At 42.9% G+C, this 72089-nt stretch overlaps 1 protein-coding gene across 1 annotated transcript; it reads left to right on the top strand.

Annotated features, from left to right (window-relative positions):
- The first annotated feature begins 24551 nt into the window (after positions 1–24551).
- On the top strand, positions 24552–59072 carry ptchd4 (patched domain containing 4). Its single transcript, XM_035618262.2, has 3 exons — positions 24552–25586; positions 33732–34227; positions 52287–59072. The coding sequence occupies exons 1-3, from the start codon at positions 24987–24989 to the stop codon at positions 53960–53962; spliced, it is 2772 nt and encodes a 923-aa protein (XP_035474155.2). The 5' UTR covers positions 24552–24986; the 3' UTR covers positions 53963–59072.
- Positions 59073–72089: the final 13017 nt, after the last annotated feature.

Below are 72089 nucleotides of genomic sequence, written 5' to 3' on the forward strand. Positions count from 1 at the left end.
GGTCTCCCTAAACACACACACACAGACTCTCAGTCACGCTATCCTCCCTTGTTATTGCCACCGTCATTGGCGTGTGTCAGATATCTGAGCTTATTGACTTCCCCAGGGTTCCCCACCGCCGTCTGGCCCCGGAGCCCTGCGAGAGAAAGCAGAGAGGACAGGGTAATCGATAAGTTTGCGACTCAGAGGGACTGCAATCCTTAGTGTGAGTGTGTGTGTGTGTGTGTGTGAGAGAGAGAGAAAGAGAGAGAGAGAGAGAGACTGTCTGAGAGGTTGTCTGAGATATTTCCCAAATGTCCCAGCCAGAAGAGAGGCTGATAGCATCCCATCTGCAAATGTCCAAAATATCTCAAGTGCCGAGTTTTCGAGTGTTTCTTATTATGACAGTTGAATTTGAAATTGCATCCTTTGTTGATGGTATGGGTGGGCATGATTGGAATTTGGAAGTGGATACACTTGAAAAGGCTTTCAATAACATGTCTGCAAATCACGTGGCAGACACAGCTTCAAAGCGAACACACAATTGAACGTGAATATCAACAGGGAAGAGTATTCATTTCACACTGCACAGCCACTACAAAGCCATGTTAGCTCTGAGTGGATACAACTATTATCCTATCAAAGGGTATCAACTCTAATAATAATAACTAACAATGGAACTGCTCTGATTATGTAATGGAACATTTTCTGGGCATGAAAAGTGGTAATCATTGTTGCTTTCTATCGTCGTAAAGTAATTAAAGCTAATGAATTTTGTTATGGCCAACAGTTGGTACAGTGTATTAGTAGATGAAATTCCTTCATCTATGGATAAAAGTTTATCTCCATCCTTGACAGTTCCTGTGTGCATTTCTCCACAAACTGGTCCAGGGACATTGCAGTTAATAACATCGTGAAATTAGTTGCAAGATTCAAAGTTTCAAAGTCTGTTGAAAATATTAAAGGAGACATATCAAGCTTTTCTGTGTATGGTAAGGTTTGCAAAGTTTAAAAAGGCCAAAGTTCGTCGTAAAGGAGTCATTGAGATTGTGGGTTGTTTGATCCATGACTCCTCCCGTCTGTTCGTCAAAGTGTCCTTGGGTAAGATTGGGCAGTCGCCCCTGAAGCTGGTCTGTGAATGGATGACTGATATAGAAGTGCTATATATAGAGGCGCAGTATGGATGTGTGTGTGAATGGGGGGCTGTGACCTGTGGACAAGAGGTTTGAGTGGTCGTTACGATTGGAAAAGCGCTATATAAATGCAGTCCATGTACCATTTACCATGTCCTAGAAGAGAAAGTCTTTGAATAGTTTGGAATGAAGGTTACCTTCATTGGCTCTCTGTCCATGTCAGATCAGACTTTAAGGTGCCTGTAATGACAAACAAAATGTTAAATGGGTTTGCCCCTTCATTACTGTCCCATCTGCTCAAACCGTATGTTCAACCTTGTGCTCTTCACTCTCAGAATACTCATGTCTGAGGGCAGAGGGCTCCTGTCATATCATGCCTCTTACCTCTGGAATCTACCCACTGACATCAGATTCTGTCTGATTCTGTAGAGGCATCCAAACTGTTGAGTCTCAGTCTCAATGAATCCATTAAACCTAGTACCTCCAGTACAGTTCATGTTGTCTTCCCAACAAGATTTCTGTAAACTCTCTGAGAATCCCTTCAGCTCGCTAATCCTTGGTTTGTTTGTTCTCTCAAGCACCATAATTAAGTCTTCCTCTCTCTCTCTCTCATTTTCTCTAATCTTAAATTTTTTCCATCCCTTTCTTTTCTGTCAACCTGTCTGTGCTGGACCATTGACCTCCCTAGGACCCTTCCAACTCTCCTGGCTTTCTGTGCCTCATTCCAGATGTCGTGGATCTGACTGTCGTGGTGAAACTACAAAAAAAACGCAGCTGCTCCATCCAGCAGTGTGTTTTACCACCAGTGTGTTTTACCGCCGTGTGACATCAGATGTAAAACGCTGCATAGGCAACGGTAACTTACATGATGACGTGCGTCTCTTCTGGGTCGTATTCATACTCTTCTACTCCTTCTACTTCTATTTTGGATTGAATCGTTTATGTTCGTGCATGGCGCGTCACGTTAAATATCGAAAGCATGAAAGCAGCCATTTTTGGATATTCCCCAGATACGCTGTCATAATCAATTACCAGAGATGTGAATGCTCGTCATGCACAGTCAAACAGCTGCTGACACATTGGCAGCCTTGATTACCAGCAGCACCAAGAATAATTTGCCCCCACCCGATGACTCCCTATTTTGGAACAGCTCCGTCCTAAGAATGTATAGACACTATCATTTAACCGCAGTGTAATCACACTGGCCACTACATGTCTGTATTCGACATCCTCAATTCTCCTAAATCCAGCAGAATTGGCCCTATATTTTCACTTCAGGTCAAGTGAATCTTATGCTTAAATGACAGCAATGGATCTAAATCCTTTTTTTATACCTAAAGATTTCTACAGTCAGACGAGTTTCATACACCAAAGTGATGTTATTTTAGTAACTTTTGCCATCCGTTAATGAAGTAATACGTCTTTGTTTCTGTCAAGGCAGTGCAACTGACAGTGCCATCTATCAATGCAAATAGTTCAGCCATGAGAGAAGGTGTGTGTGTGTGTGTGTGTGTTAGAGAGACAGTCATCTCTCACATCTTAAGATCCCTCTTCACTATTTGTTGTGAACAGCTGAACAACATTGATAGATGAGTGTTCATTTGGTTGCCACAGCTGTCCAAAAAAATCAGGTTATGATCATATGCAGCATATCAGGGAAAGACCGTCACAGGATACTAAGGTATGTGTTCTTCTGCTGCAGTTTCAGATCTCTGTTTGATGTCAACACTGTCCTATCATGTCGGGGATTACACCAAGAGTTCTCCAATATGCTGGGGACAACGTATATGTGCACAGGTGTACCTAGGAGAGCTGGTTGTGTTTATGAAGCCGAAGAGTGGTCGCTAGAGATGTTCCGTTTGGGATACCAGTATCAGAAATGCCTCATACCGGATGAAAATGCTGTACTGCGCATCAGCAAGAACACATCTCTCATACCTCTTTACCGATCCAATTACACATCTCTAAGAAGTTTCATCCAGATAAATGTAAAATGTTCTTTTCACGTAAATCACTTCTACTTTGACACTACTTTGTATTGGTGTGTGTGTGTGTGTGTGTGTATACAGATGTACACGTGCATGATGTTATGTTCTGTCCTCTGCAGAACAGACCGCTGTTTATTTCAGGTTGTGATCACCAAGAGTGCCTCTGTAATATTCCTCCTGGTTATTACAGTCTCTCCTCTGCTGCAGATCTTTATTCATGCTCCTGTTGTATCTCTCTGTCTTTTATTTCATTTTTTCTCCCTCTGTCCTCACTCTTCTTTGCCAGTTATAATAATGTGAACCAATTGCCCCCACTGGCTCCCCTCCTACTCGCTGTTTTCCTCTCTAGGTGGGTGGAAAGCCCGTGTCACTGGTGCTCGATGATAACCTTGTATCTTTCCTTGTGTTTTCCGAATGAAGGCCAGGGGTTGGTGTTAAACAATGACACTCAGGACTGCGAGACCTGTTGATTCACCACTCGTGTACGGACTATTAATATACGAAATATAGACATACTGACATAGTGAACACAGATACAGGTAGAAAGGCAAGGCAAGTTTATTTGTATGGCACATTTCAACACTAAGGCAATTCAAAGTGCTAGAAAGAGTCAATGGAGTGTGTCAGTGATCTGTGAGTCTTTGCATGAAAGAGCAATACGTTTGCGGTGCATTTTTTTGATACATGATACTAATGAAACGAGTAGCTTTATTTGTACGGCACAGATTTGTATGGCCATGTTGATCGAATGGATACAAATGCAGTGCTCAACATAGATGATGAGGATTTTTCCGGCCTGACAGAGTCCCTTCAGCCAGTTCAATTCTGCTTGACCGTGTACCAAATTTGGCGTTGATACTGTCATAATCCGGAAAAAATCATGTTGCTATTTTTTGCATCATGCAAATCAATCATAGTGGAGTTTATTGTCCATTGTTTTTTGGTGCTTTACTGCTCTTTGGATAATCTACTGTATATGCAGACGGAGAAATTGGAGAAATCTGCTTCATCCTCACAGCAACAACACGCAGCAGTGGGAAATAAAAGGCCCGGGTGTCGGTATTATTGTGCATAATTATAAAGATATATTTTTTTTATCATCGCTCAACTTGCCTTTATTTCACCTTTCTCCCTGTACAGGTCTCTCTCTAATATCACACAAAGAATTATACACACTGACCCTTCGAGCGTGGCCCTGCCGAGGCTGCTTCTTGTCCACACAGATAGTCCCACGTCTGATCAGCGCCATATTGATTCTCATCAAGTTTCCGTCTGTGCAGAGAGCTCCCGACTCCCTCTCAGACACGGAGGAAACGGGACGAGATTTAATGGAAAACTTGCCTGACTTTGGCCGGAGTTATCAGCCACAGAGCTGACAGTATGGGTCACTATTACACTATACATCAAAGGCACTATCTGTTTCTTATTGCTGTTTTTTCCTTTTTCTTGTACGACATAGGTAAAAAGATGTGAACGAAAATAAATTTAAACAAGCTCAAAATGAAATGAAAGATTCAGAAGCCTCATATCCGATAGTCATTTTTGCTCTACCAAGGATTTCCATTTCCCCTTCATATTCATGCATTCGTAGGTGCTATATGGCCTACTTAGCATGGCTGGTGAAGAGCCTCATTAGTGGAATTAGACATGATTAGTTCCCCATCCAGTTCTTTCATCAAAGCCGCCGCCCCTCAATTTTGGTCAAATTTCAACTTCCCCCTGACAGCTGTGCCGACAGTGTATGAATAATGACGCGCTGCGTATAAAAGTGCTGTATGAATGTGGGTGTGAATGGGTGAACACGGCTTGCACTGTAAAGTGCTTTGGGTGGTTGATTAGACTAGAAAAGTGCTGTATAAATACATTCACATAATTTTGGTTTGTTTGGATGAAGCAGTAATGTGAAAAATCAGTCACACAGATGACGACGGTCAAGTTTCTATCCAAAAGTAAATTTGAATCAGATGTGCAAAGAATCTGTAAAAACAAATGCTAATCAATTGTGTTTTTCCACCCGCTGCTGTTGTGTGAAGGTTTTGTACAAGATCAAAATAGACAGTTTGTATAGTTTGGAAGAATACATAGCAATGTGATGATATAACTAAAAGAGCATGAATTCAATCTCACTCCAAAAAAATCATGTGGGGAAAAACATGCTGGAAATATGTGCATTTATTTATGTGTGATTGATGGATTCATTTGAGCAACATCAGTCTCCTTATTGCTGAACCTGATGTTTTGTCTGCTCAAATCTTCTCTCCGCTTCAGTGCACTGATGATTTAGTCTCTCTGAGGACACTTTTCTTGCACTTTACTTGCATTGATAAACCAAATTTTAGCTTAAAATAGATAGAAAAACAAACCTCAGCTCTCTGGCTAATGACTTCTTCCCGTCCTCAAAGACACCCATTGCACGTTGACTTATTTAACATCTACAAACATTCGAGGATATGTATGCACCAGTGTGGTAGAGAACACATTTCCAAAATATTACATTAGCTTATGGACCTTTTCAGTGATTTTTAAAAAAAATAAAGCAGATAATTGAAAAGCTGTAAAATTACAGGTTCTCCTTGCATCACTTACCCCCAACCTCACACATTCCTGGAAAGACATTGAGAACCAGTGAGAAATGGCAGCCTGTTAGAAAAAAACATTTATAAAAATCATCTTACAAGGGGCCGTACAGTAATTTGGTTTTGGTATTTGTATTAAAAATTTGTTTCAAATTATTTCTTTCAATAGGGTAGTGGTTAACAATGTCGCCCCATGGCAAGAAGGTTCTGGGTTCGAACCAACCAGGGCTTTTCTGTGTGGAGTTTGCACGTTCTCCCCTTGGGCGTGTGGGTTCTCATCGGGTTCTCCGGCTTCCTCCCACGGTCCAAAGACATGCAGATTTGGGTTGAGTTTAATTGGAGTCTCTAATTGACCGTTAATGTGAGAGTGAATGGTTGTTCGTCTCTGTTTGTGGACCTGCGATAGGCTGGCGACCTGTCCAGGGTGTACCCCGCCTCTCGCCCAATGTCAGCTGGGATTGGCTCTGGCCCCAGCCCGCGACCCTTAAACGGATAAAGCGGTAGAAGCTGGATGGATGAGTTTCAATAGGTGGATATTTATTCAACCTAGTCCAACGCCAGCACAATGTCGTGTACATGCCTGAGGCAAAAGTTGGCCAGGCTGTCCATCTTTCCCCTGATACTGAGGGCAAAATGACTGTCCTCCCAAGTTCACACCCACCTGGTGAAAACGTGGTGAGTAGAAGACATGAGTCTCCCAGCTGCATAAAAGTTATTGTCGATGATGGAGATGTGATGTGGAGAGAGACTGACCTAAGTGCATCAAAATGACTACGTTAATCTGACTGTGGCAAACCTGGGCCACCTCCAGCCTCACACTGACATCAATGCACAGACCATTCGTTCTGCTCAACCTGTCTCCTACAAAAGTCATTGATGATTTATTTCTAACCATGAATCATGACCTAACCCCAGCGCTTTCCTCAACCAGTATATTTTCAGCCCAAAAGCAACTAAACCCAAGCTCAAGGGAATGCTCTTGTGATCTGTTTTTGTTGCGACATACAATATTGTTCTGCAAGCGGGAAACAGGGAATCCTGATTGGTCAACCAGTCATTTTCAATTGGATTGAGTCGGAGCCGTCTAATGAGAGTCGCGACAACTCCGTTCACTCCAAGGACCATCTTTTTTTTCAGCAATGGCGGATCATGGAGCCTCTCAATAGTTCCCGGAAGTGAGCAGCAGCACATTACAGATAAACAGCAAAATGTATCAATGGACCATCTGTGTTGCACTTATGAAGGGTAAGACGTTTAAATAATCAGATTGTATATTATCAGCACTTCTGAATCAAATCATCATGCGCATTAAAGCCTTTAAGTTGATTATGATTTATGATTATTTATGATTTATTTGTGATTTAAAAAAACGTATTGACTACCTACATAGAATAACTACATAGCCATATCGGTCTGCTATATTGTAAATCGATACATTTATTGACTAATAATTGCCAAAAAACGCAGTTCTGTCGCTCTGAATAATGGATTCTAATTGCCCGGTACTATCTGAAGTCCACATGAGTCACGTGACGTGCAAACACTTTGAACTTCCGTTGTCGTGACTCGCCTCAGACGGCACTGGTTTGAGTGAAAGGTGCGAGTGCCCTCAGTCAGCTTTCAGAGTTGACAAAATTCCCAAGAGAGTAAACATTAACATCCCGATTGAACTACAAGCCAAGCATAAATCATTCAAAGTAAATCCAGTCCTTATGGACAAGTCTTGTCACTCAGCATTCATTTCAGCAAAACCCATGGGCAGTTACTTAGGGCCACCAGGACGATGCTATAAGAATGAATGGGTAGTGAGCCATAACTGCACTTTGAATGGTCGCATATACTTAAAACTAAATTATTGGAATCATCAGTCGAATCTGAAATGGCTTTCAAGTGGTTTCATTTCTACTGCGCATGGCGCAAAGGTTTATTTTCATGTTACTGTTAATATTGATTAGTACTGAAGTCCATCTACAACTGCAAACTTGGCTCGATATGTGTGATATCTGTGGTTTGGTCTTTGTAAAGCAGACGATTGGCTTTCTGGGTGGAGGAGCTTGTTGAGATGTTTTCATTCATCCGTTTCTTTTCCCCAAGGTCCCGTTAAAGATTTTACATTTGTTCCTTCCTCGCAGCCCCACCCGACCCTGACACCCAATGCAGCGCGACCGCGTAATTGTGGCTTTAGTCCGACCCCTTGATAATATCTATACGTGGATTTGACCATGGGCTGATTGAAGCAGCTGTTTTAATTTGTCAGGCGTTTTTTTCTGTGCAGGTTGGAGACACGACTCTTTTACAATTTAATAGTTAATAAAATCAAGCAGGAGCGGTTTCATACTGTTGTTTTAATTGTTTGCCGCTTTAAGCCTCCCTTTAACCCAATGAATTTATGATTCTGCACAAGTCAACTAAAACAGCAAGTACATTTTGTAGGAAATGTAATCGCTGGCTGGGTTATTTTCAGAGGCAACGAATATATTTTGAATGAATGTTGCACTACATATATTAATGGCAGCTGAGTCACTCGCTTTTTTTTTACATTTGTTTTTTCTTGTTTTTGTGTTAAGTATGAATAAAAGTCACAGTGAACTTTTTCTGTATCATGCCACACTATGATATTTCTTAAACCTCAACCAAGCGAGTGCCTCAACATAATCAAAATCATAAAGCTTTAGTAACAGTGAAAATCAAACTGCAAGATTGGAGAATTTGGTTGTCTGTGATTATTTTACTAATATATTCAACGAAAAGGTTTTCTACAAAACATACTGGCAGTTGCAGTCTTTTTTTGTATCAACGGGGTTATTTATGAAACCCTTACTCCAGTTGTATTGTTTTCTTTGTAATTATATGACTAGTTTGCATGGGGTTTTTTTCAAACTTTTTTTCCCCCAAGTGTTGCCTGCGTCTTTATACTGTATATTTTGCGGTCTTCTTTTCACAGTGTACTGATGGAAGAATTCACTCCCTCGCTCTGGCAGGCACAGGAGAGACACCGAGTGAAACCAAGTGTGTGGCAAACAATTTCCATTTATGAATGCAAATCACACCCCAACTCCTCTCTGTGCTCTCTTATCTCTGCATTTTCTTCCCCCTCGTGTGTGTGTGTGTGTGTGTGTGTGTGTGTGTGTGTGTGTGTGCATACAGTCTGTAGCAGTGTGTATTCTTTTATTCATCAAGTTTGTGTCTGTCATGCTTTTGCACACACACACCCACACACACACACTCGAACAAGCCTCTGCACACCAGCCTGCATTCAATGTGTGTGTGTGTGTGTGTGTGTGTGTGTGTGTGTGTAAGCTGTTTGTCATTTCTCCATCTGGGGATGGAATCTGCACTGTTGATGAGTTTAATGATTTCGTCCAGAGAAGCCACCAGGTAAGCCCTCCAGCACACATGCACGCACACACACACACACACACACACACACACACACACACACGCACACGCACACACGCACGCATGCACGCAAGCACGCACGCACGCACGCACGCACACACACACTTTGGCTTTGACTATATGATGAATTGGAGCAATGTGGAAACACAAACAGGTGCAGTTGCAAATGAATACCCACACATATTCTCAGTCACCACACTCGGTCACCTACTGTACGCACGTTCATACAAACACCACTTGTCTGGACCCGCGCTCTCGAACACATTTACATACAACCATGGGCAGTGACAAGAGCAGAACAGACAAATGTGTTCAAACAACCACATATTGCTATGATTGCATTCCTAACTAGGACAACGTGGGACTCTGTATGGACCCAAACAGAGCGCAATATAACAGAGTAAAAAAAAAAAAAATCCATCAGAAAAATAATTAGTTTAAAAAAAGATCCATAATCTAAATGTCACAAAGCCTCACAATGTCTCGCTCATCCTCAAATGCGTGGCGTCCGGCCAAGCAGTCACACGCAATCATGTCCACGCGGGTGCAACGTATGATAGGCACCGACGCTTCAACATAAATGACGTTCCTAATGGATATATAAGCGCAGTTGGGTTCATCACTTTTTTTGTGTCCCTTGCAAACACTTCCATTGTCGTCTGTGTTTCTTGCATATTAGTTTCTGCATTTGGGTTGTGAGTGTAACTGATTTTGTCAGCTTCCATACACCACTCTCATCATGTTACGGGACCTGGGTTTCAAATGTCTGGGGAAGTATGTCCTGGTTTTATTTAGTTTGCGTCAATAATCCATCCTTATTTGGACCTACAGTATATAGAAGTTGTTGAATATAGGGAAGTTGACATTGCAGAAGGTAAGCCCAGTGGACAGAATATGACTTTTGCAGATATGCAAAGCTCTTGCAAAGCTTTTTTTTTTCAAATACATCTTTCCAGTATGTACTTTCTTTGTGCGTGTTTTCCAATTATCTCTTTCTCAGGAAGCACCTCCATCTGAGAGACAATCTATTCTTTATTAAGTGTCTTGCTCCTGACTTAGCCGTGGATTTATGATGCTGTGAGCCCAGCAAAGGTTATCCACTCTACGATCGCTCAGTCCTCCTCCTCCTCCTCCTCCTCTTCCTCCCTGCCTGGGCATCCCCCCCTGAGACGATCAAATGACCTTCACCCTGACAGATTGTTCCAGCTCCATGATCAACACCGGCCACAATGACTCACCTCCACCGGAGTGACGGACGAGGGGAAGGGGCGGAGGGTTGTTAAATGAGAGGGGAAGGGCAAGTGTGAGCGATAAAATGATAGGAAGACAGGAAGGAAGGAAGGAAGGAAGGAATAGGAAAGAGAGAAAAACATCCCCCATAGACAATTAATTAGTAACTTCCTGTGGAGGGGTTGGAGAGGCCTCTGGGACCATGAAGCAAATGGAAAAAAACAGAATGGAAATGAGAAAAAAGAAATATAAAAACAATGTTTGTGGTGCTAGCTGAAGTCATCTGTCCTAATTTTAGTTCTCGCTGAACAAGGTCAAGATGTAGTGATTTCCAAGAGAGAAGTTGCCAGATTTGGTACCAACATGTAAAGGCCTATAATTTATAGGCTTCCAAAAAACCTGTGCTTTGACCATATCTCCACGGAAATTGTGAACAAATGTGTTGATTCGTGATCTTTAAGGCTTTTTGACTAAATATGTGCTAATGTTAGCTAATCACCTACCAGGTCTGTCCAGAAAAGACTTTAAGATAGATCTTAGACGATCAGTGTATTATCCAATGCTCTGAACAATTCTTTAAAACCTTTTATTTATGTCTAGATATATTTAGCCAATATAATATAGCGCTTAAGTCAGCATAACTAAAATAGTGTTGTGGTAACACATCTTTACTATCTGAATATGATAGCTATTTAGCCTAGCTATCGTCTTTGTACAGTTTAAGTTCACAATCTATAGGGTGAGCTATATGAGCTGACCTTGCCATGTGTTTTTTTTTCCTTCAGTGCTACTACCGACTCTTGTCTTCTCAAATGTCTTTTACCATGCCAAAATAAAGGTCTTTCTATGACATGATGCTGGTTAATTGTTCTCTTTTTTAATGCAGAACATGAGAGATATAAGATATCCCCAAAGTTACCCCAAAAACAAATAATGAACAATGTTGAATGTTGAATAAAAAAAACTAACAAAGAGAAACTCTGCTGCATGCCCTACCAGTGAACTTTTGATATGTCTGAACAGACTGTGCAACAACACTAACACAGTGCACAAGTGGAGGAGCTCTCATACATTTTAAAGGAGGTATTCCCCACTTGGCTTGTGCAATGGCTGATGGCTCCATCTCAGCTTAGGGGTAAACAGACGTTATGTTTCAGGTGATTTAAGCTTTCGGAGGGGGAAGAAAGGCAGTTAAAAGTGGAGCTAAGGGAAAGTAGCAAGGATTGGAAGAACAGGTGTGGAATCGGTGAGAGCCTAGAGCAGGTGATGGTGGAGAAAACCTGTAGGAGGCCGACGGAAGGCACGGGCGGAAGATTGAGGGTGGTTGCGCAAAGAATTCCCCAACAGGGTGGAGGGGCTGTATATTTCCAGAAATGCTATGTCAGCGTGATGGCAGATCGCTGGTGACAAGTGCTAATGATTGATGAGGTTAGGAATGGCTGCTCCAACATCATTTAATGTGGCTATATTTTTTGACGAAGACTGCTTTACAGTGCATTTTAGAGGCAATCAGAATCCCCATGTGCGGACACGGGCCCCTTGTGTGTCCCGCTTGCACAGTCAACCATACCACATGTGTTATTTATGTACTTCTTCATGATCTATGTTGTAGATCAAAGGTGGTGGATACAGGCATGCGGTGGCAGAGTCAAGACTCAAATCGTTCCAGGTGTTCCTTCTTCACATATAAAAACAAACAAAAAAAAAGAATTTTAAAAATCTTCACATTCAGCAAATGGGTTCTTGGCTGGGTTGTCCCTCTCCACTTTAAAGTAGCCGCTCAGTATGAAATTTATTGTAAGGTTGTGTTTACGGGTTCTTAGGTTTTATAGGTCCTCTTTTTACATAATAGACATTTATGGGAGCCGTTTCAAATGTTTGTTCTATTTTGGTTTTGTTATTATTATTCTAATCTATGGTATCCCTCTAAAACCAATATCGTCACCAACACTTTCCATGTATGAAAATTCCTTTGTTTGAGACAGTGGTAGATAATTCATTTGGCCATCTCTCTAATATTCCTTTGCATATATTTCCACGATGTTCATTCCGTCTTTGGTGGATGTTAGAAGAGAAAACCTTATAGATCCATTATAATTGAATATTCAAATAGCAACATGTGCCACTAAAATGGTTTTGGGGGATGAAGGCACAACAGGATTAGGTCCAAACCTATTATGTGACTAAACTGTGTATGGCCAATGTGTGAAATGCAGGACGTAGTAGAAAACTGCTGCAGAACCACTGTAAACAACTACTGTAAATAGACAATAGCTAAATGTTGCATGAAAAGTCACTACATATTGTGATATACTACTTAGCATATACATGACATCAAATAGGCTTGTATTTGTATTATGCGTAGTTTCAGCTGCATGGTCTCAGCACTTCATCTGTTGTACAATTTTCTTTTTCTGTATTGTCAGATAATGGAACAGACAAATATATTACTTTGACTGAGATGCAGCTGAATAAGACTGAATGTTGACCAGCACTGATTTCCAAGCTGCTGCTCTATACTGCAAAAATCCATATTTCGGAACGACGCCATCTAACAAAATCCCCAGACACTGTGCTGTGTTTGTTGTGTCAGTTGTATTTACATTACAATTGTTCACTCGCAGAGAAAGTTATAAGTTATATAATATTTACGCGTAGCTGCTGTGCACTCAATTGAAAGCTCAACCTTGCGCTTGCGTGGCAGAGCTGGAGAGAAAGTGGCTAAATAGTTCATTTGGTGCTTTGAAGCTACAAGTGTGTAATATTTAGAAGAACTCATCCACAGAAATTGAATATATTGTAAATAACTATGTGTTCATATGTGTATAATCACCTTCAACAAAAAAGCAATTTTGACTGAGTTAAATATAGTAACACGAGGTGGACCCGACCTCCTTGTAAGGCGCAATGTCTGCTAAGTAGTGTTGAACATACGGTTGTTGCACAAAACGGTGAAGAATACGTCGCATTCGCATTGAATTTTGAGTGCTGCCGAAACCCGAAATGGAATTAGCACTGCGCCAGTATAAAGTGTCCCCTGTCGGGTGCTCAGTTGGTTTGCAACTCTACCACCGGATGCCACTAGGAAAGTACAAAAATTACACACTGGGGCTTTAAAAAAGGCATAGGCTGTACAAAAAAATGGATGTAGTGACCGGGTCCTGAAAATGAAGCCAATGCAGAAGTGCCTGAAGCCTAAAAACTCTGAAATCACCAGCAGAGGGCGACTCAACTGGTTGCAGAAAGAAGTCAGTTTCTATAGAAGTCTATGAGAAATACTTCTCTTCTTCTCTTTTTCTGAGGAGTTTACGGTTCAAAACTTTAGTTTTCATGTCTTCTCCGGTGCAACATGATGTTCGTTTTGTAAATGATGGTCCTGTAGACAACAGAGCATGGTTTGCATTGAAGCGTGGATACAGCATGACCATTTGGTGCATAGTTACGGGTGTAGGTGGGCGTGGCTAATGAGCTTGTACATGCAAGGGTGACGTTTAGGGTTAGCGCGACATGACAGGGGAAGCAGCATTACATAACAGAATATAAAGAAATCCATTCACATCGCTGATGTCCGCATCCCTTTGAAAACGACCACATACGTCGCAACGCGCTGTTTCAAAAATGACATTGTCGTATGAGTTGGAGGAACAGTCGCTAAGATGAGAAGCTAAGATCAAGCCCCACATAAAACCTGCAGCTGTCGTAGCTAACTATTTCATACAGGGCGTGTACATAATATCACATTGATGGGACAGTCAGCAGCCCTGCAACCATTGCTCAAGTAACAATGTGTGCACGTGATGCAGGCTTCTAGCTTAATCACAAATGCGGTGACTCTTTCTGAGCCAGTTCCTCATCCTGATTCTGGCAAGTTCACAGTCCAGCGAAAAAGAAAAAAAGTAGAAGAAAGTGAAGGGATGATTGGGACTGAGCCATCCAGCCTCTTAGGTTTTTTCACTCTGCGCCTAAGGAGCTTAGGGCAGCAAAATCAGGCTGATCGCTGACATCCCTTCACAATAAACATCTCTGCAGACAAGCTTTTACTTAATTAATTTGTATTTTATTTTGATTGGATTTGCCTGTTTTATATGACCATTATCATCATAATTACTGGTACAGCGGACGGCACTGTGTTTCCCTTCACAAATGAAAACTGCTCTACAATGCCTACTGTAGCAGAGGGGGAAAAAAAATTAATTTCCAAAGCCCCATTGTTTTACAGAAAGCAGGCAGAATGTGACACCACCGCGGCTTATATGCTACGTGTCAGCTCAGCCTGTCAATTGGCATTTGACAAGTGGTTGCATGTGAACGTATGAATGAAATAATGTTGAATTTAAATGTAGATGGTGTATAAAAAAAAAGAGCCGAACATGTCAAATGTCTCATTTGTTCGACATGTACTCGGGTAATCTACATTTATCGGTCATACCACACACAGTGGGCTGTCCAGCAGACGTCTACTGGAAAAGTTTACCTCCAACCTCATGATAAAATAGACTGGATGTGAAATATTGGATGGTAAATAACCGTCTTCTCTTAAATGACAGCAGTGTTATTGTTTGGTCCCTGTGTCTCCATCTGGAATATAGCAAATATACAGTGTACCAATATTACAAGCTCGATCTACGGATTGTATTTTGTTCAACTGCGAAGTGACAAGATGATTACAAATGGTATCTTGGGCCTCTCATCGAGGATAGAGTCATGTTGATAAGCACAACTGAGACGCATCCTCATATAATTTAATGAAAATCCTTTTTGGAGATGTTTCTTTCTTCACTTCCTGTCATGTGTCCGTATTTGTGTCCGGTAGACCATATGTTTGAGAATGTCTGTATCTTACTATGTGTGTGTGAGTGTGTGTGTGAGTGTGTGTGTGTGTGTGGGCGCGCAATATGACTATCAACCTGAAGGGCACAATTCTCAAACATCAACTAAAAAACACATAATTCATCAATCTCATGCAAAACAACTCGTGCGTCTTCTCTTGAGTCCTCCGTCACATCACAGGTGGAGCTGCCCACCTGAAATGTCGACGTCCATATTTCCATTTTGCCTGAGTAAAGATTCAAAGTTCATCTTTGATCTTTGAGATTCAAACACACTCCCTCCTAGAAACTGAGGTTGTAAACTAGTACAGTCTATCGCCTATATAGTACAATCGGTTTATCTTAATTTTGAAGGAAATGTTGCCGCTCTGATTGTACAGGAAAAATTGCATTTTGTATCAATTGGCACTCGTGTCGCAATAGACTTCCTTTAAAATACTATACTTTCAAGATTTCAACAAGAGGTAAAGATTCTCAGATTGGCACGTGTCCAGTGCAGTATGAAATGCATTTTAACTCTGACATTTAAAATGTAGTTTTCCATCAACTGTAAATTCCCTTTCTCAGAAATATAAGGGAAAAAAAATGTGCATCTCTAATAATCGTTGCTAATGATTTAACAGCAGCCGAGCTAAACGTGTCGTCCGGTCGCCCGGAGGCAGTGAATTACTGCTGTAGCTGAACTCCCTTCACTGACTGGCGAACCGTGGGTCAGTGGTGTGTGTGTGAGTGTGACTCCCTCCAGGCCACTTGCGAGGCTTTTGGCAAAGCCCTGGACCTGCAAAAAACCAAGTCTGAATTCTTTTGCGTTATTATCAACTGGGATCGCAACTTCCAGCTGCCACGTCAAGTCGCGCCTGTTCATCACCGTGAAAACAGGGCGAGAGTCGGAGGAAGAAGACGATAAACGCTGCGGAGAATATATCATTTTGTAATATTACATTTTACGCCATAAAAATGTATGTTTATTTTATTCATCCAAGTCCTATACTATTTGGTATTTGGTCTGTACGGCTCAGACGTTAACAAGTCAACACGTTTGCACCAGACTCACTGATGCATCGTCCGTCTCCAGAAAAGACTTCCATTCATCCACCCAAGGACTCCTTAGTCTTCCGGGGGGAATGCGCCCCCACCCGTCGTCACTCCTCTAAATGGAAACCGCCATCGAGGCAGGCCCACCGCCAATTAAACGGGACGGACTGACGGATTGGAGTGTGCCATAAAACGGCGCCGACGTGCCGACAGACGGAGGTGATTCACGACGCTGAGTGCCACCGCCCCTAGCCTCCAAAGAAACGGATGGAGAGGACAACCGGCACCTGGGGAGGCGTGAGGTGTGTTCTCATCACGTTTGAGAAATCCTCCCCCCGTGTGTGTGCCGCGTCCACCTGCCCTTTTTCGTACTCGTGACGCGAGTGCGTCGGTGAAGCTCGGAGGCCACAAAGATGCTCACTCTGCACAGGGTCCTCTCCATCCCCCACAACGGAACGCTCGACTTCTATCATCTACGTCCTAGCCTGGTTTGTTTTTTTTACCCACTCCCTTACTCCACTGCTCCGTCTCAGTGGAATAAAAGCCCTTTTCATGTGAGTGGGGCAATCTGTAGCTCTTAGTCTCTCTCTCTCCCACGCAACTTTAAATCCAGTGCTGCGGGGGGGGGGGTGTTAGATTCATAAAGCATGCCTCCTCAGGTGCGAGCGCTGCTGCACGTCCACACGCCTCCTTCATTCATTATTAACAGCGTCCATTTGTGCGCGGCGGGCGTTATTTCAAAGTGACATGTCAAGCGGGGGAAAAGGACATTGCGGAAAAAGGACAATGACGACAATAGACCAAAATCTGTGCACGTGCGCACTTGACTGAGGATTGTTTTTCATCCTCTGGCCACCAAGACTGGAGAGTGAATGTACGCACTGAAATCGGTTACATCATTTTAAGCAGCTTAAGCTTTTCTTTCATTGGAAAAGATTGGAGAACAAATTATTAGCCAACTCTATGGGGTAAGGCACTCACAAAAGGGAAAGATGAGAGGCAGCTCGAAAAAAAAATTGGAATGTAAGGACGCACACACCTCCCATTACATATTAGTGGTTACAGCACCCAAACTGAGCATAGCATTGCCTTAGTGGGCTTCTGTTATATTTTTTTTTTTTTAACTTACCTGCACAGAGCCAAATGCACCCCCCCCCCTCCCCCCTTTAATCTGTCATATATAATTTTCTATCTCAGAGTCTTAGTAATTAGGTAAAACAAGTCAAAAATGAGTCAGAAAGAGGATTATTGGTATTATATGGGGGGGGGGGGGGGGGGGGGTTGTAGACAGGAGACTAAGGTAAGACTAATAGGGAATCGGTGTGGACTGTGGGATCACAGTGTGATGGGCAGTTAATGACAGCCAATCTGGGTTAAGTGGACCTACTATGAACAATAAGGACTCATTAGGGTCTAGTCCGTGGGGAACAGTGGAGTACAAGCCAAATCAATCAGTGACATCCGCTACCCAACCCTCATTTAGCAAACCCAGTGGATTTTTATTTTTTTTTGTCGTCAAACTAATAAGCAGATCAACAAAAAAATCCTCTTAATAAGATTTCTGGAGTGGATACCCCCGAGAGGCGGCTGTATTCAGCTAAAGGATGGGGAAAGAAGCCTTTCACCAAAGATTAATGGTCATTAGAGGAGAGAGCCGAAGTGGAGAGGAGCATGGATCTAGTGGCGGAGGCCCGTGCTTCCGATCTTGGCATAATTAAGTTGAGTGCGTGTGTGTTTGTGTGCATTTTAGGAGCTATTTGCTGTATCAATCGCTCCCGCTGGATGAATTCAGCAGGTGTGCACGCGCCGTCACGCAGGAGAAACATCGCCTGTCACTGTTCCCAAAATGTTATTGATGGGGCCGAAGTAGGAACAGAAATAGAAACACAAGGCCTCAGCGTGTGCAGGTATTTTTGGGACACGGGTGACACTCCGCCGACGGGCCTCGTGCCGACTGTGAGCTATTTCCAGGGAGCGAGGCGCGGTTTTTCTTCTCATCTCCGTATCGGGCTCGGAGTTTGATGTCTCGTTTGTTGAATGTGACGATTTAGAATATCCTCAATGTGAGCTTGCTTTGAACATTCAACGAGAAACGTGCGATTGGAGTACAATGTCGGGGTTGTTAGAAATAAAAATTGTGTATTCATGAGGTACATAGGAAATGTCCTGGTTTGTAAAACCTAGTGGACAATAAGGCAGAACGGAAAAAACCTCGACCTGGAGTTACAGTAAAAGTTCAAAATAACGGGAAAGCTCCAGGTTACAGGCTGATAAGTTTGAGTTGCAGGCTTTTTTTTTTATTTGTAGCATAACCTGAAGCAAACAATGAAATTTGACTCTCCTTTGTCTCGGAATAAAGTTTGTACAGTATGGTTTTAGCCCGCACATAACCTGTCTATTTCAGTCCTCGGAGTATAGACGCCATCATTTGTTTACTCCTACAGCGCAGCCCGAGGCCAATTCTCCCCTCTTCACTGTCTGTTATTGCAGCAGCTCTACAGTGGCCTGTTACCGAGAGTCAGACTATAGGGAAAAACTCAGGGCGATGGCGCACGTTTGAACCATCCCGTCCATACCATCTAATGGGAACAGTGACACACTTAGCTCTAGATTGTTGCATTTGCCTTGGCCCGCCCAAGTGAAAAATAAGTATATTGTTTTATACTTTAATTATACTTTTAACACAAACACAAAGTTTAAACAAGTACATTTCTACTTGTGTTGAAGTATAGTTATGGTGCATTTTTTAGTGTGCAACTCCCAGTATATTAAAAACAACTTAAGTTGTTTCATTTTAACACAACTTCAAGTATAGTAATTTTAAACATAAAAAAAAGTACAGCTCTTTGTGCAGCATTTTAGGAATGGATGGATATTAGTGATCCGGTGTGGGACCAGCAACAATTCGAAAGGGGGGGAAAAAAATACAGCATGTGTGCCTATTTTTTGGGAATATTCAGGTGGGATTCCCAACATGGGTTCACCCCCAATCTTCATAACGTCTTTCATTTTGAACCAGGGGTTAAACGAGATAGAGGTTGTCGTCCACTAACCAGAAGGTATGCGATTCGAATAGGAATAGTGTAGAAGTGTGGCAGAAAAGAGCGATAAACGGCAGCGACGTATGAATGTGTGTGCATGGCTAAATGTAAATGTGTTGTTGGACGACAGTCTCCATTAAAGTTAAAGTGTTTATATAGCACACTTTAACTTTAATGGAGACTGTCCTCCAACAAGAAATTACCAGATAGGTTGTTTTTGGAGCTAGAGGCCGCCGACCTCTAAGCAGCCGCTGACCTGTAGCGGTAGTTATGTACACGGCCGCTAGAGGTCAGCGGTGGACCTGGTAAAGTAGGTCAAGTTTGTGCGCGTAACTTCCTATTGTTCAGTTAAGTAATCGTGCTGATTATCTGCCACGTCAGCCTAACCCTAATCATAAACCCTTACCTTTAGAAGCTCCTTAACCAGGAGTTGCTAAAGCAAATAAAGGCCCACGGTGTCCGCTGGTGATAAAAAAATATGTGTGTCGTACCTCCTGTAACCCATAGAGGAGCTATTTTAGGAAACAGTCGGCATGGTCGTTTTGACCACATGCGACCCAGTTTGTCGCGTGAGTTGGAGGACTTGTTGCTCTAATCAGTCGGAGATATACATGAAATACAATTTTTAAAAAGTCGAATGTACTTTTTCCACTTCACTGATCGCTTTAGTATTGAGCTTTAGTTTCTTAATTATGAACAAAGGCCACGATCTCCGGTCATGGGGTCTTTCTTCAAGGACCTCCCTGCGTTTGGATGCATCCATGCATATACTTTTGTATTTTAATGTACTTTTTTATGTATTTCAAACACAAAGTCAGACAAATATCCCCTTCACAGTAAATCAAGAATTACACATACACAGGGGAAGCAGCATTCACTTTTTATGTCCCACAGATCTGGAACAATGTCTCAGACAACCCCAACTCTCAGTTCTTTTAAATTAGGACTTGAGACCATTGAGTGAATCGCATCATGTCATGCGTCTGTGAAATGTCCTTTTCAGCCTCGAGTAGTGTCCGCAAGAAGGACTTTTGAAGTGTATTTAACCGGTAATACGTCTGACTGGTCTGTATGTAGCCTGAGAGGGCACAGCGATCCATTCAAGATGGGTGCATCGACCACTCCCATGTTGGCTTTTGTGGATTTTTAGCGGCTGCACAATAAGAGAAGAGCGTTCAAAGACACCGTGGTAAGAAAAATCTATGCGAAATTACAACATTTGGATTTTGGAACGTGATAGGGACCCCCCCCCCCAACACATCCCACATGGACACACCATGTCCTGTGCGTAATGCAATTCCCAGCATTGATGGTACGTTTAATAACTTACACCATATGTTTCTCACCGATTGCCCAGACTGAAGAACGAGCAGGAGAGTGACGCACATCCCTGTCTATGTTTGACTTTTCTTTTAACTGCCATTTCAGCATTAGTTGTGCTTTCACCTAATGTGTGGACAGCATAGGTTATTATATTTTGATAATTTTGCATTCCTGACAGTCAAGGTCTGTATTTAGAACAGATAAACTCATTCTTCCTTGGTTTGGCATGAAACCAAACCCATGAAAAAAATCTGTTTACATTAACTCGTTGACGACATTCAGCAATTATTTACGCAATGGTTTAACCACCGGCGACCTTCTCCTCGCCGACCACAGGTTCCGGTGTCTGAAAGGGAAGCACTTGGCATCCTCTCAGAGGCCAAATGGGCTGTGGTCATCGTGTGGCCTTTAATGAAGTCCTTCCAGAGAGAGGACGATGTGCCGTTCTGCAAAGAGAAAATAACGACCGCAGGCGATTTTTCTCGCCCAGCTAGGCCGGTCAAAGCGCAACACAACGGCTCCGTGCTGAATGACTGCATTTGAAGTGATCTCCACTCAGAGGCTGAAGCATTGAATAGAAATACCAGCCTTGAAACACCCCGTGCCCCTTCCTGCCTCTCCATGGCACCGAATGGACTGCGCCGACCGTGAGCCCCTTTGATAGTGATGTGTATATGAAGGCCTTTTGTACAGGGCTGCTCCGACCCAGCTGATGTGCCCACAGCAGAGGGGTTGTTTATCCAAAGTCCTCGACCACGGAGGCCGCCGCGCAAGCTGAAGGGCGAGGTTTTAAGAAAGCCGAGATGCTTGGAATTGTAAAAAACGGCCATCGCTCAAGATTCAACTAAAGTTCGAAGCCGTCAATGCAGCAGTTGTCTAATAAGCAGGGGTCAGAGCCTTTTGGGGTTTAAATCAGCAGGCACATGCTCCCGACAGTCGCAGGGAACACGTGGGAACAAATAATGTTGCTGCATAACGCTTTGCTCGCGGGTGAACGGGGACGAACTCGTGCCAAGACGTGATCCAGGTGCAGAGGTCACGACTGTGCACTGCTCTACTCTTTATGCCACTTCACTGACGCCACTGGGGCAACATTCGCTTCTTCCAGCGACAACACTTTGCGCAGTGAGATGCGCAGTTCAGGGGATTCTACAACGGCTTCCTTTGAATGCAGATTGGTAAGGGGCTTCACTGACGATTACCACTGTAAACCCGAGGGTATACAAATGGTGTTTACCGTGTAACGAGCATGAGATAATCCTAATCCTGGGCTGAAAATGGATTTCTTTCAGTGATGAGACGCTCACTAAAAGATTTAAGACCAGGACAAGACTGCGACTAGTCAAGAAGTGGCAAGCAGCTAACATGAGTGGAGTGAGGTTGGCTGTAGCAAAATTATTAAAAAGGATTTCCATTCATTGAGTCATTTAAAGGAGAGAAATGAAAAACATATATTATATGGAATTGTCAAAAAGTAAATAAATCGAAATTGTGCATGTGTTGTGTTTTGGGTGTTTACTAAGGTGTATATAGATGCTATGGAGTTATGTTACAATCATATCTTTATGTATATGATCGATTCTTTTTGGAGCTGGTTCCTGTACTAGGAACTGAAACTCAGGATATCTCGGCATTTGCTTAATTCATTCTTTGAAGGATCTATCTCTCACGAGTCGACGCCAGTGCATGACTACACCTCTGCCTTTTCCAGAACTTTCAAGTTTGCCGTCATATTATATTTACATGTTGGATATCCACTAATACATATTTTTGGTCAAATATCCTTCAGGGGTTAGGGATAGTATGTAGGAGATCCCTCCCATAGGGAATCCACAGCTCGTTTTTGCCCCAGTCCCCCCCGAGCAGACTCATTCAGCCCTGTTTAGAATCATAGAAACCAACAAGTAAAAAAAAAAAAAAGCGTATTTATTATCTTGCATAATATTAAACTGAAATTATTTGGACCTTGGACCATTGGTCAGCAAAACAAGAGATTTGAAGGTTGCCATTTTTTAGACCAAATGATGGAAACTCATGAATATAATCTGCTAAATGAATCCAGCATGGCGACAGTTGTCGGTCGCGCCCCTACGTCTCATTATAAAAGTGCATGGGGGAAAAAAAAGTCATGTTAAAGCTACAGCAACACTTCTAGTGATGTAGCTCCAGCTTAAGTTCAGTCAGCAAGACTACAGTGGCTCTCACTCATGCTTCAGTCGTAGTTTAATTCTCATCCCTCCTTCCTTTCCCTTCTGTCGCACATGCGCACTTCCCGTGTCATGCTGTCATTTCCCTGGGCCGTCATCTCAGCGATCAGCTGTTTGTCAGCTGGTTGTATCTATCCAATAGCATGGCTACACACCTGCCCGTCAATCTCGTTGCTGTCTCTTTAAATAGGATATCTCCCCCTGCTTTGGTTCTCTCCTTCTGCTGTTACGCGTCCCTCCCCTTTCCCTTCACCACCCAGTCTTCTCCAACTCTTCAGATGCATCTCTTCATCAGTCTCTGCGAGTCATCAGCCACCGGTGTCTGGACTCCATGGGGTAATTCTTATTCTTCATTCACTTGCTGATTGAATTGACAACAACTACAGCCATTAATAATAAAATCAAATAGTTACACAATGTCAAAGACAATATACACTGGCGGCCTTCTTAGTGACCTCCAAAGTGCACCATGCACTGTCCGAGTTGTCATAGGCGCAGTCGCTGAACACGTCCCGCAGATAAAATAATTAGTTCAAACACAATAGCTGGGCTGTTCTGACGTAGGAAACATGGGTTCCATTGTCAAGAAGAGGGGGATTGGACGGAAAGGCCCCCGTCCCCTTCTACGTCTGAATCCGCACACAGACGACGATGTAGAAGTGCTGAGAAAGCTGTGGCAACCCCCGCCTTCTGGTGGATGATGAGTTGATGATTTGAATTTTTCATTGTCATCATATTTTAATACATGCCTAAATTAACGAAGTAGTTACTCCAATGGAAACCATGATTTTTTTGCTCTGGCTCTCCTGAAGTCTCTTTGTGCCAACCAAACCTGAACCATATATAGCTAGAAAAAACATCTCATGAATCAATTTTGTGGTTAGTGAAAGCCCTGGCAAACATCTGATAATCAGATTAGAGAGGATTGTTGTTTTCGAGACATTTCTGTTGCAATTTAGTTCTCGTCAGTATTCAAGCTGGACTAACAACATTTGGGTGTGTGTGTGGTGGCGTTGGGTAATAAAACACATGATTTAATTTGGCAAAGAGGAGTCTCAGCAGAACAAACCAAGTAAAATCCAGTGTTGGTGCCAGATACTTCTTTCCTTTGTATGCTGACGAGCTTCCTGTTTGCTCGGTGCCTGAAATGTATTGGCATCACAACTGACCTGTTCTCCGCGGCGACACCGAGACGGGGGCGACTCAAGGTCACAAGGATGCGGCGCGCCGTCAAATGTGCGCGTCTTTCAATTGATGTAGCATTTTTTTTTTACAACCGCAATAACCAATAAAAGTCAGGTGGGATGTGTGATGAATAGGCCTCGAGGCTCGGATCCCCATGTGCCCTGCTCTGTGGTAGCAGCCAAACAGATGGTTAATTCTATGTGTATATGAACCGCAAGAAGTGTAAGTGACTGGGGTTTTTTAAAGGTGTGTGTGTGTGTGTGTGTGTGTGTGTGTGTGTGTCCTTACAGTAGTCACTGCAAAAGCCACTTTAAAAGGGAGAGCATGTGGTCCAGTCACATCACCCTGTCTTGGCCTGCCAACAAGCAAGGCGGGTTTACCCCATTCATGACTCTGACTCATCCCTGCAAGTGCCTCTTGGTCCTCCGGCCACCTGCAGCAACATTTCATTACTCCTATCTTGCCTGTTGCCTCCACTGTTCCTAAAATAGCCAGGTACATCCCCCCCCCCACACACACACACCTCCCCCTCCATCCATCCATCCATCCAGCCTCCCTCTCCTCCCTCTCAGACCCCCGCACACATGGTCCCCGTTAAGTGCGTAAATCAGGCGCCGCCGCCGCCGCCGCCGTGAAGAGCCGTAGCGGCAGCCAGGGGAGTCTGCTGAGCGCACATGCACGCACCGCACCGCACCGCACCGCCACGGCTCGTCGCTGCGACCGCAGCCGGTGCGCAGCGCAGGCGGGAGGACGCGCGGCTCTCTCCGGCACATGGAGGCGGAGTGGCCGGAGATCGGACACGGCGGGACTCGTCTCGGATCGTCTGACTGTCTGACTGTCCGTGTGTGCGTCCGTGCGTGTGTGTGCGCGCGCGCGCGTGTGTGTGTCCGTCTTGCTCGCGGATTGCTGCAGTGCTGTTTTTTCCAGGTGTTGTGGTGCGTGCGCGCGTGTGTTTGAGTGTGTGAGTGTGTGTGTGTGTGTGCGCGCATGGTGGTGATGTTGTAGCCCGCCGTAATTCTCTTACGAATTGGACTAAGCCGGGGAACGGAGTCTGATGTCACATGTGCTTCATCGGAGGACACGGGGCATCTGCAAGCGGGATTTTGTGGAGGATGCTGCGGCAAGTGATACACAGAGGGCTCAAGGCTTCGTTCTACTGGCTGGGCTTATTCGTTAGCAGGCACCCCGTTTTCTTCCTCACCGTGCCCGCGGTCCTCACCATCATTTTCGGATCTACCGTGCTGAGCCGATTCACGCCGGAGACGGACCTGGAGGTGCTGGTCGCGCCGACCCACAGCCTCGCCAAGATCGAGCGGAGTCTCGCCAACAGCCTGTTCCCCATCGACCAGTCGAAGCACAAGCTGTACTCGGATCTGCACACCCCGGGCCGATATGGCAGGCTGATCCTGCTCGCCAAGTCCGGGGGCAACATCCTGGAGCTCGCCGAGCAGGTGCTGCGGGTGCACAAGCGGGTGCTGGATTTACGCGTGAATTACAAGGGGTTCAATTACACGTTCGCGCACCTCTGCGTCCTGAGCCACCGGGACAAGCGCTGCCTCCTGGACGACATCGTCACCATCTTCGAGGACATCAGGCAGGCGGTGCTGTCCAACAGCACTTTCCACAAGGTGCCCGTGAGCTACCCGAACACCACGCTGAAGGTGAGGCTTTATATTTGGCACTGCGGCTGCCCTCCTCATGCATGACAGCCAGGCCTGTGTATGTGCACATTAACCCCCCCCCCCCCCCCCCACCACCACCGTGGTGACGGCGCAGCACCAGTCAGCATGTGGCTCGCTGTTGCAGGCTGGCCCTTGGAGCTTGCCGAGATTTTTTTTCTGAATGAACACATAGTGCGCTCGTGTCGTGGGGGACGTGGGCTGCTGCATGCAGCGAGGGGGGAACCCTCCACATAACGCGCACAGCCAGTTTGCAGATCTCAGCCTCCCTTGTTGGTGCAGGTGAATTGATTGGCTGCATGCAGCCCCTGACTGCTCTGCTCTGCTCCTCCACTCTCTCTCTCTCTCTCTCTCACACACACACACACACACACACTTTGGGATATCCTCTCCCTTTTTTTTTTTTCTTCTTTTTTTTTTTGATGCAGTGTCTCCCCCTGGCTTTTGCCTGCCTGCACATGCTTCATAATGACAAGGCTTACAGTAGCTGCTATGGACTACGCCTGTATCACTTCTCTCCCTGTTGCTGCGTGGGACCTGACTGCAAACATGCAGCCGCGTTGGTCGCAACACACAACGCTTCCAACATGCCAACATGCTGCGTGCGTGCAGACACACACACGCACACAGGCGCTCATTCTGCAAGGGCCACCAATGCATCAAGTTGGCGCGTGCATATTTTCATTGCATATATATATATAACTTTTTCAAACCCTGACCCCTAGCGTTTCCAAGTGGTATGACTGTTGACGGCGAAGTCGTGACATGCCAGCGGCTATCAACCGTCAACAACAAAAAGAAAAAAAATCCAGTTTGAGTAAGACACTCAGATCTCAGTGTAATGATGAACAATAATTCAATTTTTCCGGTTTTCCGCAGCGCTGGAAATTCAACACGAATGCGACGCATTCTGGACCGATTTTAATGTTGCGTTCCATTATACCTCGGAATCACTGCCCCCCGAAAGCAACCATAAAACAAAAGCACTTTCCTCCTCCTGTTCTGGTTTAGTGTCATAAATTGAGCCTTCATTTTCCAGGGACACAGAATCCCAGGGAAAAAGAAAAAATTGATTCTTTTGGGGTTTTTTAGCCAATGTATTGCGCAATCACACATACATGAGAGGATACCTTTTCTGTCTTCACTGCCACACAATGAGGCAGGTGCAACGTAAAAAAAGGCTGCGCGGTGTGTGGTTTTTCCTGAAGGCACGCGTTAAAAAAGGGACCGCCAAGGAACACTCACTGCACTGCACAGATCGCGGCTCTGACAGAATATGGACAGAAGCTCACAGGGACACCGTAACAGTCAGTTTATTCACCACTGGGCAAATAAATTGTGAGGTACATAACCACTGTACACTGCTTTTTTTTTCTCGTAACGTCGGCTCCGGCTGTCGGCGAGCCCGATCTCCAGCATGGCAGGTTGTAGCTGCCGCCGAGAGCCGCCACAGCAGCGCGAGCTCTCCACGCAGCGTCGGAGTGGAGCAGCGGGGCGGTTCATCATCCTCTCGGTGAAAGCGGCACACATAGAAATGATGGACACAGTTTGAATATAAGACAGACGTAGACGTCCGTGTCTCTGCTACTGGAGAACCGGGCCATCAGAATGCCACTTGGGCCTAATTTTGATGCGGGGGGGGAATTACATAGAAATGAGGGAACATAGGGATGACCCTGTTCCGGGAATATACATTCATGCTGTTGGACCGTATTTAACAATCTATTTCTCTCTCTTCATTATTTCATTCTCCCTTTGCTTCACTCTTCCTCTCTTTTTTCCAATGAAAAGCACCAGAGGGGTGATGCACACGCTGCACGTACCCAACCAGGCGACAGCGACATTTCAACATTGTTTGAATGCCATTTCATAATTAGCTCAGCGCCACTGTATTGGGTTCAGTTTTAGAGGAAAATCCTTTTCCGTCTTTTTTATTCTAGTCGATATCCATACACATCTCAATATGAATTAATAATCAACATAATTAAGTGATGATTTAGAGTTAGAATTATCAAATAAGGATTTGAAAAACAAAGTAACAATGTTAAGGGAGCTGCGCAATGTGATGAATCATCATTGTTCAGCCGTCCCTTCCGTAACTGTAATGTATAGGTCCATTCACTCCCAACACTCTCATGGCGCTGGCCTGGGCAGCAGCAGGTAAATTTGTTTGAACCTCAACAAACCTCACGGTACATTGCCTCCCTACGTTCCCACGTTCTTATTCCTGGATGGAAATGGCCAGACAAAAGTTCCCTCCACTTTGTGGCCGTGGGAAGTGTCCGGACCTACGCACGCGCCAACCTGTGCCTGCAAGTTTTCCTTCACGTTGCTCAAAAGGCATGCGCGTTACTCGTAGCTCCTCTGCAACAGGAAGGTAATTATCTCCTGAAGGCGGCTGTGACCTCTTTCCTCTCCAGCTCCCCTCAGTCTGTACGAGGCTTCGTGCACCCTCCACGTTCCTGCATCCTTTTCCTCTCCGTCTGCCTGTCTGACAAGCTGCCCGGGCAAATTCGTTTGCCTGATTTTCTTACGCCTCATCCTGCTCTTTGAAGTCGCAGCCGTGGTTTATTTCTGTGCCTGTTGTACAGGTGTAGTCTTTGTAGAACTTCAGCTCGGTTCCCGGGAGAAAATGCCTAAAATATATATGCTTCGTTTTTTGCGCTCTCTGCTGTATTTTCAGTTGTGTAATCTTTTTAAGCTGTCAGGTGTTGCGAGACAAAAATAATACAGCAACTCTAAAAATGTATAGCAAACGGGGCTAAATGAACAATTCCAGCATCCATCCATCCATTATATATATATATATATATATATATATATATATATATATATATATATACTGCTTTATCCCAGCTGACATTGGGCGAGAGGTGGGCTTCACCTGGACAGGTCGCCAGTCCGTCACAGGGCCGACATACACAGACATGATACAATCATCCACACTCACATTTACTCTTATGATCAATTGGAGAGTCTCCAATTGACTTAACCCCGAATCTGCAGAGGGAGGAAGCCGGAGCAGCCGGAGAGAATGACACAGAGAGGCCCTGGGAGGTTAGTCCTGGATTTGAACCGAGAACCGTCTTGTGGTGAGGAGACCGATTCTTAGAAATAAGGAACAAAACAAATACCTGTGAGTGCCAGACTTTGGCCTCGTCCGTCATTCATACCACCAGCAACCAGGTCACAACGCCAAACGCAGATTGGCTAATTAGAGCTCGTTGATGGTGAGCAGATTTTTGCCAAAATTGTTAGCGTTAAGCCGGGCATACACTGCGATTTAAGAAAATGCTGTTGTCACAACTCCAACTCACACTGAATATCGTCTGCCATGTGAAGCCAAAGCTCAAGATTTACAGTATGTGCCCACACTGTACTGTCCGACCGTCAGCCACGACCTGACCGCCTCACACTCGGCTCCGGCGGAAAAGCTCCTCTGGGGCAGAGAAGTTTTTCGTGTTTACCATAGAAGAAGAACGCTGACAAGACAGAAACGTGCGTAATCTGGGTGCCGAAACCTCAAAAAAGAGCGGGAGAAAGGCGACGCGTATAAGGACTCACGCACACACTATATGTCCAGTAAACATTATAATTTATCATATTCCAGACAATAACCATTGTTATAACCGAAGCGAAGGGACCCTCCGCCCGCAGTGATAAGCTCCAACATACTGACTATTTATTATATTTAATTTACTATGTATTTCTTTTACTCAAAGCAAAATTGACCATGTTTGCCACTTCACGCAGGCGAAGTGAGGAAAAAAAGAGCAACCAAGTTTGAGGAATCGACTCGTGGCTCTGCTTCAACTGTACGGCAGGCAGTAGTCGGGCCGACCCGAATTCATCAGAACGCCCGGCGGACGGTCAGGAGTGTTGAGGAATTTCTGTCCTCTCCTGAGAAACTGCAAGATGAGCGTTCTCACGCACTGTGCAAGGCCATCTAATCTCTGGCAAGCCAAGGCAGTCGGTGGGTAACCGAAGGCTGTCTCACAAGACACATAGTGGTGAATACAGTGTTACCATGGAGACGGCTATTCTGTTTGTGAGATGACGACATTATTTTGACAAGGCTAAATACACCTCCAGAGATAGGCGTCTATCCTGGGACCCGATCCACTGTGAACCTGTTGACCTGTTGTGGCCAACAGGAAGTCTCCTCAATATTGAGCTCTCATGATAAATACTTCTGCTTAAGACATCCACGGTTTGCGTCTTCCTGAATCAGCATCCCCTCGTCAATAAGTCCATCTCGGGGAGCAATTAATCGCCGCTCGGTTCCCCCCTGCCGCACTGTACAGCAAACGATGCACGACAAAGCTGAAAATCGTCCGACTCTTAGAAGAGTGGTACGGCAAAAACGGCCTTAAATCGCACAGCGTATGTGCGATATAAGGCAAATTGATTTCTCAAGATAAGGGGGTTAAAATATAATGTACAGCAAAATTGAACTTTTCAAACACGACTGGACTCTGAGCTTGCCGTCGCATAACAATGATATAATTAAGTTGTTATCTTGTCGAAATAAGCCACAAAAAAAAGAGAGCAACAATGGCTCCTCTGGGCTTCCATAGCTGAAAGCTCTGGTGGTCAACGTTCATTTATGTAGAAAGACAAGTGTGCCATTCCTGAATTACATTTATCCTAACGCCAGTGATATTGTGTTAGACGAGATCAGGCTTCTCGATACATTCACGAGAGCACAGTGATGTTGAGTGCTGGGTTGAATTAAGTTATTGAGTAGTTTGGATTATATGCTGCGTGGCAATGTCACGCTAAGGTCAATGTTTGTTTCACACCCCCCCCCCCCATTCTATTTAATAAATCATAAAACTAGAGGTGAGAGCATCAGCGGTTAAGGCTGCAGGAAAACAGCTGATATGCAGAAGGAGGTTCCGTCGGTACTGTCAACCCTGCTGTAGAGCCGACGTGATTGGAGGATGGGAGAGGAGACGAGGCACAGGAATTGGCTGATGACGTTACATGTGTGTGTGTGTGTGTGTCAATAATTGGCTCGCCCTAGGGTGCGTTTGAGCGCTCGGCAATAAAAACGCAGTCAATAGTGTCCCCAGATGTCTCCTGAAATAAGATTAAATCCCTCAATTAAACATTTTCCTTATGAAAGGCTTCAACTGATAGTCGGTCTGGGGGATGTAGTTGAAAGCAATAGTAGGATATTGACATGAATGTCATCAGGTCAGAGATGTAGCTTTCATAGTGCTTTGATTTAAGATTGCATACCTGCTCAACCAATGCTACTTGAAGAATCGTGTGCTCCTTTAACGGAAAGGGTGTTAATGTACAAAAATATATAACTAAGCTCGCCTCGTAATACAGTAATGGTGTTAACATTAGCATTGTTGAATTGATTCGTTTCTCCGTTTTATTGTTAATTTGTCAGAAAAGCCGGGAAGGACTTCTCCCACCCGTCACATCCATCTCTCGTCAAAAAGCTTGAGGTGTCACATCCCCCACTTTTCACATATCACTCAGCCCCTCACAGATATCGCACGTGCACACATTTGCTTTTGTGTGGTGCCGCATCCCCCCGCCTACTCTCACGCCGTCATCTCCTCTCCCTCACACACACGATGGTCCCGAGAACTCCACTTTGTTCTTTCTAACGGCTGCCAGAGACGAGAAAGAGAAAAGAAAAAGTCTCGGCTCGTTCTCTGAAGCAGGCGTTTTGCAGATCATGTAGATATTGTTGTCGTGAAAGCGTCACAACCATTGACTGTATGTAAAGATGGAAGACATGGCAGCTCCTTGAAAAAGTGAAGCCTAATCATCCTTATTGCCCCCTGGTGGCTGGCTGCAGTGTAGATCGTAAACCCCGCCCCCTCCATGTTTTAATGATAATAAGGATCAAGGACGGTTTCTGTCCAAGTGTTCATTTGGTTTAATCTAGTCATTTGACGCTGTAAAAATAGGGCGAAAAGTCATGGTGTTACTACACACACACGACTGCATAGGAACACGTCGTCCGTCATTATATACCGTCTACGCTTACAGCAGGTTACAGGTTTGGTTTGAGTTCCGGGCACTGCACACGCTCATAAGCGTGTGGCGGCTCAGTGTGAGCTGCAAACGTTTAAAGAAAAGTGCGTTTCTGAGTATTGAAATTCATTTCGAATGCTTTAGCGAAGTTGGAAAGTCAGCGAGGTAAAGGTTAATTTAATAATACTGTAAGTTAGAGGTAGTCAGTTGTTTCAGACTACTGTATGACAGCAAGCCGGCCCATTGACTTATGGATGGCATCAATTTTGTGATTTGAAGGTGCAGCGTCCACTATGACAGATTTATCCCGCTGCCCACACAATGCCAGGGCCACAATACAGACCCCTTCTTTTCGGTCACCGTAGTAAATTGCCTACAGAAATTGAAGCAAACAATCACAGGGGTTTATTTATCCAGAAGCGTGAGATTTGTATCAAGCTCCCCGCCGTGAATCAGCATATTGTGGCTGTTTGACTGTGCTGGATTATCGTGTTCATAACAAGATCATATCTGCAATAAGCTGCAAATTAAAGTTGACATTGTTACAACAACAAAACAGTGTCACGTAGGGGTTCAGAGTCACAATATGTGTCTGATTATGTGTATGTTTCCTAATTGAATGGGCAGGGGAAACATATATTCGATGTATTATTTATAGTAATTATTATATTTATCAGTCAGTGTTTTATTATAACATGTTGGCCAATTAAACCTGGTGAATAATGAGTAATTTATCATTATAATGTTCAGGAAATGCACTGCATTTTTGAATGGGTGTCACACCTAGGTGACCACCGTTGTCCCTAAACTCTGAAGTCTGTGTGGAAATGCCTCAATACGTAATGCTATTCATGTCTTGTACATGAACGAACAAATGTTCAACACTTATCACTCAAACTGAACTGAATCAGTATCAAGTATCCAGCATGGGATCCTCTGAAAAAGTGCCATTTTTTATGTAAGGCATGATTAGCAGTAGCCGTATCATTTCCTTTGTATTTGCTCAGGATACAAAGTCAGAGAATGGCTTTAGCAGATAAACTCTGATATTTAAGTATGTGTGGTACCTATTTAAGATGCCTGTGGCTCAACCGGTAGAGCACATCCTCCACTAAATGGAAGGTCAGTGGTTTGATCCCCAGAGCTCCATATGTCATAGTGTCCTTGGGCAAAATGAACCGCAAATTGCCCCTATGTGTTTGGAGTGTGAATGTGTTAGAGAAGTGGGTTTTTTGTGGTCTTTAAGACTAGAATAGTGTTAACATTACTCAGAAGAACTACACTGATTCAGGCCCCGTGTTATTGGTAGGGGTGGGACGATACCACTTTTTCGTGTCCGATCCGATACCGATCCTGCAACCTTGGGTATCTGGCGATACCGATCCGATACTAATCTGATACAATCTTTTCCCCAATCGTGACACAAATAATCAACTCCCCTAAAGGAAGACATACATAGCCATCAACATGACTGTTAAGGAATACTGCTGTTTTATTTCTCACAGAACTTTTGGCAGAACTTTTCATGGTCAGCACCGTTCAAACAGGCAAAAAACAAATTGAACTGTTAACTGTTAATTAAATAATAATAACAATAATAACAATAAAAACATTAATAAAAGTAAATGCAAGATCAGATATTCTGTTGGAGAACATGTTTGTTGGCTGTGACCATTTTGAGATTAACATTTCCTATTAAAAGAAATTCCATCTCATTTCCATTTCTATTCCATTGCTGTCTTTGACACGTCAAAGTGATTTACTGTACAGCTAGATCAATTTAAACATTGCTATAGAGCTCCAAATCAACCTGCGCTATATATACCGCCTGCCTTGTCCACGGCTAGATTAGGAGATCAAGTTAAATGTTGAATTAACACTACAGAATATGAGGTAAAAAAAATACTTCTGTTCTGCTCTCTGTGGGCAGTGAGTTTTGGCATTTTGCACCGCCGCCTGTTCTGAATCACTGATGTCAAATAAAGTGTTTGCTGACTGCTGCCGCAGGCAACATTACTGTGTTGAAGTCATCGGGGTCATAGCCACAAGCAAAATGAAAAGGTCAATGTGTTTTTATGAATATCGTATCATCAGAGCTAATGTCAGACACCTCTAAATCCCCTGCAGGATGGCCGCGTGTCCTTCATCGGCCACCAGCTGGGCGGCGTGTCCTACTCCCCCAACAGCCGGGACCAGCAGGTCAAGTTCGCCCGCGCAGTTCAGATCACCTACTACCTCCGCAACCACGGACCCGTGGTGCAGGACGCCATCGCCGAGCGCTGGGAGAACGAGTTCTGCGCGCTGGCCAGCCGGCTGTCCACGGCCGAGGCGCCGCACGCGCCCGACCAGCTCCACGTCCAGTCGCTCACCTCCTTCAGCCTGTGGCGGGACTTCCACCAGACGGGCGTGCTGGCCAAGGGCGAGGTGCTGGTCAGCCTGGTGTTGGTGCTCCTGGCCGCCACCATCTCCAGCTCCATGCGGGACTGCCTGAGGGGTAAGCCGTTCCTGGGCCTCCTCGGCGTGCTGACCATCTGCATCGCCAACGTGACGGCTGCGGGCATCTTCTTTATATCCGACGGGAAGTTCAACTCTACGCTGCTGGGGATCCCGTTCTTTGCCATGGGTGAGTGGGAGCGGGGGCTGGGACCCTGAGTGTAGTGGTTAGTTAAAGGGCTTATCGGGGGTTTGACACTCACGCAGGGTTGATTGGGGAAGGGATTAGCAGAATGGTGTTTCTGAGGGGATCACGGCTGTTCGCTGTTGTTGGTTCGGGCGCGCGCGTTTCCCTGCGTGTCTCTGCCGATGCAGTCGTGCAGTTCCTTCTTTTGTCAGGCACGTTCGTGTCAGTCATTTTTGTATTGAGGATGCCGTCCCTCGGTTGTTGTGCAGGTTTTGTCATTATTTCACTGAACCGCAGGTGATTATTATCTTCTCAGCCAATGAGAGGCAACACAAAACTCTTTCTCTCTCTCTCTATATATATTTATATATATATACATATGTATATATCTCAGAATCCCAGGGTGGCTCACTGATGGAATTCATTATGAGGACATATATCGTCCATAGTGGTGTTAAGGGGAAAAAAAGCACATGTAGTGAGCGCTATGAAGGATCGATTTTTACAGTATATACAGTATGTTGTGATGACAGTAGGGAATGTTCAAACCTTTCTGACGGCATCAGGGCTGAAGGAACAATCTTATGAAAACTGAGGCCAAGACATTAAGTCTCTTCTAACAAAGTAGACGATGGTCTCTAATTATTTTTACTTAGGTCGCTGTTCAGCATTTTTGCAGATGATAAACTCCCTAGTTATTAAAAGACCCGAATTCTTAGAAGAAAATGCAAAGTTCATTCAAAGGTGAAGCTATGGCTCGGATGACATTTGAGGTCTAAATACATACAATTTATACTAAAGCTTCACCACATTTTGTACATTAGTTTGCAGTTAAGTGGTAAATTGAAACCAAAGGAAATACAAAGATTAGATTCTTACATGGGAGCACAACATCGTTCGAAATAGACTTGACACTTATCAAAAAAAATCATGATGGTGACTTTTACTAATCAACAAGTCCACCTACAAAAACCCATTAGTCATGAAAAAGACAATCACTTTTGTGTATCACTAACAATGCGGCATTTCATCATCGCCACTGCGACTGTATCATCATTTGTCCTCTCGTGTGAAGACTATCTCTTCCTTTTTTTCTCCTGTCTTCCTCCCTTTCCATCTCGAGTTATACTGAATGCAGAGTATATCTTGCCTTTTTGTCCCCGTGCATTCCTAAGGTCACTGCATCCCCTGGGCTCCGGCACAGCTCTGCTGCAGGCCGGCGGACATAACTGAAGTTTAAGCAATGCTCAGGAGCAGGCGGCTGGATCAACTCATTTTGACCCCAGAGGCAGGACAGGAGAGGAGAGGAGGGGAGAGGCGGTGTGATTGTTGGTGGGCTGCTGAGAGACGATAAAAAAGGAACGTCAAGGAGAAAAGAGCAACGGAAAAAAAGATGTTTGTCATATATAGAAAAAAGGGGAGGGTGTAGAGAGAGAGGCAGAGGGAGGAGGGAGACGGGGAGAAAGTCACATGCAGAGGGAGGAGGTGGAGAAGGGCAAAGGAGATGGAGGGGACTTGATTAAGTCTGTAATTTCATGTGACAGGACCTCGGAGGCGGCAGATGTCCACCCCTCCTCTCTTGGGAGGTCCTGACTGAGACACACCCCTATCACTATATCAACGCCACATCACGGGCGGACGCCGAGCACGGAAATGGATACTGATGTCCCCTGTTGATAAAAGTCACCACTACTCAAAGCCCTCTTTGGATATTCGTTTAAAGGACAAGGTTTAGGTTTTAATTACTGAACGTTTAGTTAACGGCAATTAATGGTTTCATGCCAGTGGTTTATTTCATTGGCAGAAAGCATTCATTCTCGTACTTTTGAAATTTTGAAATGTCCCATCCTACAAGTAATAGCTAGAAAAAGGAATAAATGAAAAAATGCAAATGCAGAAACAAACTTGAAGAAGATACAGTAGATAATCAGACAAACCTAATGCAAAATGAAAATTCCCTTCAATATAATTTACTGAAAGGTGCCTCGTAGATTTCATAATTCTATTGCATGGCTTATTCTTGTTACAGAAACCTGCTTCAAGCTATAGTAATATCTTATAATATCTCTGTCTGTTACACGACAACCCACATTAGTCATGGACGGCTTTAGAAATACATTTTTGCGCCCAACATGCTGTTGCTGCAGACACTGAGGAGATGTTACATTCACCTTCTGGTAGTCCGGGCCATTTCTTTCCTTACAAAAAAAAGATAGGAGTGAGAGGAATGTGGTGAATCAGTGAAGGCTACGTCGGGACTGATAAGACCCAGTCAGGAACCGAAGATGGTCGCGTGCGCTGCGGTTTCTGAAATCTCACTTTCGGCCCATTTTAGACTTTCAGCGTTTTCAAACCTGACGCGGGCCGTTTCAGTTCCCCCGAGTAATACGGTCACTGTGTGTAAATGAGGCAAGAGTGGGAAAGTGAGTTTCAAAACGAAAAAATGTGTCTGTGTGGATGTACCGCAGACTATTTGGCGGAAGAATCATTTCCACAAATACACACCTTGGACACTGTGCAAGCTCGTTCACACAAAACCGTGGTCCGTCATCTGCATACGAATCAACCTTTTTCCATGTCTAAAAGTATCCGTGATTGAGGTATTATCGTTATTAGTTGTAAAAGCTCTCTCATATGTCATCATGTCCAAATGTGGGATGACAGTTCCCATCTAATTGACCTAAACGTTGCTCCTGAACTCGCCTTTCACAGTTTTCGCTTTTGTCTGAGATCTTGGTACGGAACAGTAGAGCCGTCGTTCAGTGCAGATGATGATCCCATGAAATCAGTTGACTGGACTTTTGAAGAAAACAATTCTCTCTGCTGTTTCATTTTTGAGCTAATGAGTTGGCCTGCAGCTGGCGGCTAACTCTCAGCCTCATGCGAACAGACGTCCCTGCTGAAGCTGAGACACTTGCGAGCCTCATTTTGCCCAGTCCCAAGATTCATTATGGTGGTGATATTCACCATAGACCTAATTATCTTATCTGAATATTGTCCCGTGGCTTCTTAGTTGTTTTTTGTGTGCCTTCATCTCCTCTGTGGAGATTACAGGAACACTTGGGATCACAATGTTCTATTTAAAACCCCCGATGTGTAGAATAGCTGTGTTATTCAAAAATGATACTGAAGGTTTTCTCCGGAGGAAAACAAAATCGGTCTACACGTTGATGCTTGTCACAATTTGATACTGCCACGTACAGTATGCGATACAGATGGTGACATAATGCCCTCTCCGTCCACATTTTAAGGTGGACGTAAGGAATATGTGGACTTTCCAAATCCAAATCTGCTGCAGTTGCTGAACAGTCACAGCGCGACACCATTCGGCCGTTTGCTTTTTAAGAATTCTCTTTTTTAGTGCTGACCAACATCTGTCTAAGGGTGCATGAAGAATTAGAGACTTTGATGCATCTTCACAACCAGAAGAGGGGGTATTAAGTGGCTAGGTGAGATGTGCTGTCAGAGATGTGAACAACTTGGAATTTAACGCAGCCTTTTAGGCTTAGTGTGTATAAAAAAAAAGTGCATGGCTTTTAGAGCTCCATTTGTGAGGTACTTAACCTTCTCCATTATAGCGCAATTGGGCACCATAAGAACATGAGTGAGTAAGAGTGTATCATTAAAACATTATTTTTTTACTATCAATATGCTGATATATAAATATATATAAATATCATATTGTCTGCACATTCTGTTGTATTTTATTTGACTTTGTTTCCTTTGAATCCTCTTGAAATTGACAAATCTACATGGTTGACCCATTCGAAACAAGTACCTTCACATGTACAGTGTATGATTACACATGTGGGTACGACAACCAAGCACTGAACCCCAATGGGCTGTCCGTAGGCCACCATGCTAGTATATTTCAGAAGCACAGACTACCAAAAAAAACGGCTGAAGTAGAAAAGGTGTAGAACAACCATGAATTCCATCCATCCCTGAAGCTCACCAGCCGTCAGGCCTGTGTGGTGAAAGCCTTCTCCAGAGAGACAGCAAACCGCCCGAAAGGTCAGATGGAATTGAGGTTAAACTCTGACATAAATGGCACAAGGTGAGGCTCCGCTCATCTACAGAAGTGCAGCGGTTGCGGCATCATGCCGCTAGGGAACATTGCCGCTAGGGGCGAATTGGTACAAGCTTGGCAAAAATGTCCAATTTAAATCGAGAACGGCCTGATTTGAAAACAAGTGAACAGGGCTTGGGATCTGACCTGACAGTCAATGCAACGATAAACAAAATAGATTTTTGCAACGTTGTGACAAAGTTTGATGGTTATCCAATTATTCAAGAAAGAATTTCCCCTTCCTCTGAAACTGATTTCGGCTGGTTAAAAGAATGTAAAACGGTGTCGTGGTTTTCCCCTTGGTCTCATATCATAGTAGAACGGATCTGCTATTCTCTCTGAACACTCCGCCTGATGTCATCTCTGGCCTTTGAATCGTGTAGAGGGAGAAAACCCCGACACGGGGCAGGTACCGCCCCGTGTCGGCGGACCTTAGTTTAATATGGAGCAGCCTCTCCTCCTGCCCGTCTCCCCTGCGTCTATCTGCCGTGTCATCTTCGAGCCGGCCAATTACTGCTGAGCCGAGCTTGTCACTTTGTTCTCTCTCTGGATATGCGATGGCTGTTAGAAGTGCGAGAAAACCAGGCAGGCACGGGGGGGCAGAGAAAGTGGAGGAGGACTCATGAAACATACATGCTGTGACTTCACAGAGGAAGTGGCGCCTCTGCCTGACAGGCCCGAATCAACTCAGGTATATTGACCTTCCCAAACTGTATTTTATTTACTCAACACAACGTGCAGCTACCCTGCATCCCACTGGGACATGATGGTACTCTGTGCTGCCGAGCTGCAATCCCACTTTTTCTTTTACCTCGGCCCTTATTTCATTCACCGCGAGAACAGATTGCTGTGAATGGCTCCCACGCACAAAGGTGCTTGTGTTTTTATTTTAGGTAGAATGTCAAACAACAAAAGCCTTTTTTCTTTTCTTTTTTTTTTACAATGAACAGTCGGCTCCTACGGCGATTATGTAGTATGGACATAAAAGGGATATCGCCACCAAAGATGGGGGTGTTGTGAGCTCGGAGATTTACTGCTGGGTTCAGTGGCTCACACCTGGGGTACATATATTCGGAACACAAAGTGGACTTATGCAATGTAGCTACTGCCACGTTCGATTTGCTCAAGAGGACCTCTCGTTAGGGTCGAAAGCCAGGAATGGCTAATTAAGTGGACCCTGCCTGAAGGATATTAAACGCACATATAAAAGTTCACATCACATTAAGGCAGGACATGAATGGCAAAGTACACAGGTTTTAATGAATAATGAAATGTGTTTCCGTGGATACGCAATAATGGGCAGATCATTTCAATATTATTATCCTGTCGTTGGCATTAAAGTACAACAGTGTATTTATTTTATTCTAATATTGCACTCTTGCTGGCTGCAATCGTGGTTTTCTACAAAAACAAATGACTCATGACATGCATGACATTACAGTACTGTATGTACTGTACTGTTTGTGTGCGAGGCATAAATAGTCAATGGATGAATGCAGTGAAGATGCATCCGGTCCACTTGAAAATGTACCTCTGGCGAGTCCATAGTAGTGTAGCCAGCTAAAGCTAATGGCTATACAATCAGTACTCGGGCTTTTGGGCTAATTTACTCGGACTACTAATAATACTACAACTAATAAACACAGGATAAGCAAAATGCAAATTCACAAGACTATTTTGAGGGATGAATTTGCTTTGCGTTTCATTTGAGCACACATTTAGCATCTAGTTAGTCATATTCTCCCATTCATACACACATACAGTACTGGTATATGCACACATCATTCACATTCTGACGGAAGAGCCATCAGTGGCCAGTTAGGGTTCAGTGTCTTGCCCAAGGACACTTCGGCATGCAGACTGGGGGATCGAGGGGGTCAAACCAGTAAGGTCATTCACCAATGGTGGACTCCCCCCTGCTCTACCTCCTGGGCCACAGCCACCACTCGTATCGTGTCTATATTGATATTAGTAATAATGGTACAAACTGAGTAGGAAATGCCTTCTGAAACTTTCCGGTACCGTTCAAGAGCGCCACATTCGAACTTTGATACATTTTGGATATTAGTAGTTCATCTTCTCAGGTTCCCAGGACTGTTTTGGCCGGAGGCCCTCCATTATAGCACAGATCCCCTCTTTATGAAAGTAGATAATATTTTTTCTATGTCTTTACACATTTCAACATGTAACCATTTGCATGCAAGGGAAAGTAGTAGTTAGAGGAGGGAGGGTCAGTATAGAACCACTCTCTACACTCGGCCACATCGATCCAAGCCTGTGATGTTCCTGTCAGTCTTGTTGCTTTCTCGACATTGGTATTTTTTTTACAAATGGACTTGTTTGTTTTTTTCTTTACCTGTGAGGGCAAGATAGATAGCTACACTCAACATTTACAGCCGGTCATGCGCAGTGGCCATCGACGCTGGCAGTGAAAAGCCCCCTGGGAATTCCTGCCTGTTTCAGTAAGTGGCACTGGAAGACCGATGATCGATCTGTGGGATGTTATTGCCGTGAGTGGCTCGGGGATGATGGAGGTATGGCAGCTTCGGGACCATTATTAAGGACTGCAAGGAGGACTAATACACTGAGTGTATACATTAATTAATATAGCTCAATGATGAAATGGTCCCAAATGGTAAAATACACCATTTCTGTTAGAGTAAGTGATTCCAATATTTGTTTGGACTCCATCAGGAATTGAATGTTGTCACCAGGAGGACAGATTTTATGCTAGGAGCAAGAGTTATTGCTGGCCCCATTCCTAGTATCGTGAACTGATTTTATTTAGCTTTTCCATGCATTTTATTTAGCTTTTTCCATCCATTCCCTCAGTTCATAATTCTGTGTCTAATCTTCAACTGAAGACTGAAATGTGCACGTTGCCGTATTTACAATGCAACGAGACTGGGTGTTTCTTGCGGCTGGAACAGATTGCGGTGTCTGGAAGGAAAACGCACAGTTGAATCAAATCAGATGATAACAGTTTTTGACTCCTGAGTCCCTCCACATTCACATAATGATCCGGGAACATAAAGCAAACCTACCAAGATGAATGCTTCCTGCATGTAAAAGGAGCAAGCCGACAGCTCTCTTTATCTTACAATTCTCTGCTCCCTCTCCTGTATGTGCATTTGGCAAAAATAAGGCAACTTGAGGACAAAAGTCCAACCTCAGCTGTTCTACACCAGCAGATATCAAAAGGGATTTTGTCAGAAGTTATTTTACCGACAAATTTCCAGATTTGTCTGAAAGTAATAGATTTTTGCTTTGCTTTTATGCCCCAACCCAAACAAGGATCATTGGGTTTTCTTGTACCAGATGATGATTCAAACTGCAATTTGAAACAAAAGAAGTTTTCACTTCTTTTTAATACAGATATTGAGAGTCTAGAGCCAAACTGCAGATATGTAGTCAGATCCCAACGAATTAACACAGATGACAAACTTGACCCGATGTCAAAAAACAACAATTTTAAGGGATCGCCAAAATTCTTTAAGTTCATCCCGAGTCGAGCATGAATGTCTGTAACCCAAACCATCCAATAACTGTTGTTATTTCACCCATAAGCACTACAGGATCACCAGTCAGAAGAGAAAGCTTAGGCAAACAACGTCTACGATACTGAATCCAATTCAGTCTGGACCAAAACGGGTGAACTGACCCATAAACACACACATTATCGTCAAAGTCACTAGCATGTCTTCAATATCTTGTAATTTTGGTGAAGAACATGGTACTGGAGACATATACAGTCATCGTCGCTGCCCTCCGATCACCTGTTTAAAGGCCACTCTACCAATTTAACAAATGAAGATGAATGCTGCTTGTATTTCCCAACTTTATGGTGGAAATATAAGACTACATGTGACCTTTGTTCAGACATGAGTTCTGACTGTTGTAACTTTCAAGAACCTTAAGATTTGACTTTTACAGCCAGACTGTGTGGTAAACCCCCAGTTTAATCATGTGATGAAAACAATATATGAAATTGCGTTACTTTTTTTTAATCAATTTAAATTTTTCACGGAAACATGTGGTCTGAATGCATTTTTTGGGGGGGCCTCGTGGATTTTATTAGAGTTTTTAAGATGGACAAAATATGAAAGCGAGGAGAGAGAAAAAAGATACATATTCTTAAAAGACATCCTTGCAGCTGTGACATTTTTGGTAATGTTAATATCCCTTTGTTATTTGGCCTTGACACGAACCCGCTTGTTCCCCAAAAATATTAATCTCCCGTAAGGCGAGAACCCAACAGCAGGACACAAAAAGTTGCAGGGTGCAGAAACGGGGTTTAATGAACAAGCGGAGTAGAGTCAAACCAGGTGGTCAATAAGAGTAGCCTCTTAGTAGGGGCAGGCAAAAAGGGAAGTCCAAAGTTCAAAAAGGGGTGGGGCAGACAAGGAAAAAACTAAAGCCTGGCTGAAGTTGTGACAATTCTCCAAGCATCATATGGGCAGGATGAATAACAATAGTAATGATGACGATAATAATAATTATAATAATGCTACTCGTATTTTGATGTCTTCATTCTTTCTCCCAATCCAGTCTCGTCAAGTATAAGTAGCACACGATAACATCATTGTTTTGTAGAAGCTTTTCCCCCCCACTCGAAACAGAAGTCAGGTACAGTTCCAGGCGAGTGGGGACATTTTTTTTTTTTCGCTGAGGGGCGCTGCACAGCAAAAGTGTGCACGATATATGTGCACGCGCACGCAGAGGGAAAAAAAGCAGAGGGAAGGATGATTCAATAATGTGTCAGAGGGTGGCCTCGAACTCGCGATCTCCGGCGCGTGACACCGACGCGCTAACAAGGACGCTAGACCACGGGCAATACAAGTGGATGTCACACACTACACATGCTTTGCACAACAGAACAAAACATGCAAGAATTAAATCCCCCTTCCAAATATTTTTGCTTGGAGACATTCTGAAAAGCTGAGGATTGATCAAGGCTATAGACTGAAAAAATGACCGTGTTCCGCCCCCTGTCACTAGGGGGTGCTGCAGCACCCACCTTCCCGCGCCCTCGGGTACAGCTGTTTGCGGCGAAGCTTGAGGAGTTCGCTTTGATCGCACCCTTTTCCCAACTTCTGCATCCTACAGAAAAAGCCTCGAAATGAACATGAGTTCTCGGCAGATGCCTTCAAATAAAGTGCAGTGTCTGCAGCTCCGGCTCCGACTCCGGCTGCAGCCACAGAAGCAAGTAGACGCAGACCTGATAACCTGTTTACAACCTCATTTGTCAGCGCTTTTTACATCGCAGGCGAGTCATTTGTATTCCCAACTGCTACACCACTGCCACCAACCTTGATGTAGCCGACCTAGACATTGTGTGTGTGTGATGTCAAGGTATTCATGTTGTGGCGACCTAAGTCTGTTTACAGGGTCACATTATTATTACAAAAAGCAAGTCTGCATAACTAAATCATTACATTTAAACATTGAAGTTATGAATGTTCAAATTCATACTTGAATGTTGAGGCTAGGGTTAGGGTTATTGTTAGGGTTAGGTGGGTAGTATTTATGGTTAAGGTTAGCGTAAGTCTCCAGGAAATGATGTAAGTCATGGTAATATCATGGAGACAAACCATGTATGTATGAGAGAGTAGATTCATACAGTACATATGTGGCTCCTCCTTGTAATGTCAGAAAGTATTGATCCTCACATTAGTGTCAGAGTTCCCTGGTCAAAAAATAGCTGACCTAAACACACAGCAGCATGCTCCACTCTATGGAGAGAAATGTAAATCACATAATCTATCTGAAAGATGAGAGAAAGTAAAGCTATTTTTCCATGTACTTATATTTACATTTGTTTTATACTGTGTGTGTTCTAATCGAGGGGTGACGAACCATACCTGTCTATTTAGAAAAGCGTCTGAAAGCAAACAGTATTACATTCGTGAAGTTCAACTTAAAAATGTGTCCGTAAAATATTGATATTTATTCAGTTTGTGATGTGTGCGTTTGCTAAAAACTGTTCTAGGCGTGCACAAATTGCTTCCAAAATTGCGTGTGGATTTGAACACGCATTTGTGACTACCCCAAAGTGACACACAAACCATTGTATGCGTTTGTAACTAGTATCTTCCTCTTGTAGATTATGTGATACACATTGCTAATACTAATGCATTGAAATTCAAACCATAGCATAAAGTATTAGAGTTTAATTTTGTTTCTTTTAATGGATTCACCAGTATGCAGTCCAATGTGACAGAACTTTAATCAACACGACACATACCAGATCAGCTCAGATCCGCAAGGTGACAGTTGAAATGGCATTAAGTCGGTGTGGGACCACCGCGGCCCATTGGCCTATATTTTTTAAAGCGTGTACAGAATTAAACAACACAACAACCAAAACGATTTAGGAACGAGCCGCACATGCTTCCTCCTGCATTTCACCCTCTCATTAGATCTTATTATTCGCGTCGCCGTGTGAATGTCGACTGGGACCAGAGCCACGGTTAGCGATGACAGTCGGTGAGCAGGTGGGCCGGGAGGCTAATCCATTTCTAATGGGACAGATCAGCAAGGGGGTGCGGTGCTTTGAGGGGGCCCCCTCTTAACCCAAGTACGGCATCAAAGAGACGTGAGGTCTTGATTGTTTTGAAATAAAAATTGTTGTTACCTGTGCATCCTCCTTCCGTGACCGTATATATTTTGGTGTGCTGTGGTTCTTGCGGGCTGCGTGTCATTAAATTGTTAGTGAGGTCTTGTCACATCAAAGGTGAGATTGAGACAGCTGTTTTTTTCTCTCCTATGTTGTTTTAGAGTCGTGTCGATGGCCGTGGGTTTTTCTGCGACAGTTGTGTAAAATATTCATCACCCGACGGAAAAATTCAGAACCAGAAAGGCGATTGATTCGTCTTTTGCGGCTGTGCGTAGTGATAAGTGTTCCCTGCGCTCGGTCTGGTTTGCCTTCTGCACATTGACGTTGACAAAGGAACTACGTGTGGTAAATTATTCCTCAGTTCATACATGCATCCCAAAGTCACTCCTTTTTTTCTTGTTTTTCGGAATTTCTTCAAAACCCGAACTCCAACAAATTGTGATAAAGCAAGAACAGACACTTACTTTGACGCATTATTAAAGCTTCATCCAGGGAATCTGTCTAATCCCGAGATCGGATGTGACAGAACAGCGTCTCATTAAACTGGAGACATTTATGATTGTCCGTGCCTTTTGAAAACGTCCACCCACTGAAGTTACATCTATAGAGGGTTTCGCTCAGATAGGTTATCCTGTGCATATTGTTTTTCAGTCCGAAGAGTAACAACGTCTACAGTAATGCAGGGTTTCCATCCAAATGAAATCGCAAATTTTAAGAAAACGTTTCAGAAAAAATGCTAATTTAGGCATGTTTCTTTCCACCACTGTAATTATCAGAAGGTCATTGAGATTTTAAGTAGGCACTATTCTCCAGTGAGGGAGAGCAGTAGAAGAGGGTGCAAACAGATGGTCTAACTAAAAGATTGTGGACAAAAGTTTAAGTAAAGGAAAAAGATGAATGTGCAAACATGATGGCAAGTTTTTTTCACCGAGAGCAAATCATATTGTTAGTTGTACTAATTCGAGGAACGTTGCCGTCTGCTCATTGGTCCACACACGTCTGTTGTTTTCCCCCTCTGCAATTTTTCTCCATTGCACTTCATAACTGTCAGCTTTCAACGACGCACCAACTTTTCCACCTCTACCAAGCGTAAACACTTTTTGCACTACGCAAACCTTTTTGGAGCTTTCCACCTCAGGTGTTTTTTGTGCAAATTGGAAATGCGAATACGTGGACGACCGAATCGCACACCTAAAAACTTGCTAAACAGCTTGAACGGTGTAGCTGTCCCTCAACTTAAAATGATCGTGCCGTAGCCAAGTGCAATTTTAATTGTGGACTAATATGACTGTATAATATAGGGACCAGTTTGTGGTGTTATGTATTTGCAGGCAGACACAGGCCTACAACGAAGGACGCATACATACAAATGCACGGAGCTCATAATGACACCGCCAAGTCTGATCAATCCTCACACCTCCTCAACAGACAGAGACGCTACTTTATTTGAATGTTTGAACAACAAAACCATGCTGCTGGCCAGAAATGAAGAAAAAGTGTGAAAGTGGACGTGTACAGGGCACGTTAAAAAACAGTTTGGAGACAGTTTACCGCAGAGCAGCAACAGTAACATAGTTTTAGACACCCCCCCGCCCCCCCCCGGAAGGCGAGGGCTTAAAAATGCAAATGACCAAATTTACTGTTTTCCACCTGGAGGTGATTCCAGTAACTCTGTTTCAAGCCCTGCCAGCCTCCTACTCAAAATGCAGGATAATGATGCCACTGAACCGCAGGGGGGGAGTTTAAGTGTATGTGGGTGTGTGTGTGTGTGTGCATTATTAAAATGTATTAAAAGCAGAGGAGCAGTGTGACATTTTTTCGCTTGTGACATAAATTTCAATGTAACAGGGTCCAACATTGCTCCATCTGCCATGACAAAACTCTATTCGACACCAAATAACTTCCAAACACATTTGTCATGACGTTGGCATAAAAAAAAGTGACGTGACAGCGTCTATGTTAAAGCCAACTCCATCGCCGGACGAGAACACGAGGTATTGGCCGACCTTGCAAATCCCCAAGAATTGCTTTCAGTGACGCTGATGATGTCTCTTTGTCAGTTGGTCCAACACTTTGGTCCTGGGGGGGAAATATTTTGACATACAGGATGGACGTTGACTCTAGCACCAACGGCAGGTTACGATTTACTGCTCATGAAATTTGGTCCACTCATTCATGATCCCCAGATGATGAATCCCCAGATGATGAATGTCTTGCAAATATGTGCAAAACTAATGACATTACAATATTAGTGCTACTTAGTGCACGCCTGTTAATCTCACCCTGCAGTCTGGGTATTGATCCTTTCTTTCAGTAGTCATCACTGTATGTAATCCCCTGCAGCAGGGTTGAGATAACCTCCACCAAAAACTGCATGAGCTCACAGCTTTAGTCAGCCATGCCACCAAAATGTAGGAAAATCTGCTTTTGGAATTAAGAGTTAAGAGAAATTTTCCTTATGGCCGTAGAGAAAAGAGAGACTGGGGTTTTATTGAGCGTTATCACCCAGATATTGACTTGGACGTGGAGATTGCCTTTGGGCTCCCGCTGTGGGCTCCCGCTGTGGTCATCCGCACTTTCATTCCCCCTCGTGTGTTTTTATTGAGTTTGCGCGACGAGACGTCCTCCTTGCGATATTGGCTCCTTTGTCGCCACCACCGGTGCGATAAGCTGGGATGGTTAACAGTCCCCCTGATTGGAGGAACCTGCGGTGGGCGGGAGCACCTGACGTGACATCTCGCCACATGATGAATGCATTTCAGGGGTCCAAGTGCCACCTAAGTTTTAGAGCAGCAGTGTAGTTTAATGACTCAGTGGCTTTTCGTTGTGGGCCGGGGGGAGGAGGGGGAGAGCGTACGCAGCCAGGGCCTCCATAAATGCACCGCTGTGTTCAGGCTGTTAGACTATGAGGACTTTGTTTTCACCCCCAGCTTCTCTTTTGGGAAGAAAATAGTCTACAGGACAGCCAGTGATGAACTGCCCTCTTAAAATCCTTTCGTGGCCTGTACCTGCATCTTAGAGGTGCTTGAGATACAAAGCCTCTTGCCTCTTCATCCTTCCAGTCTGAGCTACAGCTTCTCATCTTTCCCCCCTCTCTTTATCCATCCCTGCTTCCTGACACACTGCTGCAGTGGCTGGCAGACAGTACTAGTTATTCCCCATTAAGCAGAAGGGGAACAAGTGATTCAGGAGGAGGTTGCAGGGTTGTATAAGGGCACTGAGATGTGTTTTGCAGCTGCTGTCTTGCTGCATAAATTCATCAATGTTGTAGGCAGACAATTAGCAAAGGTTTTCACCAAATATACCAGGATTTATTGTTGAGGAGAAACGTCCGGAAAGTCAGAATCTCTTAATATGATTATGTGATGCACATAAAGGCTAAGGCAAACTTGTCCTTTGGCAAAAAGTCAACATATAAAGTGGTTGATTCATAGAAGACAAAAGAGTACTTATTGTGCTCTCTGGCAGCTAGTTGGCCTTTGCATTACAGTATTAAACAGTATAAGGATGTTAGTTTCTTTAACGTGGTGATTTTCAGAAAGTAAGTATCAACACCTTCTGAATCTGATGTTGACAGCCGTTTGTTCCAAGCAGATTCATACCCTGAATGTAAAAAATTATAGCTCTGTTCAAATATAGCACAATTAATTTTGCTTGGATTTATGTCCAAAGAAAGAGATTGGACATTTGCTGTTTCACAGTGGAGTTTAGAAAGTCGCATGTATATATAGAGAATAACAAGGGACCCCGGACTGATCCCTGAGGGATCCCACATGGAAGGGCAGCATTAGAGGAGGATCCAGCCAAAACAGAAGACCGAACTGAATTTATGTATGTATTATGTTATGATGATCATGCTATAAAGTTCAATATGCTTGTTCCTAAACATGACTGCTGACTGGACAGATGTGACTTGGAGCTTAGCCAGTCATGTGAGGATTTACATCGGCTCTGAATCATGTCATCATAATAAAACTACTGTTCTGTTGTTTCTATATCGCTAATGTTGTCATGGCTGCCGCTGGCTCATTTCACTCCATTGAAAACCTTCCTAGGCAAAATAGACTATTCCACCACAGTCTACATCATTGCCCTCAATAGCAGCAGGGAACTTTGTGAAGCTTGAAAAGCATATTTGTGAGGTCTTTCCAGGTAGGCTGCAGCTATTATCCCCAGTCATTGGACAATAGCTGTTCACAGATATGGAGGACCACGTGTTGAATTTCTTCACCGCAGCCGTCAAAAAATGGAGGTGAAAGGAGGCAGACTTGTTCATGTGGTGTCTCTATGGATGTGTTCGTGTGTGGGCGAGGATGGCGGGTGCAACAACAAATTAGAGTCGGACCTTCCCTGCAGACTCCTAGTTGAGGCTGTAAAGTTCTAAGATGGTAGTCATTCTGTGTGTATGTCTCCGTGCATGCTCCGTTGTGTTGAGGACTTCACTGTGACACTGGTTTAGTTTTATCACAGCAATAATGGAGGCCAGAGGGAGTTCAGCCTCTGTCTATGTTTTCAAGAGGCCCCTGTAAAATTGTGGACGCTCACTTTTGCATCCATCAGCATTCAGACATTGAGAGAACTGTCGGTTTCCTCCTAAGATGATTAGCATTGAGCTTCAGTCTCGCTCCCAGCCATGTGCTCCTCTCCCTCCTGCCTCCTCACTTTCTTAATCACTAAGGTTCCGGCACTGAACAGGCTTTTCCTGGGGTTCATTTATTTGTCCACTGGATGACATTTGAAACCCCTGGATTTTGTTGTTGTATTTCAGTTTATTTTTTTGGCTCAATATTACAGCTTGTCCTTGTACTAGGCTTCCTATTCAATTCTTCAGTCTCCATGGGTCATGGGACTGGTTTCTTCGGCCGTTTCACAGTTATACCTGGCAGTTACGTGGTGTAAATATTTTTAACTAGTTTTCTTAGAGCAATGTCTTTTGATTTAGTGTTGCGTTAATTTTCACTTGTATAAACCTTTTTAACACGCAGCTTTTTATGTAAAACACCTTGATAGATATACTGTAGGGAAACGCGTGAGAAGGAATTACAAACAGTATTTGTTTGCCTTTTAAGAAAGTGGCACACCTAAAATTAAAATTGAGCAACTTCAGAACATGTATTTGATCGATAGGCTTTTCCCACTGGCATCAAATAAAGTGCCATTTTTTTTCCCCGTTAAGTAAATTGTCATTTTCAAGGACAAATGATAATGATTTGTTTGTTCGTGGTTCTACATGTGAGGATTTACTGCTTCCCTGTGTTTCATATCAATGTAAATTTACTATGTTTTGGTTTTGGACAATTGGACGAACTGAGGAAGACATTTAAACATTTAAAGAAGGGAATTTTTCATTATCTTCCGCCTAGTGGTTGGCACACATGCTATGTGATTGTGAAATCCCCGGGTTCCAGCATAGGGCCTTTACTGCGCGCGCGCGCGCGCGCACACACACACACACACACACACACACACACACACACACACACACACACACACACACACACACACACACACACACACACACACACACACACACACACACACACACACACACACACACACACACACACACACACACACACGTCAGAATCGCTCTTCAAAGATAAGAACCGGGGACACTTAACCAGATGGGCTCATTGTTATTATCCACCTCCACCTGCCAGCAATCAATCACTGTAATGAATCCCCGAGCTTTTCCAATCATGTCTAGAAAATGACACACTACTTAACATCCTATTTGGTAACTAGTGAGGGGAAACACATGCAAACACCCCTGATGTAACGCTGGAAAAAAAACAGGCGTGTGGATTTCCTCTCACTCCACAGCCTATAAACCAACTGACACTAACTAATTGAGTTGCCGAACCGCTTAATAAAACTAAAAGCAGGAAGAGGCCATCTAGCCGACTCATTACATTCGCTTAATCCTTTATAGTTAATTGACTTTTTTTCCCCCCTCTGTGTCAAACAAAGGGGAAATTTATAACGCTGTCAACCCCCCTTACTTTCCTGCCAACCTTACAGTGCTATAACTAAAAGGCATCTTTTTAAGCTGATGTTAGCAGACAAACATGCGCATTGGCCAAATCCATTTTCGCTGTTGCTGAAATATTTACTTGGTGGAAGAACATTAGATTTATTGTAGTGTTGACAAATTTACAAGACAATCACACTGACCACCACTGCCACATCCAAATGCATGTTAACCAGTCACACCAAAACAGCTCTGCTTTGCCCCAGAATCAGGCGATGTCTTTGCATATTTACTTCTTCTATTGACATTTTCCAGTAAATTGTCATACCACCGTATTGATCAAAATACTGTAAAATGTGTAATAAAGTTGGAACAGTGAAGAGCCACTGGTCCCTTCAGTATTTTCCCCACTGTAAATCTCACTTTTTCAGTATTTTGTTTTCATGATGTTCTCCCTCCTTGACTGTGGAACAATCCTTTCTGTTTTAATTTGTCATACAAAACCCATGAGCCTTGGCTGCAGTGGCTGTGCAGAAGAAGTCTGACAGAGGCATGAATCAGAGCTGCAGTGTATTAAAAAAAAAAAAGTAGTTGATGCAGCGGAGGCCATAGGGGCAAAAGGCAGCCCCATAGTTGCAGAGCTCATCCCAGAAATCGATTATTTATTGAATTTAATTCATCATGCCAACTTTTCCGCACTGGCAGTGGAACATGTAACAGAATTTTAAAGTAAGTAATATTCAACGCTAGAGTTTCAGAGGAGGAATAAAGCTGCAAGTCTCTTGAACCATCCCCAACGTCATTGTCATCAAACGGCATCTCTTGTAGTAGTGACCACATCCACCTGGGATGCAAAGTTGCCCTATAACACCACACTAATTCACTGCTGCACAGGGTGTGGAAAAATATGTTGTCACCACTAGTTGGCAGTGAAAGCAGGATAATTGGACGTGGTACATTTAGTCGTAAAGGTCAGTAGTTGGGGGATTTCTACTGAAATGTATCTTAGGAGTCCCAGTTATCATCTTAGGCTTCTACCTTTCTTCAAGATGTTTTCAAACAAAATAAATGTCTATTATTCACTCCATATTTGTGTTCAATTCACCAGGGAGAGTTTCATGCCTATGTATTTGTGCAGAAATGAACAGGACTTCCAGAAACCTGGATGTCTGAAAAAATTATTTATATTCATGACAAAACGTAGTCTTCCGGCTTTGACATCTACAACAAACCATTGAAGTTGAACATACAAAAGCCACATATAATCAGAACAGTGGCACAAAAAAAAGACATGGACCATTTCACTACCTGGCAATGATCATATCATGCAAAAAGAAATATTTGTGGTCTATGTTTTTAATGTACACAGTATTAATATGTCTCTCTCTCTCTCTTACTTCCTCTAGGCCATGGAACCAAAGGAGTGTTCGAGCTGCTAGCAGGCTGGAGGAGAACGAGGGAAAACCTCCCCTTCAAGGAGCGCGTGGCGGACGCTTTTGCCGACGTGATGGTGTGCTACACCATGACCAGCTCACTCTACATCATCACCTTCGGCATGGGAGCTAGCCCTTTTACCAACATCGAGTCGGTGAAAATCTTTTGCCAGAGCATGTGCGTCGCCATACTGGTCAACTACTTCTACGTTTTCTCTTTCTACGGCTCCTGCCTGGTGTTTGCTGGACAGCTGGAGCAGAACCGCTACCACAGTGTTTTCTGTTGCAAAATCCCCTCAGTGGAGTATCTGGACCGCCAGCCCACATGGTTTAAAACTATGATGAGCGACGGCCATGACCTGTCCACGCACCATGACAGTGTCCCCTACCAGAATCATTTCATCCAGCACTTCCTGCGAGAGCACTACACAGAATGGATAACCAACACTTATGTCAAACCCTTTGTGGTCATCCTCTATCTTATCTACGCCTCTTTTTCATTCATGGGATGTTTACAAATCAGTGACGGATCGAATGTCGTCAACCTGTTGGCTAGTAACTCTCCAAGCGTTTCATATGCTCTGACCCAGCAGAAATATTTCAGTAACTACAGTCCTGTGATTGGGTTTTACATTTACGAGCCAATTGAGTACTGGAACTCCACAGTGCAGGAGCACCTGAAGACACTGAGTCATGGCTTCAACAAGATCTCCTGGATGGACAACTTTTTCCACTACCTGCGGGTGGTAAACGTGAGTGCGTCGACCAAGGGCGACTTCATCACCATCCTTAAAGGCTCCTTCCTGCGCAGCCCGGAGTACCAGCACTTCACTGAGGATATCATATTCTCAAAGAACCGTGAGACTGACGAGTACGATATTATTGCCTCACGGATGTACTTGGTGGCGCGGACGACTGAGAAGAAGCGCGAGGAGGTGGTGGAGCTTCTGGAAAAGCTCCGTCCCTTGATGCTGATCAACAGCATCAAGTTCATTGCCTTCAATCCCACGTTTGTGTTCATGGACCGCTACAGCTCCTCCGTCATCTCCCCCATCCTGACCTCAGGCTTCAGTGTACTCACCATCCTCATCCTCACTTTCTTCCTGGTCATCAACCCCTTAGGGAACTTCTGGCTCATCCTCACAGTCACATCTGTAGAACTGGGCGTCTTGGGTTTGATGACCCTTTGGAACGTTGGCATGGACAGCATTTCAATTCTGTGCCTTATTTATACCCTCAACTTCGCCATGGATCACTGTGCACCACACCTGTACACTTTTGTGCTGGCCACCGAGCACACTAGGACGCAGTGCATCAAGTTGGCACTGGAGGAGCACGGGGCTGCCATCCTGCAGAACACATCCTGCTTTGTGATCGGGATCATGCCCCTGGTGTTTGTGCCTTCCAATCTGACCTACACACTGTTCAAGTGCTCCCTCCTCACTGCAGGCTGCACTGTGCTGCACTGCTTCGTCATCCTGCCGGTCTTCCTGACCTTCTTCCCGCCATCCAAAAAGAGACACAAGAAAAAGAAACGGGCCAAGCGGAAAGAGCGGGAGAGGGAACGGGAAAGGGAGAGGGAAAGAGAGCGGGAGGAGATAGAGTGCATTGAAGTCAGGGAGAATCCTGATCATGTGACAAACGTCTGAGTAGTTTGTAATTTGAGCAATGCATATCAGTGGGTAAGGTATTGGTTAATGAGGCATTCTCCAATTGCGAGGCGCCTCTAGAGGTAAAGGGGAGTCTGATATGTCCCCTGAGGAGTGGACACTCGTCACTCCCAACCAATAGCAGCAAAGCTGACTAGAGTAGAGCGCAGCCCCACTGGTCAGTCATTCAGTCCTCCAGTCTGGACAGTGTATCTCATTTGCACAAACTGCAAAATGCTCACGGTTCTAAAGCTCTTTCCCAATTATTTGGTATTTTAAAAAAAGGTAGTTGACAGAACTTATGCTTGCTAAATCTGTAGGTAAATTCTAAACATACAGTATACTAGTCCATTTAAGTATTAGCAATTTTAGGTTCATCTCCTGCAGCCCTTATCTCAAAGGCAGTGAGTGAGGATCATTGCAGTCTGTTAAAATAAGGACATGAAGACACGTTGGTGAAAGTGCTTTGGGTGATAAAACAAGAGTGCACAGATTAGAGCTACGCAAATGACGATTGTGATCGTACCTCGCACCTTGATCACAGCAAAGAGAAACAAAACCAAATTCAGCGGAAAGAGAAAACTGTGGACCTGGAAGCACACTGCATGCTTTTCTGTCACATGAAAAATAGCTGAACAGCTGATCTGGGTAGATGGCATACACTGTGTCCATTGTGAAGAATTATCTTGCACATTGAATTATGTGAATAGAACTGTCAAGGTTCATGTTAGCAGGAGGCCAATATTTCTGCTCTATTCCAGAGGTCAAATAAAGTCTTAGACAAAAGGCAAAATTAACTGCAGTGGGCTGCAGCGTATGAGGAGAAAGGGAGAAGTAACTATTGGGTAGCAGTGTTTTTGAGAAGGCCTGATTCTTGGAGTACTTATTAGTACTCAGAGTACTACACTGTTTTTGCAGACCAGAGAAACCCAAAGTGAAGTGTTTTTCCAAGGTTGGAAAATATCAAACAATCTATCAGATAGATAACAATGGAATTTCTGTTAGAGTACGAATGTCGTTGTGATCCACTTGCAAAAGCTCACTGGCATGGCACTGGTAATTGGAAGTTCTGAATGTGATTCAGTGTGAGCAGTTGTGCCAAATGGTGTACAGAAACTTTTGTCTGACAGATTTCTATAAAAACAAACAAACAAGCAAAAAAACATCTCAGTAACTTTGAACTTCGTCCTGGCTAATTCAAAAGATTGCCATTCAGTGTTGTTCGGGTTTGTGAAGCAGTTGAGGACACTGTCTTTGAATAGCGTGAAAACGGAAATGGAAAAGCTGAAGTGACGTTAGAACTTGTAAGAAAATTCTGTTGAAAATCACAATGACATTTTTATAATTCAAATTAGTAAAAAATTCAGCCCTGCAACATAACCTTGCTGAAGAGCATGATGTTCACTCCATGCCCCATTGTTTTTCTGAGTATTTTTATTTTGATCTGCCTTCAAGATGTCTATGCTTTTATGCTTCAGTGTAAAATGATAGGGGTGGATCATAGAAACAAGGTGACAGAGAATCATCACCTGGCGTTGCAGTTCCCCTCAGCTGGGCAGAACTTTTTAGCATTTTTCAGCTTTGTTGTAGTTGTACAACCCACAACCTAACTGTTTTGGTTTACTCTGGCCATTCTCATTGGCCTGGTTTGCAGCAGCAGGCAGCTTTCGCCTGTGAAAAAGCTTTATCAATGCCTCCCTGTGCTACCCAGCCTGCACTAAACAACAGACAAATGTAGTAACTAGCAGTGCAGCCAAATGAGCCTTTGCGGGGAACTTGGTGGAAACCAAAACTGAGTTGGAAGGAGACTGGATATTTACTTTATTTGGTCGAACACACAACTCGAACAAAATTATTGCTAATGTTGCTCCAAGACTGCTAGATGTGTACAAAAGTAGTTGTTTGCCGTTTAAAAAAAGGTGATGAATTGCTGCTATTTTGTTTAGTTGGCCTGGACCCATATGGCCAAAAAGGAATTAATCTATTAATGCTTTGATGAACACCTTTTCCCCTAAGCTCAAGACCATGGTGGGTTGATACAGCTTGACAGACTGGATATGAGCGATATGCTACTAGCTAAGAAAGAAACGGTTTCGATGCATTAAATGTGCAAGTCTCTGCTCGGAAAAGTACTATTTTCTTTAATGCTCTCAAATTAATAATTTAGTTTTGTTACAATTGTGAAGGGTTCACATAATAATATATATATATATACACTCACCAAGCACTTTATTAAGAAACCCATACTCACACTGGGTAGTTCCTCCATTTGCTCCCAAAACGGCCTCAGATCTTCGTGGCATGGATTTCACAACACGATTGAAACTTTCCTTTGAGATTCTGCTCCATGTCGACATGACTGCGTCACATCATCTCTGCAGACTTGTCAGCTGCTCATTAATGCTGCCAATCTGCTGTTCTACAACATCCCAAAGGTTCTACTGGATTCACACCGGATGACTGGGGAGGTCACTGAAGTTCACCGAGCTCACTGTCATGTTCATGTTCACCAGTGTGTGCTTTGGGACATGGAGCACTATCCTGCTGGAAGTAGCAGTTAGAAGATGGTGAACCGACAGGGATGAACGTGTTCAGCAACAACACTGAGACAGAGTGTTAATGAGTCTGTGTCCACTGCAGCCTCAGATTTTTTTATGTTCTTGGCTGGCAGGAGTGGAGCCTGACATGTTTTCTGCTGTTGTAGACCATCCTCCTCAAGGTTGTTTTTTCTTTCGGACATGATATTCAGTTCATAACAGTGGTTACCACAGACTTTTTGTCACCTCCAACCAGTCTGACCATGCTCCTCTGACCTGTCAACAACAAGGTGTTTTTTGTTCACAGAACTGCTGCTCACTGGAAGATTTTTGGGTTACTACTCCATTCTGCGTGAACTAGATTTAATTTTCCCCACTCCAGTTTGATATTTAAACATATGAACACTAACTGAGGCTACTGACCTATATCATTGCTCGGCTGCCACAACATTGGCTCACTGGGTGATTGCATGAATGTGAACTAAAGTGCTTGGTGAGTGTATATCCTCTGTATGCAAACCATAGGAGAACATACCACTGGATACACGGTAAAAACACATTCAAACTTCATTTGCAGTTCAGTTTAAGAAACATGTTGAAAATTGCATATTTACACACGAAAGAACACGAAAAGTAAATCGCCACTGTAGGACACATGCAGGCCTGGAGCTGGTCTTGTCCATGCAGTAACTGAGGATCATTTGATATGTGCTCAGTAAGTTCAAATAACATTCGATATATATATATATATATATATATAATACCCCCTCTTTAATATTCGGTCTTAGGAGTCCAAAATGTCTGCTGTTTTTTCAAATGGGTAAACAGTGTTATCTGTGTCCGTCAAAAAACAGATACGAATCTCTGTCGCAGTGAAAAAACAAACACACTGCAAGGTCAGCAGGCCCAACAGATCCCAATCTCAAACTGACCTCTAGCAGGCAGAATTTAGCGGGTGGCATCATGTGATAGAGAGCAGATATTGCCGACTGCACATTAGTCAATACCTTCTTAGGACACCGACTGGTTCTTACAGGCTGTCATTGACGGGACACTCCTGGCTCATTTATTCGCGCTGCCACCAAGAAAGTGAAAATCTCAGTTAATCAGGCAGCCTGAGGAAGGCAAGCGTGTTCAGGCTGGACCAAATGACAGTGAGGTGTATCTGTGGATACTTGAAAAAGGAGGGCATACATTCATATGACAAATTACAAGTTCTGAAAATTGCTATTAAGTTTATGGCAAGCTACTACCTGAAGCAGCTGCAGTGAAAGTCACATTATGTAAAAGCCATGTCATGTATGTATAGCAAGAAGGCATGAAATCTTTGAAAATGGGAAAGAAATGCAAATCTTAAATAATTAACTTCCCAAAAATGGACTCTTTGCATGGCACTGTATTGTATGTATGTATGCATGTATTTAATTTGTCTGTATGAAGTCTGCGTATTTTTTAATTTTGCTCCACTATGGTGACTTCTGTTTGTTGTTTCGATGGATATTCTGTAACACCATGTGCTGCAAAAGAACAAAATGAGTCATATATCTGTTCCAAAACAAAAGCCAGAGGATATTTCATCTGTAAATACCTGTAAATTACTCTTTTCTATATTTTCTAAGAAAAACAAATACTATAGAAAGATTTTTAATGACCGAATTTTCTTAAAAAAAGAATAAAAAAGTGCAAAAAAAGTTGAACACAGTAGGCCAGTAACATACAGTGGAATGTTTCCAGTATACTAGATCTTATTCCTTGCAAACTACAGTGTCAATGTTTGTTGATGATTCACATTTTTATGTGGGGAAACTGTTGCCACCATTTTATTGTTTGTGTCCTTTAGATCCTCTTCTTGGCCCTCACATTTAAAGATATCACACAGTATTCAATGGCCCTGTTGTAAACAACACAACAGTCCATCAGGCTTCATAATGATATTTTTTAACAAATAAATATTTAAGAAATACAGTTTATAGATGGGATCTCCAATTTATGCCCCAAATTAAATCTATTACACATTGCTATATGGCAGGTAAAGCTTGGCAGCGAAGAGTTCAATATTTAGCATTATTGTTAACTCTTCTGGAACATCATTCCTAGATCTTGGCACCTTCTTACTCATTGTTGGCTAGAAAGCTATTGCCGACCAACACTCACCATTTTACCGCTACTATACACCTAGCATTAATTTGCAACGCCAAATGCTGTCTCATTGGACTACTGTGTATTTTAAAATCATTAGAAATGAATAGAAGTCAGTAGAAACTATTCTTCTACAGCAACACATTGAGGGCTCACCAGCAGTTTATTGAAAGAGCATGAAATGGCTGATATTTAGAACACACTTTGTATTATTATTTTTGCCAATGAAAATGAAAACCCAGCTTCAAAGATGACCCTTCCATGATTCAACATTGTCAACAAATCCCATGAAAAGACCAAAACCAACAGTATGTCTGTTTCTCAAAATATCTGACTCCCATTGGCACTCAGCCAAAACCTACTGGTTCGCATCGTTTTGTTTTTGTTCATTTCTTATTAAAAGTCATTTATCATTAAAAAAGCTAAATAACAAACCGCTGGGTACTGTAGTTATTTAATAAATTTTACTCTAACCAGAGAATGGAGGGTAGGACTATTTTCCTCCATCCATCCATTACTTATCCTTAAAGGGTTGTGGGGGTCTGTAGCCAATCCCAGCTGACATTGGGTGAGAGGCGAAGTACAGCCTGGACAGGTCATCAGCCCATCACATGGCCAACATACAGAGACAAGCATTCACACTTACGACTGCCAATTTTTTGGACTGTGGGAGGAAGCTGGAGTACTTGGAGAAAACCCACACAGCCACAGGGAGAACATGCAAACTCCACACAGAAAGGCCCTGGCCAAACTGGGATTCGAACCTTGCTATTTATATCTGAATATTGATATACCTCAGCAGGATGGTGTATATATATGTGGCAATAATTCAAATTGTACCACGGTCAGTGAAAAACTGGAGATTCTAGATTCTGATTGGTTGACAGCGGTGGACACCAATGGCATATGTATTTGTTTGCTATTCTAAATGAATGCACCGGCCTCAACTACGAGAGAAACACTTTTCTCACTGGAAAGTGAGAAACATTTTCCAGTGAGAAACACGCAAATTCATATTTGAAGTGTTTCATATTTGCATGAATCTGGCTCGCTCAAATTAACGTACAGTGACAACGGTAGGCAGAAGAAATTGACTTAAAGAGACTGTAAATAACATTAGCTGCCGTGAAGCGGGTACTGTAACTTGAGTCTTAGCGGCGTTGTTATGGTATATGAGAGAGCATTATGTGATTTTATATGAAAGACATTACATCAGAGAGACTAACCACTTAAAGACACCTGAATAGACAACGTGGCACAGTGGGGAACATTGGAGACGGATTTTTCAATTAAGCGAGGAGGAGGAAGATATCACGTGACAATTGTCAATGCGTTCAGGTGAATTAGCAGAGCGTTTGTACATGAGCTCTGCTGGCAGAAGTGTGAGCTGACAGCATCATGCCACGGCACATGAAACTTTGCACGTGCATAATCGAACTCTGGGGGAAAGGTTTATTTTGAGTGGGGAGACTGAGGTTTCATGAATAAGCTTTAGTTTTTCGAGAGTGCCGTTAAACTTTACTGCAGTTTTCCACTATATGTTCCGAGCATGAAAATATATTTAGGGCTGACTAACAGTAACAATATCTGTGAAAAACAGAAGGCTATAGCTACATGCCGTCACTCTTCTACAAACACACAAACCAGAGAGAAAAGGAAAGCTAGTTCAAACGTGGTGGTTTAAGTTTGACTATACAGCGCATGGTATTTTGTTGTGATCATGGGCATGAATGTAATACACTCCAAATTTGTATGTTAATGATTGTAATGGTAATGAAGGATATTGTAATCCAGTTGTGGCTCATTGATGGTTTTTAATAGGTTTTGACAACAATGGAGTTCTGTGGTACAGAGAAATATGATTCATCAGGCTTTGGCTGCAAGACAAGCAATATTTGTACCAGTAGGATGAACCGATTGATGGTTTTGGTCTTGGGATTTGTAGACAATAACAACATCAACAGCTTAATTCTAAATAGGCCCGGACAACTCTCTGTTTAAGTTTAATGAGGCATCAGTTACAGTAGCCAACATACAGTACATGTCCCTTTGCTGTCACATTTCTGCACATGCTTCATCATCATGTGAAATGTTGAGAATTTTATAGTCTGTCAAACATATTGAGGTGTTACACAATGTCTGAAGTTACAAATAAGTTTCATTTGATCCTTCTGTGTTGTGGCCCGTAACGCAAACGTGATACTGTGACATTACAGTTGATATGTCTATATAACAAATGGGATTCTAATTGGGGGGGGGGGGGGGGGGGGGGGTTCTGTATGAACACACACATAAATGACATATCTTGACAAAATGCTGGTGTTACTGACATCAGTGTTTCAGACGATATGTACTGTAGATGAGTGCAATGCAAGTCTCATGGAGTCCTATGACCATGCACCAGCACATTTTCGGTTTCTATACTACAACCAGGGGTAGCACAATGTTCCCACAACACAGGGTAATAAAATTATGCAACCGCCACTTGGCTTGTTGAATAATCTACTGAAAGAGGAAAATCTGTTTCCACCACAGCCTCAGAGGACAAATTACCATTTTATTGTAACTCGTCTATCTCGTATGTCATGCCACGAAAATAATGTCCATGTTCCCCTCATTCATCAAACCTGCTATTTTATGGCATCTAGGTCAGCATTTTGCATAACCTCTCACCATTGTGCAGAAGGCAACAAGCTCAAATGGGATTGAGGTTATGTTGGTGACCTTAGTCCCATCTATCTATCTATTTAGATTATTTTTATGTTAGGATATGTTTACTTTATTATTAATTCCAAATATAGCATGTGGCAATACGTGACTGATTTTAACTGCTGTTAAAAGCTATTTTTGTGCTACTGTTTCCCTATCCTTGCCCATATTACATTGTCTGACTTGCCTGATGTGACATCCAGAACAGGGACAGCATACTGTAGTATTATGTACCAGAACAAACAACCAATAAACAATTGGCTGTTTGTTCTTATTAGGAGTATGCATAACTCTAAATATTCTTGTAAGTTTGCTTTTGCCAAAGTCTGAGCCTTATGAACTGTGTTTTAAAAGGGAATACCACCTAATTTAAGAATGATCAAATGCATTGTGGCTTCTTCGGACAGCCTAGTCAGTCTAAGCAAAGCAATTAGCTCTCCCTCAAAGTTGCTGACGCAAATGACAAAATACCGCATTGTTACATCAATAGAATTCTGTGACTGCAAGCCAGAGGTGTGTCTACCTCTAGACTACCAAGAACGTATTTACCATTAATTCTGCGTAAATCGATTTATTCCAGCTCAAAGACATTTTTGCCCCGTGGAATTATCATAGCCCCCCGACCCCTTGTAACCCTAGTTCTATACATCTTCTAAATGTTAGCGTCCCAACATTTATGAATGGAAGAAGAGGTTGCGGGTACATTCTTGAGAGCAGGTTTTTACATAAGGTTAACTGAACAATGTCCACAAGGGACCAAATGTTAAAATATCATGCAAGTGTAGAAAGTTGAGAATAGTAATCATGTTACACAGCAACATATACATAAAATGGCCTACACATAAAATGCGAACAAGTCAGATAAAACTACAATTTCCTGTCAGTTAACCCACAGTACACAGTCATTCAGATTAGACCCAGCAATTTTCAGTCTACTGAGCTGCTCCAAACTTAACATTAGCAGTTAGGAGGTAGACATGATCCATGTCAACTGGGTGAGACTTCCTGTACCTGACAGGGATGGTTTCTAAGACTGGGTGGTGTTCCTCTTTTAAGTAAATGTAAGCACCTGGTATAGCTTCATAAGTCTGTGACCTGCATATAACCAGTAGAATTTCCTGACATATGTTTTCCAATATTTCAATACAGATGTCGTCGATGGAGTATTTTTCTTACATTTTGCCATACGGTGTGTCCTCAGAGCCAGGTGGAAGGAAAGATCACTGTGAAGATATGATGCTGTCGATTGTCTGCCTTAATGTATGGAAAGGAGAGTGTAAGTGTAGTTGGACGGTATCTTGTTACAGTACTGTGAAATTTGGGCTTTTCGATTGCGGTTAGTTCTCAATGCCTTCCTCGTAACTATTCATCTTGTAACAATCATATGATGTTAAACTTGGATTATTGCTTTGAGAGAAATCATACATGTTTGTGCCCAGAAAATATGGTCCACGTTGTGCGATTGTGCTGAAATGTGAAGCCCTGCTCGTTATCATCCATTGTACAGTAAATTTCCACTCAGGTGTTAGACCAGTGTACAGCTCCAAATGGCTTTGTATGGCACTCAAACACATGCACGCAAGTTGCCGAGATATACTCCTCAAAGAAGAACATAAAAAGAACGGCTCTGCCTGTTGTGTTGCTTGTTTTTTTGGTGTTCTCCTCGTACCTTCTTCGGAGTCGGCAGGGCATTAGCTCGGTTTTGCTAATCTGTGCCTCTCACCAAACAGCCGGAAGATTTACTTAATTTGACTGACATAGACATAGAGAGTGGGGGGGACTGAGGGAGGCAAGGATGACAGAAATGTTAGAAGGAGGAAGAGATATATGGGGGGGGGGAAAGGACGCCAGCAAAAGAGGAGGTAAGCCCTCATTTGAATTTCAGAAGATTTCAGCGGCAAGGATGATGGGAAGTTTTCTGGGGAAAGGGAGTTGGCATGTGAATGGAGAGTGACTGCGGTCTTCCAATAAGTCCTTTGCTGATGTCACGAGTCTTACTGACTCAGTTTACTCACAGCACACGGGGAGTTGCTATGAGAGCTTGTGTCCAAAATAGCCAGATTATTAGACTCTTGAGAAAAAATGCACCACGCTAGGGCTCCTGCCATTGAATTTTTTTTAATTGAGCTTGATTTATTAAGAAACAAATATATAATTAAGTATAGCTAAGCAACCTGAGCCTGTTAGGGCCCGGGGTGCTAGGGCAGAAGCCAGCAAGCCCCAAAATCTGTTTTGCAACCAAGCTCAGAAAAACCCTGGATCCAACACCTCAAATAATTCCACTCGATGTCATCTTCCATCGGACTGGTGCTGCCTGAATTCACCCTTTCTTGCCACATCATTCACCTACACCCCGGGTTATAGTGCAGACTCCCTGCTAAAATGTGTCTTTTCCAAATCAAGAAAACCTGGATGACGGCGCTATTCATTTTTTTTAAGACTTTGAACCTTGCTCAACAGTGTAGTTGCACTTCCTATGACAAGTTAGCAGAACGTGCCCCTTTAAAGATGGAAAAACTCGGCTTAGAGAAAAGCCAGTGGTGTTTTTATTTCAAAATTTGATGGATTTTATCAAATTGAATACATCTTGCATACATGCTGTACAGAAAGTAGCCAGACTGGTATGTGTGTCTGTGCGTCATACTGTGCGACAATGGAACTTTTACTGTACACAGCAACATCATAGTGGCTTCTTTTTTCTTTTTTTAAACAGTCCCCCAGCGTTTTACTTCCTGAACTGACGGAGCCTGGCAGCGGAAGCGCCTGCTGTCTTGTTGAGCTCGGTTGCAGCTGTTGTTACGCCAAGCTGCCTTGGCTGTGGATATTTTTGGCTCCCGCATTGTCTTAATCCCGTCGTGATTCTCCGATGGATTATTCATGCTTCCTCTCCTTCCCCTCTCGCCCCACCTCCTCTCATTCTAATTGTCTTTCTCATTGCCTCATTTTTACACCACCCGATCTGAGCACCGTCCTTAAGCACCACCACCAGTCTGCCCCTTGATGTAGTCATATCATCATTATCATGCCTGCATGGTACCAGACTTACAGTGTCTGCTCCCATGCTGGACATAAACTTTTTTATAATCTATTAATTTACATAATGTATCTGCAGTGCTCCCCATACCCTCCAGATATATAAAGAATTAAATCCTAAATCAATAATCCTATAAACACCACAACCTTTTAATGTATCCCTGTACTCCCTCTCTCCTTCATTTGGATTGCTTTTGCTCATAACCCATTGACGTAGTCTGAATTCCCTGCTGAGGGCTGCTGTGACAATTACTGCCAGAGAATTCTCTCCTTTGCTCTCGTTCTCCCTTCTCTACTCAAAGAAAGACCATGAAGACTTTTGACAATGAATGCAGTTGAAAAGTGTATGAACATACATATTTCACCAGAGGCTGAAAGTCTGTCTGCGTTTGCTGAGTATGAGAGAGCGGTGAGTCAGAGGGCTCTGTGTCTTTATCATTTTAGTTATCGTTTGTCACTATCACTGTGCAGGTTGCTAACAAGCGATAAAATGATGATAGAAAGTAATTAGTCATGCGAACAGTGGTGAAAATTTCAGGCTCATCTTCAAAAAAGCCAAAACAGATATTGCAACTCCCTGTCCTTCCCATTCATCCAGTCCACTTTATATGTCAAAGTATGTCCACACTAAAACAGCGTAAATGTGAGAATGCACCATTTTCTCCCCTTTTTCCACCACACCAATGTTTCACTCACGACAAACAAGAATAGCCATGACTCTTAAGTTTATTTTTATGTTATTTTGCTTGTGGAGCTACATTGACTAAGTGTTGGGCTCTGGGTGCAGCTAAAACATGGGCAACTATAGCACTGCTCCAGAATGCAACCTGTGCAAACACACGTGGAGAAGTGAAGCTGCTGCTGTTAACATGCTGCTTTCCCTACACGGGTTGTCTAGACAACCCCTATGCTGGTGTTCTTCTCAACTGAAATCTGTTTTTGTTCTTTTTACAGTACACAGGACATCTTAAAAAATTACAATAATAATAACTTACAGGGCGAATAGAAGAAATCTTAGGAAGAGCAACTCCACTGTGGATGCGTGGTTGCTTTTACATTTAAATACTGTCATATTGTCTCACACCACGTAACTTGGGTTGAGCAGATACGATCTCCCGCAAGAATTGAGCGATGCTTTTTGGCACTAAGCCACACGACCAACTATCTTCAGTTAGATGACACTAGCTCAAGATTCACAGTAGACACGTCAGAGACTAGCTCAGTGGTATACTGGCCATCGGGCAAACCCCAGCCTTTAATGGCCCTCTCTTAATGCCAGTCATTCTAGGTGTGTGTGTGTGTGTGTGTGTGTGTGTGTGTGTGTGTGTGTGTGAGAGAGAGAGACTGGGCTCACTGGGTATGTCGTACTTTATATACTGTACATGTATAATCAACCCTCAATAACCTGACCCAATTGCTTAGTGTTGCTTTGATATCTGTGGACTTTTAATATAACGAGTATCACCTCAGAATTTAAGAATCTGTGATGGGTACCAAACGATTAACTGAAATCAAAAAGGATCAGCTCTTTAATTGATCATGAAAATAAAATTTGCAACCCTAAAAAAGTGTTTGTCACTACCAACTTTTTAAAATAAAGTAATAGCACAAAAAGAGTTCAACAAGAAAAAAGTTATCTTACACATTGAATGCCCTTTTAGGCAGTGTAATTTAAAATATAGTTATATTACATACGTATTAATATTCACCCAAAGTCTTCAAATACTGTCCAGAATTTTTTTAAAGGTTAAGATGAATCATCTACTGCAGCTGCTCATAAACAGCAACATGCATGAAACCATTGCAAAACCAATACTTAACATGTACTGGGCCTTTGGTAGAACTTAAATAAAGTGGTCATTGTCACACATTATCTGATAAGGATTAGATAAAAGCAAATACATTGCGTCAGCTAGTGCATATCTTTGTGACGTGTGTGACACCTGTTGCAGTTGTACATTTCTGATCTCTCAAAAGTCAACATCAGCTACATGAAATAACACAAGCCATCACGGCAGGAGCACATAAACAAGCAGTCTTCCATTACTGCAGGTATGCAGGTGATAAATTATCCTTGGAAAAAGACGTCCAGGATCAGTATTGAGAAATAAATAATAGAAAACAGAAACGACAAGAAAAACAAAAGAAATTGTCTGGGTAAAATATATCCTGAATCCTTTTTCAGAAAGCAAACTGCATCATCTGCTCAATTCTAATTCTGGCACTGACTGCCATATCAAAATGCTCAGTACATACACAAAGGATTTTGAATAGAATTTCAGCCTAGGCTCATGGTCTGTATACTGTACATGGCTGTTGTAGCAATGGGCTGATGAGACCAGACAGAACTAGAACCATGGGGAGTCAATGATACATGGAGATGTCACAGTTTCAGTTTATACTTTTGAATGCTCTGAATATTTTCAATGTAAATTCTTTTTCTACTGCCTGCGATGTTGAAAATATAAATAGTATGCATATAGTCAATCTTTTTATATTTGACAGAAGAAAAGAAAACATGATTTTCATTAAAGGAGCTTTTGTCAATGAAATACTTATGACTTTTGTTGTTTTGTGGTATAATTATACTGACTAGCCGACCAACACCGAAGTTACAAATTACATATAATGCAACACTATCTTAAGGCAGATATACTCGCTAAATGTGCAGAGAAGCCTATTGTTGTGAATTACATACATTTGTAGTGTAAATTTGAAAGGTGTTTGTGTAGATATTGTGGTTTTTGCTTCACATTCAACCTACATTTAACAGGGTACCATTAGTGGCTAGCTTTGTCTTGTTGACTGCACGCAGCATTCCAGAAGTTTAGGAAAATCGGTAACTAACTATTAGCTTAAAAACCTAAAAGCATCTTAAACATGTTTACAAAAAAAAAGCTAGCAAGCTGTTTCCCCAAAATGGCTTCCCAAAAATCAAGCCCCATAGTGCCCTTTTGCAGTATAGATCATAAACCTGTCCTCCACCATGTTAGTAGATAGGACATGGACCAAACTAAAAAAGTCAAAGTACTCGGGCAATATTTTTTCCTTCCAAAGATGTTTGTGGTTTTAGGTAGTTCTTAGCAAATTGATTTATGTTCAAATTTTCCAGTAAGTGACAACTGACAAACATGTTTTCCAGAGCCAACACGAGGCACACTTTGTAAACAATACCAATGAACTATCCTGTAATGTCAAGATCACAAGGAAATAAGGTTTGTCTCTACAAAATAAAAACTCGAAATAGCTGCTCTTGACATTCTTATTCAACAAATTACATCCACCTGAGTGCTCTTTGGCAATGACTAATGACTCTAGTCCGAATGGAACAAAATGGTGGTTTTATGGATCAATATGAAGGTGTGAAATGATTCGAGTTGGAAATCGGACAGAGCTCAAATGGGTCACATATCCAAAGCAAAGTAAGCAAAGCTTCCCTGCATTTATCCAAGTTAAAGGCATAAAAAAAAGAACTTAATTACAAATTAGCATTTAAAGCAACTTCTGCCTATTTGATTAATGTTTATGTGTGCTATTCATTCTTGAACTATTACACTATTATTACTATCTAGAACAATTTACACAGAAGAGTACGAAAGGGATACATGTTGTATTTGGTGTAATGGATTTTCTTTTTGGATAGGATAATCTGATTGCAGCCATGTTGACATTTACGTAAGATATATATCCATCCATCCATCATCTATACCGCTTTATCCTTTGAGGGTGACAGGGAGGCGGGAGCCAAACCCAGCTGACATTGGGCGAGCAGCGGTCTTCACTCTGGACAGGATTGCCAGTCCATCACTGGGCCGACATACAGAGATAAAACAACCATTCACTCTCACATTCCCACTCATGGCCAATTTAGAATCTCCAATCCACATAGCCACAATCTGCATGTCTTTGGCTTGTGGGAGGAAGCCAGAGTACCAGGAGAGGACCCACGCATACACGGGGAAAACTTGCACACTGCACACAGAAAGGCCTTGGGATGTACTGAACCTGCATTCGAACCAAGAACCGTCTTGATGTGTGGCAATATTGCGAACCACCACACCAACCGTATGATACACACTGTACTTGTGTTTTATAAAATCCAAACTGTAATGCTATAGCTGTCAAAAATTGTTATATTATATTTTTCCTGAAGAAGCATTGATTGAAAGGACTTAAAAGTGGCTTATCTAAATGGTCTCTGCCGTCTAAAGTGGATCCTGGTCCAGGAGCAGGTAGGGATTATGTCCAACAGTTTCAGTCATTATTTACAGGGCAAGGGGTTATGATATGCCCTCTGAGCATTGCTACATTTGTACACATGTCAAAAACATCGACAATATTAAAGAAAGCGAAGACAGTCACTGGATCCACTTTTTTGTCTGGATCTGTGACGAACTTTAATTGGTTCGGTCAAGATTATGGAGCAGGACCCGAACGCAGGTAAAGGCAAAAGGCAGTTTAATGAAAAGTAACCAAAAAGCAAAAAGGAATTAACCATGGACTTACTGTCACTGAAGGGAAGATCCAACTCAGGTGAACCTAAACACCAACTCAGGCAGTAGAACAAATGGCAACACCGGAGGCACATGGACAGGGATCACTGGGGAGCAGCGCAGGAACAAAGCAGGCAAACTGAAGCACGGAGACTATATATAGAGAGGAGGGCCGAGATAATTAGACACAGGTGAGACACATTAGGAACAGGTGCAGGCAATCACAAGAAAACGTAAAGTGACCAATTGAGACACAGGAGAACAGGAAGTGACTACAAAGTAAAACAGAAAATACGAAACACAGATCACAAATAAGTTACTAAACAGAAACGACCAGAGTGAAACAGAAAAAAAGAAGAAGTCAGAAGACCAAGAAAAAACCCAAAATTATATTAAAAAAATTATCGAACCAACAAGCTTCGTGGAAAAACTTTCTGTGTTTTCTTGACAGACAGGCGTGAGATCATAACGTCTGTGGTGGAGGTAATGGTAAAGGCACAATTGGCAGAGACGAGAGAGGTGAGAAAGAGGAGATGGAGGAGCTTCTTAATTCTTGGCCGCTGTTGCTCCACAAACTCCATCTCCCCCCCTCCTCCTGCCCGAATCTCTTCACAAAGGAAATATTCATCAAATCCTTGAAATGTATGTTTTGTATTGTGTCGTGTATTTTCTTCACCTCCTTGGCAGCCTTCCTCCTTTGCTGCTATACAGCTGTGGTCCGTACCAGCAACAGCTGGGAGGCCACCGCTGCCGCCCGCATCAGCACCATCACCGACACCGCCGACACCCGCCGCGTGTTCACACTGTGCACGCATATGCAACCACCGTCCTGCAGTTACACTTCCACCCACACAGGAAGCCAAGAATGGTGAATACAGTGCAGTACAATGATGGGGGTTGGGGGGGGGGTTGTGTGTGTCTGGGTGCAGATATCTCAGGAACTGTCAGGAGGGAGTGGAGGATAAGGAATAGACAAAATTGAGCAGTGCAGTGTCACTGTGTGTATAAAGAAGTCCCGAAATTCATATAATTCTTATACTTGCTGCCATTCATGCTCTCACGTTTGGGATGCTGAAGGTGATTGAGCACCTCAGACAAAGAGCAATTGCACCACCTAGAGCGCAGGAGTCGGACTCATTGTCAGCCTGGGAGTCTCATGCCTCAGACCAGCCTACTTAAGTGATATAATAATAAGTATATATATATATATGTATGTGTGTATATATATATATATATATATATATATATATATATATATATATATATATATATATGTATATATATAGTAACCTAAGTAGTTATTTACACTTTTACTACTACAGTTTTTAACACAAGAAGCCTCACTTCTGCTTGAATACAATTTTTGTCTTTCCGTGTGTGTGTGTGTGTGTGTGTGTGTGTGTGTGTGTGTCAATTCGAGCCCAAGGAAACTTGTGTTTGTTCAGACACTGTTGTTCAGGAGAATCTTCTCTGTCTCTTTCTGCTCTTTCCCTTTTCACCAGTGGCACTGTTACACAACACCTTGTTTGCCATTAACAAAGCGTGACTTTTTTCATGTGCATGATGCATTCACACAACACAGCAGTCTGCTCCTTCACGAAGAACCCAAAGATCACACAGGTTCTGAGTTGTGTGTGCAATGGAAGTGCGTCTCCAACGTGCACAAAGGTGGGAGGGGGGTTCAGTGCAGCCAGCAGCTTTAATTTTTATTTGGCGTTCAAACTGTTCCGTGATTTGAGCTTGTAACAGACAAATTAAGAGACAAAGAGGAAAAGTGACTGTGGTCACAGATGACAATGTGCAGTGTGATTCATTTGTCATGATTGTGTAAACTACAGAACTGCAGTACACTTGAGTTACACATGCATGCAACTTCTCATGCACCTTTTTTATTCAACACTATTCCTCCTCTGTTTTTTCTATCATTTTTATTTATTAATGAAAAATTATATTTTTATTTTTTCATGATTTCCATGAAACATGGAACCCATAAAATGTTTAGCTTGGATAAAGACACGGGGGTGGGTTCCAAAAAAATGTTCGCTCCCTTAAAACATTGTGAGAGAGGTTTCTGAAATGTTCTCCGTTTTCCCAGGGAATAGAGCATGGGTGTTGATTTTTAAAAATCAGGCATACTGTATTTAGTGGACTGATATCTATGAGTGTGTGCAGTTTGGTGCAGATCCAAATAGATCTAGCTGGATCTAGCTGATTAAAATGTGTCTTCATAAGGGGACGGTTGGGCCGTGGGGTAGGTTTGCACTCTGATGAGTGCCATTCTAGTTTTGAATGTTTTGTGTGGGCCCCAGGAAGAGTAGCTGATGCTTCACATCAGCAAATCCTAATGAGTCTTTGAATTGCATTTGATGTTAATTTTTTAAAAAGAATTGACACCATGTCTGACTGTAAGCAAATGGGGACACACTTTCCCTTCATTTAGTCTTTTATTGCCATCACTCCTTAATTAAAATCTATATAACTTTTACTGTATTATTGTTACAAATTGTATTTATTTTCACTGTTCTTGGTTTTCTGTTGCTGTTCAATATCCCCAGATCTATGGGTTGCCTCACAATCATTTATATTTTTTTTTCTTACAGTGTTTCCTAGAGTCAAGCGGATGTACACGGGTCAAAGGTCATGTAAGGAAAAAAACAAAACAGATCACATTCTCTGCTTCTGCAGTTGTAGAAAAAAAAATTGTTTATGTCGTTCACATACTTTGCCTCTAGAGGGCAACATGCTCTTGTGCAAAGGAACACAGTCACTGAAGACCACACATGTTTAATAGTGTCATTCAATAGAAGAAGGTTGCATTCATGTCTTTGACGTTTTGTGTCTTTGCGGGACCACTGTAACTGATGTCTTGTCCTAGGATGCTCTGTGTCAACACCTTTCTGTTATGTGACTCTCACTTTTTTTGTATACAGTGTGTGTTTGTAAGGTTTTTTATTATTTATATATTTATTTATTTATATATTAAAAAAAAAAAAAAAAAGCATGTTCACCATTACACATTGATATACAAGATATTCGGGGGAAGAAGCATTATTTCTTTACATGACCTTATCGATTTAACATAATCACGTATGCAGATGAAAGTTAGCCTTTTGGCTAAATTGGGTATATTTACAGAAATGTTTATTAATATGCACTGTCCCTGTGAAATAACATAAAGATAAAGATAAGGACATATTGGTGTTCTGATTGTGCAGC

This window comes from Scophthalmus maximus, chromosome 18 (genome assembly GCF_022379125.1).
Source record: "Scophthalmus maximus strain ysfricsl-2021 chromosome 18, ASM2237912v1, whole genome shotgun sequence".
NCBI classification, from domain to species: Eukaryota; Metazoa; Chordata; class Actinopteri; order Pleuronectiformes; family Scophthalmidae; genus Scophthalmus; species Scophthalmus maximus.

Bases quoted from the DNA above. Each gene is read 5' to 3' on its own strand.
- ptchd4 (XM_035618262.2), top strand. From the start codon at position 24,987: ATGTGCTTCATCGGAGGACACGGGGCATCTGCAAGCGGGATTTTGTGG. The intron at 25,587-33,731 runs GTGAGGCTTTAT...AATCCCCTGCAG, and splicing joins ACCCGAACACCACGCTGAAG to GATGGCCGCGTGTCCTTCAT. The intron at 34,228-52,286 runs GTGAGTGGGAGC...TACTTCCTCTAG, and splicing joins GATCCCGTTCTTTGCCATGG to GCCATGGAACCAAAGGAGTG.